This window comes from Lissotriton helveticus, chromosome 12 (assembly GCF_964261635.1).
Source record: "Lissotriton helveticus chromosome 12, aLisHel1.1, whole genome shotgun sequence".
In the NCBI taxonomy this organism is placed as follows: Eukaryota; Metazoa; Chordata; class Amphibia; order Caudata; family Salamandridae; genus Lissotriton; species Lissotriton helveticus.
Window position 1 is genome coordinate 793,470,505 of NC_136073.1, and position 72,089 is coordinate 793,542,593.

At 43.0% G+C, this 72,089-nt stretch overlaps 1 long non-coding RNA gene across 1 annotated transcript; it reads right to left on the reverse strand.

Annotated features, from left to right (window-relative positions):
• Positions 1-11,240: 11,240 nt before the first annotated feature.
• On the reverse strand, positions 11,241-57,485 carry LOC144799452 (uncharacterized). Its single transcript, XR_013603818.1, has 4 exons — positions 57,374-57,485; positions 50,551-50,708; positions 46,313-46,370; positions 11,241-11,317 (listed from the first exon to the last, which is right to left on the reverse strand). It is a non-coding gene; the product is annotated as an uncharacterized LOC144799452 (long non-coding RNA).
• Between the last annotated feature and the right edge of the window lie 14,604 nt (positions 57,486-72,089).

Genomic DNA, 72,089 nt, shown 5'->3' on the forward strand with positions numbered 1-72,089 from the left:
CAGTATCAGGTCCTCCACGAGGAGATCTGTGGTCATCTCAGAGGACTTCTCCGGAACCCCAATAATGCGAACATTGTTGCGTCTTGCACGACTCTCGGAGTCTTCCAGCCGGCGGGCGAACAAGTCGTTTGTGGAGCGTAGATTACGGACCTCAGTTTGAAGATCAGACACGTCGGTTGTAAGACTGGCGGTCTTGATGTCCAAGGACTTGACCCGTTCATTGGTCTTCGCCAGGTCGGTCCTGATCAAGTTAACGTCGATCGCCACTGTGTCCAACTTCGAGGCCAGCGTCTCATACTGCTGGCTCATGGAAGTCTGAATCCCATAACGTCCCGCAAGGTCAGCTCCGCCGTCGACGCAGAACCATCTCCGGTCTCGTCCGGTGTATTGCCCGCACCACTGGGGGATCCTTTAGGACGGGTGTAGCGGTCCATGTTGTTTGATTGAGTGGCACCCCCTCGGTGCGTGACCTTGACCGTCTGCTTTTCGCTTTCAGGTTTGCCCATCATGGTGTGCGACGCGCCCCTGAGGGCCCTTTGAGACCTGGTATGAATGGCTTCTCTTCAGGTCAATCTCAGAAAAGTCTAAAACACGAAGAGTGGCGGGCCAGCGTACAGGCCAAGAACAGACCCCGGGAGACTGAAGCGAGACGGAAACTGGGTTCACCCAGAGAATCCGAAAACTAAGCCAAAAGTACCTCGGGGGGCACCAGGCAGCCTCCACCGTCCGTTGTTGTTCAATTACCGCCCAGGCACTTCGGGGACCAGAGTCCCAGGCTGCTCCCCGGTGTAGGCCGTCAACTTTTCAAACGGAGTAAGTCCGGTTCCCGGCATCCAAATCAAATTCGGAAAGAAGCTTTTAGGTCAGCAGGGTCAGATCTTCAATAACCCGTCATCTGTGGCAGGATTAGTGGCAGGATATATGCGGGAGGCGGAGAGGGTCTCGGGAGCTCTGTGCTCACGCGACCATCATGGATGCGCGCTAAGCTCCTCCTCTTCATTTCATTTTCAATCTATATTTCGATCGATTTAGATCATAAAAGAAATACAAACAGTTTGCAGTATAAAATCCAGTAAACATGATTAAAAAGCATTACACTAAGCATGTTAAAAATCATTTAGTATGTGTTATAATTACAAATCATCGGTGCAGTTCATTTATCCCAAATCTACCTCATGTTTCAAAAAGCGGGAGCGGGTGTGCCACATTGCTGTTAAAAATGTTGCTACCGCAAAAACTGTCGGAGGTGTAAAATCCATCTTTAGAATTCTATATGCAGGGAGGTGTTTGGTGAAGCCTAGGTTTCTAAGAAGGGGAGCGTGCCAGTATCTCCTAGATCTTTGGTATGCTTTGCAGAAAAATATAATATGCTCTTCGTCTTCCCGGTGGTGTGAGCAAGACAGGCAGTGTTCTCTAGATGGTGACTTGGCCCAGCATTTTGTAAATGCCCTGATTGGGAGTGTGCCATAACGCCATTGTAAGAATAATTTTCTGGTGAGGACGTGAGAGATGCCGTCTAGCAAACTCTCAAGGTGGTACCAATCTTTAGATTTGATAAACCAATCTGTCAGGGACCCATCCCTTGTATTCCCTTTTTTGGCCGATAGCTTCAGCTCATAAAAATCCCTCAAAAGAGGTTTTCGAGGGATCCTACTACATGCATTACATGGATCTAGCCATAATTCGGGTCTACCTAGAGACTCACATGTCTGTTTGATGTACCTTATCCATGGGATTTGTCTTGAATTGGGTAGGCAAAGAATTTCCTGGAGCTCGTCCCTGTAGTTCATAAGTTCGGGCGTACTCCAGATACGGCGCCAGAAGATTATTAGTCTTGATCCCAGCTCCTCCGAGATTGGTCTGAGACCTAGGTCAAGTCTCAGCGGGAGAAGCGGGTACTTGCCGGTAATGCCGCCAGCTGTCTCATAAATCTATTTTCGGTGGTCTGCAAGCAATGAGCCGGAGTATGACCCCACAATTCCCCTCCGTATAAAACTGCCCCCCTGGCCTGCATTTTGTAGATTTCAAGGGCGGCACCAAAGGGTTTATAGGTCGACCTGCTTGCCATTCTACAAATGCCCCGATAGCTGGACCAGTTTCATATTAGCCTTGGTCCGGTTCGTGTCCCATGTCATATCCTGATTTATAATTACGCCCAAGTATTCAAAAGTAAAAACCCTCTCAAGTCTTAATAGACCTATCGTAGGGTTGGGGCGTGTTGAGGGAGGGGGGTTGAGAATCATAAATTTAGTTTTTGAAGCATTAATCTCAAGCCCCCTCTCCGCACAAAAAGCTGAAAACCCATCCAGGACCCTTTGTATTCCCATGGGGGACTTGGACAGCAGCAGGGTGTCGTCCGCAAACATAATAGCGGGCACCCTGCTGCCGTTCAGTTTGGGAGCATCAATGTCACCCATCCTGGTCAGGTGGGCAATTATCCCGTTGACAAAGAGGCAAAACAGGGTCGGTGCAAGCACACAACCCTGTCTCACCTCCCTGTCAATGGGAAACTTGTCAGAAAGCGCCCCATTTCTTCCACACCTGACCCGTGTGTAGTTTCTCTGGTGTAGTCTTATTAGGATAGTCAGGATATCGGCCGGAACACCCAGCTCCGACAGTACAATCCAGAGCCTGTCTCTAGGTACTAAATCGAAGGCGGCACGCAAGTCCACGAATACCATGTACAGGCTGCCGTCCTCGATTACCGCAGTCTTCCAGAAGAGGAGGTTTAGATGGAAAATCTGGTCCATAGTGGAGACCCCTCTTCTGAATCCCGCCTGATAGGGGCTGAGAATGTTAAAGTCCTCTATCCAATCTTGGAGGCGATCTAGCATCAGCCTACCAAACAATTTCTGCGGTACATCTATGAGGCTAATGGGCCTGTAGTTGGCTGGGAGCAGAGGTGACCCCTTCTTGAATATGGGAACAATCTCTGCGCCCAGCCAAGTACAGGGGACCTCCATACCCCCTAGGACAGCATTGAATATCAGGACCAAGTAGGGAGCCCAAACATCAGGTTCCCGCTTGAATAAGTCACCCGGCAGGCCATCCAATCCTGGCGCTTTGCCAGATGCCAGCCCTGCGATGGCTACTCGCACTTCCATTTCTGTAAAGAGTTCCCCCTCCACTGTTGCATTATTATAAGGACGAATGTTGTTGGCGGCTTCGTCAGGAGACTTGTAAAGGGACTGGAAATGATCCTGCCAGGTCTTAGCCGAAATATTGGGTTCGATTGCCGAGGCTAGAACCTCGGACCCTGTATTGACAATGCGCCAGAATTTACGGGAATCCCTGATGGCCAGCAGAGTAGTTAAATTTTCCCATTTTTCGTGTTCCCAAATATCCTATTGTGGGCACTAGATACCACACCACAGCAACTAAACTAATGCCTTCTTAAAAACATACTGACGATGCAGAATGCACTAATTTCAGGACTATCAAAAAAACATCCCTTAATCTTGCTAAAGCTAACATTCGGGCAATAGTGCCAGTAATTAAATCAATTAAATCACTACAAGAGTACACTTTTTTGCATTTTGTCATATTTAGGTAAGAACAAGAAGTCATTGTTAAACTGGATGTCTAGAGAGAATGGGGACCATCTTTCTCTAACATGCACAGGAAGCAAACCAAAAAAAATACAAAATATTCAGAAAGATGCTTCCAAGAATCGTAATTGGGCCTAATATGCTTTTTCTTACCTCTCCAATGCCTGCTACTGCTACCCCACCTATTATCGAAGTATTCTACCAATCTGGTTAAAAAATGCAGCTTTGTTTTTTAGTGTGCGTTTCATTTTTCGATTTCCTTATCGCTATTTGGCTTCTGCACATTTTCTGGCATAAATGGTTTATTCCTAGCAGGACAGAGGTCTAGAATCAATGGACACGAAGGAACGATTTTAGGGGCATATTATCAAGTAAGGGCGTTACATTATCGCCGCTTTTATCGGCAGGAAACTGCCGATAAAGCGGCGATAATGGGCTTGATAATATGCTCTATGAATTTCAATCGAAGCCCATGTTAGATGTCTTCACATCTAACATGGGCTTCGATTGGAATTTATAGAGCATATTATCAAGCCCATTATCGCCGCTTTATTGGCAGTTTCCTGCCGATAAAAGCAGCGATAATGTAACGCCCTTACTTGATAATATGCCCCCTACTTCTTTTCATGCCCCTTTTCTAGCGCACTGAACATCTGCCTCTGGTAACAGATCTCTTCCAGGTCTCTTCCACAGGCAGAAGCTTTATCAGCCGCAAGGTGTGAGATTCCCTTGGAGCAATTGCCCAGTCATCGTTTTCCAGCCGGACTCTAAAGAAACATGCTGACTGTACGGGTGAGACCTGATCGTCTTGGCTATGACCTTTCCCTGTGCTCACGAGCTGGAATCTTCATTTTTAACACTTTTCCAATAATACGAACGCTCGGAGCACTCGTAGCCTTCACAAAGTTTGCCGGAGAAGCAATATTTAATTTTCTCTCGACTTTCTTTCAACTACGTTAAGGAAGCAGGCAGCTATTACGGCCGTGCAGCGCCACCTACACGTAGTGACGTGTGCGCGTATGGCCAATAAAGTGACACAATTTTTTTGTCCGTCTGCTGAAGGCTGTTTTTAGCAGCCAAAAAGGTAAATTTCGCAGTCATCGCGCTAGATCGTTGATTTCGCGATTATTTCATTCATCGCGAAATCGCGAAATCCTGGAGGGTCTGCATAATGAGGTATGTAATTTTTTTTTTTTTTAGGGTGTGTATGGGTTTGGGGGTACATGGGAATAGCAATTTTTACCCCTCCACTATCCAACACTTACCCTACTGTTGCACTCACTGGAGTGGGAATAGAAATTTTTACCCCTACACTATCCAGCACTTACTCTACTGTTGCACCCACTGGAGTGGGAATTGTAATTTTACCCCTACACTATCCAAAATTTACCCCACTGTTACCCTAAAAGTATTTTGCATTGTAATGGTATGCGTTGTAATGGTATGCGTTTTAAAATCCTGTGTTGTAATAGATGTTGCAATGTAAAAACTGCGTTGTAAAAGCATGTGTTGTAAATGTTTGCATTGTAACGTGTCATATTCCTGACTGAAGTCTCCAAGAGGTACATGCAACATAAACACACCGCAATAAAAAACTATTTACAGCGTGTTTAAGCACTGAAAAGTATACATGACCGACCAGGATGCACCACTCTGTTAATTTTTTACTACCACCTAGTGCTCAGACATTGAACTGCTGTACTATTTGCTTGTATTTAATCTTATCCTATCACCTGCTGAAAGCCAAGTGTTATAAATTCAGACTTGCTACATGTTCACTTATTAATATTTCACAAGTCGATGAACCACACCTGTCCACAATTGACGTTAATTTCTCTCTTATAGGGGTTCTACCAGCTTGCCACAGAGCACTAGTTTTCTCATGCAGAAAGATAGTCAAGATCTGCAATATACTTAAAGCCTTTACTTCAGTACAAATTAAATTACTACAAAGCTCATCAACACCAATAATATTTATTTAACAAGAGAACATAAGCAACTTTTGTTATGCTACCTTCCTGCGCACATGTAGGCGATGGCAGAGTCTTTAGAGAAATGGACCACTCCCTGGAAATGAAACAATACTTGAATAAATGAGAACATTGACAAAGTATATTAGGAGTATACATTTGGGTTGGTGTTAGAAACAAGAAATACACATAGCATAGGCACATTTAGGCTAATTTTAATAATGCATCATGCATAGCATTGACAATGGTGTTGTTCACTGAGTAACATCTACTTATGGTCCATGAATAGCAATGGTCATTGTAATACCTCCTGCATCGCCAGTAATGATGAACCAGACATCAAGTTTTGCCTAAAAAAATTAAAAAATGAATGTGTCCTCATGTAACAAAACTGGCGCTCATGTAAGGCGCTCTGATACCCGATGTCTCGGGTCTAGTTCGCGCTATATAAAATTCTAAAAAATAAAAAAAAGTTTTCTCTATCGAGGACCTGAATGTGCCACACTGAGGGTGTAGTCAGGTGTAAGTGAATATTTGTAAAAACAGAGGGGCAGATTTACAAGGAACTGATGCATTTGCATAGCTGCGTCAGTTTCCTTGCGCCAGCAGCAACTGTCCTTGCGCCACCATGGATGCGCTGTATTTACAATACAGTGCTCCGTGGCGCAAGGATTGACAGATGCGTCAGAAATTCTGATGTATCTGTTGGCCCAAAAGTCACGCATTGCTGGAGTTGTGTCACAAGTACGACGCAACTGCAGCAATGAATTTTGAGGCCTATACTTACTGTACTACGTCACTCCGTACGCCTGCTTCAGGCAGGCGTAAGGTTTTGACGCAGTGGTGTTCTAAAATGGGGGCCGTGTAATCTTGTAGATTTCACTGAGTCACTTTTACAAGGACTTCCTGCGTGGGAACGCCCACCCTGCATACATTATACCTGATTCAGGTATAATGTGATGCAGGGCTTTACAACGTGACGCATCTCCCTAGATGCGTCACGTTGTAAATAGGCTGCATTGTTTGAGTCGCAATGGTGGCGCAAGAAGGCGCAAGGTGCTAGTAAATCTGTCCCAGAGTATGTATCTGGAATAAAGAATACATCTGCAGATCTTTGGCTGCTTCTTCCACCAAATCTAATTTGTTTTTTGTGCCTTCCACAAATATATATCCAAGATCATTTACTGAAGAGCCCATAAACTGACATTTTTTGCATCACTGTCAACCCACTCAATTGCATCTTTCAAATACTTTCTACTACACACTTCCACTGTATACCAGAATATCATCCTGGAAGATCTTTACTTTCTGTATGCCGTACCACTCCTTCTTCACCATCATTGCAAAACTGCCACCGCTGATGACAGGCCAAACAGCATCCTAACAATCTGGTCCACCCTCAAAGGTGTCACCATCAATTGTAGTGCCTTGAATCATCACACAATTTCGATTGATGATAAGGAGGGAACGTCCATCAAGCCAACACTGTTGGCCTTACTAAGGGAAGCCATTGCTTCAGAAATAATGAGAAGAGAATGTCTACCAGGTATTATAGTTCAAATCCCTCAGGCCTACATATACCCTAATCCCAGAACTACCAGCACTGGCAGCCGGGGTGACTGTGGCCAACCATTGCAAGATTCCATTTCTCGCTGCCTAGCAACATCTTTAAATCCACCTTCATGTGTTCCTTCACCTGTGTGGGCACAGGTCACTTTTGAGGCACCACTGGAACTGCCCTCTTCTTTATCAAAATGTGGTGTTCAAATCATTCCAAGAAACCTAATTTCACATCAAACACTTTAGGAAACCCTTGCCAGATCTATACCCCTTCTAGAGTTCTGTGCACACCCACCATTCCTTGTTTCTTTATGTAGGAAATCGCATATTTTGCATAATTTCCTTAAATAATTCAAATTTTTATGGATGCCCATTTTAACTGGTTCTATGCCATAGGCCATTACTATTCAATGGCAAAGGGTGTGTGCTCTGCCTCTAAACTGGAACTGTTAACATTAGTTTCACTTATCCATACTAATATAATAAAGAGAGAGCCCAAACCTTTGAGGCGGGTAATCTCAGTAACCACAGCACCAATCACAACACCCAATACAGCGTTGGAAAGGGCAGTTGCAGCAGAAGGACATAGGCAATGCAGACGGCCACCATATATATATTTTTTTGCAGAGTTTTATATAGCGCAAACTTGGCCTGAACTGAATCAGGTATCAGAGTGCTTTACATAGCACCAGTTACATTACATGAGAACACACATTCATTTTTGTTAGGCACAGGGAAATTAAGTGATTTGCCCAGAATCACAGGATGTTTGGCGTCATTACCAAGACTCAAACCCAGATCCCCAGGTCCGAGGTCGAGTGCCTTAGCCGTTAGGCCAACTCCTCTATACATTTAAAAGGTAAAAGAACCGTGCCAGCAAAGTAGTCGCTTGTGAGCGTGTCTGCGTTGTGCTGTGGGCGTGTGCTGTGGGCGTGTGGTACGGCCATCACATCGTGGGCTGGGGCGTGACAAACGCTGGGCGTGACAAATGCTGGGGGCGTGTGTCCACCCTTCATGCCATGTGAGTCGTACATACAAGCGCCAATTACGTTGCTGCGCAGCCTCAAGGGGCACGCTGGGGGCGTGACACGCTGGGGACATGAGAAACGCTGGGGGCGTGTGTCCGGCCTTCATGCCATGTGAACGCAATTGCGCAGCATCAAGGGGCACACTGGGGGCGTGTGCTACGTTCCGCCCTTCATTCCATGTGGGTCGTACATTAATCAGAAGATCGTCTGCTGTGGCCGTGTGCTGGGGGCGTGACAAACACATTCACCTGGAGGCCTGGTAAGTAACGTTACTGCAGCCTCTACTGCGCAGTTACTGAACTTTCTCATTCAACGAAATTACACGCACCTGCTACCATCAACCAGTGCTCTAGCCGGGCTCAGGCGGCGGATTAGTACACTAATTACACGCGCCTGATAACATCAACCAGGGCTGCATAATTACACGCGCCTGATAACATCAACCAGGGCTGCAGCTGGGCCTCAAGCGGGGGAACACGCACCTGCTAACATCAAACAGGCCTGCATCTGGGCCTCAAGCGGGGGAACATGCAAATGAGCGTGTCTGCGGGGACAATTACTGCAGCCTCTCCTACTCGCTGTCACTTCAACTATCTCATTAAACGGATTTACCCACGGCTGATAACTCTCTCATTCAACGACATTACACGCACCCGCTAACATCAACCAGGGCTGTAGCCGGGCTCAGGCGACGGATCACTACACCAATTACACGCGCCTGCTAACATCAACCAGGGCTGCAGTTGGGCCTTCTCCGTCCCTATTCTCATGAAACAAAAAATGGTGTCTACCGCGAGATTTTAAAATAAATTGCCCTTGCCAAATACACACATTACACACATTCTATTTCATACCCGGACAACGTCGGGACGGGCTGCTAGTTCATCTATATAGCTTTCCTGAAAGTTTGCAGTAAATAGTGCTAATGGCATGGAAGTTAAATATTTTAGATGGGCTGCTGTGAATATTTACAACACTTGCATGACAAAAATGCATGGTGCTCTAGCACCTCAAGGAACTATGTAGTGACTGGCACTGTTAGAATGAGCAGCAGTCGCAATGAAAAAGCTTTGGTGAATTTCTATACTGTCCCTGAGTTCAGACTTGGCATGTACGGGAGGACATGGGAGAGGAATAATTGAAGGAAGGAAACAGTGTTGACTTGGTGTAGAAAATGTAAAAGCTATGTAGTCAATACAGCAGGGGCGGCTCCTCGGTTAGGGAGGAGGAGCGTTGCCCCACTGCTCTCAGAGCAATGAAAAAAATTAAAATAAAATGATAATAACAAAGTTATTATAATTGTATTGTCTGTAGTTATGGGGCTAGTTTAGGGTGGGCGGGACTGGGGTCACAAAGGGGGGAGTGGTGGGCACAATTTAAGTGTGCTCTGTTCAGCCGGACAGCTTGGGCCAGCCAAACAGTCATGCACACTTTGCATGTTTCCCACCATACTGTAATGCACTGCCTGATAGGGAACATGCACAGGCTCATAGTTCCCGTCTGAGCGCCGAACCACAGCACTCAGACCAATCACCACACTGCTGTCATGGTGACCGGAGAGCAGTGATTGGCTTAGGGGAGCCTGTGTGCATCTGATGCCGGACTCGGTGTCAGGATGAGAAGCAGAAAGATGGCAGTGGTGAGACGGCAGAGGAGGTAAGTGTTTTTTAAATATTTTCATTGTTTTCAACCCCTCCCGCCCTTCCCACCCACCCTGTTCCCTACCAGCCGCCACTGCTTGACAGTGACAGTCATGGAGTAACACTGAGTCATTTGGCCAGGGCTGGAGAGAATGCAGGTTATGTCAGTGTGGAAATGGAATGTGGGTAAGACAATTCTCAGAGGATGTGGCGGCATGGTTTCCTCGTCAAGGATTCAGTGATACTCTTAGGCCTCATTTAGAGTTTGGCAGAGCAGCGGTACTGCCCTAAATCAACTCGACTTCACTCATGCCAGACTTGCAGCTCCCAGGTTCTGTTTAGAGTTGGAAAAGCGTTGGGTTTACACAGGTATTGCCTCCTGTGGACTAACCCCACAACCAGAGCCCACCAGTCGGTGTGAATATATGACATACAACGCAAACATTTACAATGCATGCCTTGACAGCGCAGTTTTTACATTGCGACATCCCATTACAACGCATGATTTTAAATTGCATGCCATCACAACGCATTTTTAGAGACTACATTTACAATGCATTCCATTACAACGCATACCATTACACCACATATGATTTTTGAGGCAACAGTAAGGTAAGTGTTGGATAATGTAGGGGTACAAATTACTAGTCCCACTCCAGTGAATGCAACAGTAGGGTAAGTGTTGGATAGGGGAGGGGTAAAAATTACTATTCCCCATTACTTACCTTATATTGCGTTGTAATGGCATGCGTTATAGTGACATGATTGTAATGACATGCGTTGTAGTGACATGTGATGTAATGCCTGCATTGTAATGGCATGTGATGTAAGTGATGTTGCGTTGTAATGGCTGCGTTGTAAAGGTAGTGCGATGTAATGACTGCGTTATAAAAGTTGTATCCTGTCGGTGTGCCTTAAGGTGAGGTCGAGATTCACCCTGTTTATGGTGGGGTTACCATACTTTCCTTGCTGGTTAGCGCCATGTGGTGCATGGATGACATGGGCAGGAAAAATTCTAAATAATCTCAACATGGCAGGAAAAGGGCCCTACTTTTTGATCATGAAAACAAACTTTTGCTTTGGGAGTTTATTTCTCTGAAAAAAGGATGAGTAGCAGTGGCTTTAAATATGGCAACTGCTCGGAACACTCTGAATCTGTGACGCGGGCCGCCATGGCAGCCAATTCCTTCAGAGAAGCGAGATCTCTGCCAGGCTGTTGGGGTTCTCTAAATACAGCAAGCAGCACTTCCACCAGGCTGGTGGAGGTCATGACCTCAGCCCACGTGTGCCAGATGAAGGGGGCCTCTTGCCATTGGCTAAACAAGGCTTATAAGTTTGGAGATAGGTATGGTCAATCAGGGAAGGGTATCAGAGTGATAAGATGATGAATTTATAGAATATGCATACCTTAAGGGCACTAGAGGCTATTTCTTTCTCAATAATGTGAGTGGCGCAACACTTCAAGACACGTTTACCCCGTTATCCCTCTTACTTACCATTAGGCACCAACCAGGGTAAGGTACAATGCTGTTCCTCTCTCTTAAGTCAGGTGTGGTTGGCCTGAGTGGCTTCTGTGAAATTCCAAAAAAGGGTGTCATCGTTCAAGAACGAACCAAAAGATTACCTCTGCTACCCATATCCATCTCAACCCACAAGGACGATCTCTCTCCCTCTCTCCCTCTCTCTCTCTCTCTCTCTCTCTCTCTCTCTCTCCCTCCCTCTCTCTCTCTCTCAAGGAAGATGATCACACACCATAAATAGATCAGTGTTCAAATTTGCAACTCATCAGCATCAATCTAAAAATACACCAGTTTCACTGAAACATAAATAGTCACCGCCTGTAGCACAAGTGATCCAGCGCCCCTATAGAAAATATGCCATAAGCTACACTACCTAATTCCACAATATTCACCATTAATAATAAATCATTCACAAGGCCCATAAACTAACATGACATATTTTGAGCAACTGAATCATGTGACCTAATTAATAAACCTATTCACAAAATATATACATTTATATACATCTGCAGAAAAACGACTTCATCACACTTAATAAATCCTATGATTAATTAAGTCACTAAGGAAAATAGATCTGCTAATTGTAACCTAAACACATGAAATAACAAGTCCAGCTTGTTTTTCAAATATATTATTTATTAACTATTTATTCAAAGAAAGTGCATTAAAAATCTTTTTATTCAAGCATTATTATTAAGATTTTAGCAAAAAGTAATGACAGTTTCAAGCAAAATCAAATAGCATAATTCAAAATGGAAATAGTAGTTTGGCATCACCTAAACTCTAAGTCCCTAGCTACACTTGCCCCATTAAAGAATAAGGGAAAAAGTCATTAAGCCCTAAAGGATTCTTACGTGCTCCAAGTAAAGTCCAACAGCACGACACGTCCAACTGGTAAACAGCAAGCAGCAGACACTTCCCTCTCAGGGGGACAGTTTTTATACCTTTCTAACTAGCTTAATCTAAGAAAAATTCAATACTTTTCTGCCATTCAGAACTCTTATTGGCTGTCAAACGACGGACCATAATGTCATCACATTCTTTAGAGCCCAGTTCCGACTCTTTCTTAGAGTCTATTGTCCTTTATTTTTAAGTCACGAAGCTTCCTCCAGTTTGCAACATTCAAATAAATTGTTTGTGACTTCCTTAGCTTGACAATCTTTCTGCCGGTTCCTGGCCTTGGCCACGCTGACCAAAAATACAGTCAGTTCATTTGTACAACCACGTTTATATTTTCTCCTTTTAGAAACTTGGCAGGAACTTTCCACACCGGGCTCTTGCATTCACTGGGCAGAATTCTGCCAACTGCACATTTAGACGCACTAGGCCTCAAACCTCTTTTCGTTAACTAGTGTAAACAAACACAAAAGAATAATTAATGCAAGAAATAAAGTTTGTTCTGTTACCCACCCACCTTTGCTAATTATTAACCCATTAATCTATATTACCTAGCATAAGCAAATAGAGCAACAAACAGATTCGTGCAACATTTAAGAAATAAAAAACACACCATGAGCACACAGAAAAAAAACATCATGCCATTAATAAACGGCCGCATTTAGTTCTGACATGACAATAGATAGAATTAATTCATTATTTTTCACACACATGCAAATGCAACATAATGCACGTTTATGAGCACACATATTAGTTTCCCACGTGTTCATGTAAATGCAACTTTTACTCTAGGTTGGTTAGTAATTTCCACCACACTCTTTATTAATAGTATTAATTTATTATGGAAGTTTAACTTCGCGAGCTGAAATAAATGTATTTCTAAATCTCGCTCCATCAACTCCCTCATCTGGTGATTTCTAAATCACCAAACCATACCCAAATTGTAACAACATTTTTATCTTAAGATGAACATGATTTGATTTCACTGTATTAGTATTTCTAAAGACTTGTCCCAGCTGTCTGTCTGCAATTTTCATATTGAGCTTTACGAATCTCCTCCAGCTCTATCTCTCTCTCCAGTTCCTTTTTGATTTTGTAAATTCTCTTCTTTTCTCTGAGATATTTCTTTCTCTTGTGTAACATGCAACTAATCTTCAACAAAAGTATCACAAAAAGTATTACAAATAAAGGTGTTAGAATCTTACCAAGAACTGAACCACCAATTTCTTGAAACCAGGTTTTGATTGCCTGAAATCTTTTGGAAAGACGTTCTGAAAAATCATCCTCTTCTAAGGGAACAATCTCTGAGTGCATTTCTGTAATATTTTTGATGTACATCTCAATGTTTTTACTCTCATTGGGGATATACGTACAACAGTGTTGGACATGTAGAATGCCACAGACTCCTCCATCTTTTGCTAGGAGTATGTCTAAAGCAAGACGGTTTTGCATTACCATAGATCTGATTGCAATAACTTCAGTATCCACTAATTGGAAACCACCTGCTGTGTCAGTTGACAATCTGTCAACAATTGTGGACAATTTTCTGATTCTTCCTGCATTCAGGGTTATTCCTACCAAAGGTATCACTACCTCAAAAATGTCTCCCAAAATTTCTGTGAAACTTTCTCTTTTGTACCTATTTACATGATTACTGATTTCAAATGAGCCTTCTGCATTTCTGTCAACATGAAATATTTTTGGAAAAATAAGTCCAACAAAACACGTCCCATACCAATGGTCTGGGAGGTTATAATAGGCTTTGTCTCCACAAACAAAATAAATTCCAGGAAAAATTGGGTCTCTACCTCCCTTGAAACCCCAACCCCCCATGATTTGATAAGTGTCCTCACAATTGCTAGCTCCAACAAAATAATTATCAAACAGAGTATTATCTCTTCTAATACAAAACTTGCCACTAATTGGCTTGTCTATGTGAATTGCAACATTGTCAAAAGATTTGCCATTGAGTTTTTCATCCTCCCTTTGCCAGAATTTTGATTTGGTCTGCTTGACCATCTCATTTATTTTATAGATTGCCCTTCTCTCTTCAACAAGGTTCAGGAAAGTCTTTTCCTCAGCTCTCAATCTGCATGTTAGATTATTTCTAAAAGCATACTCATAGGTGAGTTTGTTAGTTACAATGAAGAATTCCCTCATCTGTTTAGCTTGCTTATGTTTATTTAAGCTTTTCTCAATTTTTAGATTTGCAAAAATCTCATCATAATTAGAGTAATAATACTCTAGACGACCAGTCTGATTAAATAAGCTAGCTATCACACTGCAGGTTATGCCATAAGTAAGAGGAAGCATATTGTAAGTCACTCCCTCTGAAACAGAAGCAGGCAACTTCACACAGATATAGCAGTCTTTGACTTCCATAACCTTTACATATTTAGCCAGAAGTCTTGAAAATGTATTGCTAGAAAAATCACCAACAGACCTATCTTGATGAGCCTCTGGTCTGTGATTAATAGCTTTGTTAGCTTTGCCTGTTGCACTATGTTTGTCTTGACTAACTGAAGCTTTGCTTGTCATATTGACCTTGTACATCTCCTTATCGATCCCGAAAGGAAAGATGACAGCTAAAACTAACCAGAGCAGAATTATCAAGAGCACACATATCAGAGACATCTTACAACATCTTTTAAAGATGGAGCATCTTGAGCTGTTATTTACAAAAACATAAGGCATTTTCACTAAGTTTGTTACAGAAAAAGAAAACAAAAATTTTAAAATATTTCAAAAATTGTCTAAAAAATATATTTTTTTTTTACCACTTCAACCCTCTAACAGCTTTTCTTCGACCTTGCGTCACAATTTGTTTTCCAACGAACACAATTTCTTCGACCTTGTGTCACCTAACACAATTTCTTCGGCCTTATGCCAAAAGCAGGGAATCTAAAATTTCAACAGGTAAGTATTTCAATCATTGTCACTATTGTCTTCAATCTCTTCCTGACTGCTACTATTTATCTCAACCACAGGTGGTATGATGATGTATGTCCATTCAGGTGACTTGTATTTTTGGTTTGGCTTTAAAACCCTTTTTGTCTTTCTACTAATAACTTCTATTTTCTTCCCTGTCTCACTTTTCTTTTCAGGATCTTTCTGACTAGTTATTTCATTGAACTGTTCCTTGGCTTTCTTAATCAACTTGAATTTCAACCCGTAGTTTTCACTTGGCCAGTTATCACCTTTTCTTGGTAATTTCTTCTTTGGCTCAGTCACATTACATTCTGTTCTCAAAGCTCTTTTTCTGAATTTTCTTATTTGAGAATCTTCATCACTCTCATCAGTATCAGTGTCAGAAATTTCAATTCTAGACTCAGGTTCTTCTCTACTAGGCAGCCTCACTCCGTTAGGAACATCATCTCTATAACTGGTACTTGGCAATTCGTTTTCCTCCTCTTCTTCAATTACCTTCAACTTCCCAGCTTCGGATTTATTGTCCCTGTATTCAGAGCTTCTTTTCTGCTTTTCAATACTCTCCTGGTCTTGATACTAAGCTTGATCAGACTCTTCTGCTGCTTCTTTTTCTAGCAGATCTTCATTATTTTCAGAGTCTACAACTATAATCTCCAAATCTTTTTCATTAAATTCTCCATTCACAGATGAATTTTCCAGATGTCGACCAGCCTGTCGATGTTCAGAATCTGGATTTCTTTCTGATTCTTCTTCTGAATCTGAATCAGCTGTAGTATCGCTTTCTTCATCTGAGTTTTCAGGTGTAGGCACACAAATGGTATGACTAGCATGAATCCACCTTTTTATGCCTCTACACTTCACTGCATTTGTTGTCACAAGAATCACTTGCCTTGCTTTCTGCCACTTTGGTACCAAACAGTTTCTTCTTCGGTGAACTTGTGTTCTCACCCAATCACCAGGTGACAGATCATGTGCTTTCTCTTTTTCTCTTGACTGCACTTCAGTTCCCACCTCATTAGACACAGAAGTCACGACATCAGAGAGTTTCCTGCAATACTCTAAAATGGCACTATCGTTAATGGTCAACAATTTCCCTACTGGTATAAATGCCTGTCTCATGACTCTGCCCATAAGAATATCATGTGGGCTTAAACCTGTCTTCTTATCAAGTGTACTTCTTAGAGTCATCAGAACAAGTGGAAGAGCATCTGTTCACTTTATACCTGTAGCTAGACACATTTTTGCAATTCTGTTTTTGATCGTTCCATTAATTTGCTCAACAACTCCAGATGCCTCTGGTCTGTATGCACAATGCAACTTCTGTTCAATGTGTAAGGCTTCACAAATCAATTTTAACAGTCTGTTTTCAAAATGCCTTCCTCGATCACTCTCCACAGTCACTGGGAAACCGTACCTTGGTATAATCTCCCTCAAAAGTAACTTTGCAACAGTAATTGCATCGTTGTGACGTGTGGGAAAAGCTTCAACCCATCTTGAAAACAAACAGACAAAAACCAAAACATAATGCAGTTTGTTATGTGGTGGCATCTCAATGAAATCCATTTGTAACCTGGTGAATGGACCACCCTCCCGTCCTATGGTTCCCATTCCCACAATGGTTTTCCTGATTGGGTTCATTTGCTGGCAAGTTAAACACCTCTGACAAAGAGATTCTGCGATCGTTCTAAATTTGGTATTAAACCAAGTCTCTCTGAAAAGTCTAACCATCAAATCTCTTCCAATATGTCCCAGGCCATGATACATCCTGGCCATGTCAGCAATCATGCAGTTTGGTAAAACTACTCTGCCATCTTTGTAAGTCCAAATTCCATCCTCATCTCGCTGTCTACATTCTGCTCTCAACCATGTGTTTTTCTCCTCATCATCAGCTTCATCTTGTAAATCTTTGACTTCTTGCCATGTCTCAACTATTGATGTTAACATTAATGAACTCAAAGCATGTTCATCATTCCTTTCCCGATTAATTGCAACATTGTTTCTTGCGCAGTACTTTGCAATTTCGTCTGCGTAAGCATTTCCTTTAGTAATGAAATCGTCTCCTTTCTTGTGCGCTGCACATTTTACAACAGCAATTTTCTCTGGTAACTGAATGCCATCAATTAATCTTTTTATTAATTTTGCATTTCTGATTGGTGATCCTGCAGATGTCAAGTAGCCTCTCTGAGACCAGAGCTGTCCATAATCATGCACAACTCCGTACCCATACTGGCTATCAGTTATTATGGTAATTTTCAAATGTATTGCTCTTTCACATGCACAAATTAAAGCAATCAATTCTGCTACTTGAGCTGAACGAATTCCTTCAAGACATGATGCTTCCACAACATCAGCAACTGTGCAGATAGAGTAAGCTGCTCTCAAAAAGCCCTCCTCTGTTCTCAGGCAAGAACCATCAACAAAGTAAACATTATCTGAAACAGGCAACGGAACATCCTTAATGTCCTGCCTTGGCTTGGTACAATATTCCAAAACATCCAAGCACTCATGATCAACATCGTTTTCATTTCTGATTTCTGTAACAGTACCATCAGGCAGTAATGTGGATGGATTAAGATTCACACATCTTGCTATTGAGACATTATCTGATCCCAGAATAATCTTTTCATACTTGGTAAGTCTGTTACTTGTCAAGTGCTGCGTTTTGCTCCTGGTAAGGAGAATTTCAACTGAATGGGTAACATAGACTTTTACAGGAAATCCCATTATAATTCCTTCACTTTGCTCAAGACTTACACTTGTTGCAGCTACTGCTTTTAAGCAGCCTGGTTATGCTTTTGCAACTGGATCAAGCACTGCTGAGAAGTATGCAATTGTTTTTCTCAATTTACCATGTCTCTGTATCAACACAGACAATGCACATCCTTCTCTTTCACTGCAGTACAGCTCAAAATCTTTTTCATAATCTGGCATGCCCAGAAATGGAGCTTCACACAAACTACTTTTTAGCTTTTAAAAAGCTTCCATCTCAATTTCTGTAAGGACAATTGGGTCTTTGATGTCCGATTTTATCAGTCTCTGCAGTGGTTTCGCAATTACCGAAAATCCACTAATCCATTGACGACAATAGCCAACCATTCCTAGAAACATTCTGACCTGTCTCTGTGTTTTTGGAGGCAGCATTCCTTGAATCATTTTAATTCTCTCAATTGTCACTTGTCTTGTTCCTTTTGCAATTCTGTGACCAAGATATTTTACTTCTTGCTTAAAAAACTGCAATTTTACAGGTGACACTTTATGTCCCTCATCTGCCAGGTGATTCAAAAGAGTAATTGTATCTGTAACACAGTTATTTCTTGTTTTTGCTGCAACAAGAAGGTCATCAATGTACTGGACCAATGTTGATCTTCCAGTTAAATTTAGATTTTCCAATGATTTCTTTAACAATTCATTAAAGATAGAAGGACTCTCTGTATACCCTTGAGGAATACAACACCATGCTAATGTGCGACCTTGGAACCTGAACGCAAAGATTTCCTGACTCTCTGGATGTAATGGAACAGTAAAGAACGCATTGCAAAGATCAATGACAGTGTACCATTCTGCATCATGTGGAATTTGATAAAGAATCACTGCTGGGTTTGGGACAACTGGACAACAAGGAACAACTATCTGATTAATCCTCCTCAGATCTTGAACTATTCTGTACGTTCCGTTTGGCTTTTTGATCCCCATAATCGGTGAATTACAAGGACTACTCTCAATTTATTTTAAGACACCTTGCTTTATGAATTTTTCAATCACAGGAATGACACCTTCAATTGTTTCTGCCTTCATCTTGTACTGAGGAATGTTTGGAAATTCTATTCCCTGTTTCACAGTAATTTTGACTGGATAAACATGTTTCATCAAACCCATTTCACTTCCAGATAAGTCCCAAATTTCAGCTTTGACTGTCTTTTTTAGATCTTCAGATACATTTTCTTTGTCAAAAACAGGAAATAATTTTGTTTTCTCTGCTTCAACTATTAACATTGTTAATTTATAAAGCCCATCTTCCTCCATGGTTTGTAGCTCAATACCCTCCGGTGAGCAATATATTTTGCAATTCATCTTGCATAGGATGTCTCTTCCCAGCAAGTTTACAGGACTGCTGTTACAAACTACAAATCTGTGTTTGTCTTTGAATTTCCCAATTTCTATTTTCACAGGCTCTGTCAAATCTGTTTTAATTTGCTGATTAGTTACACCAACTACTTGGATGGTATCCCCAGAGAGAGGCAGGTTTTCAATTTCCTATTTATTGAATTTTTTTTCCCATTTTATCCCGTGGTGGTGGGAGAGAGGTTAAGCCAAACAACATAAATCATACATGATTCATACATAAGAAATTATACGATAATGATTGAAAAACATTATTAATTTGCCAACCATTTTTCAAATGGTGCCCAGTTCTTAGAGGCAGTTAGACGTCTTTTCTTTCCTCTGAAAGCCTGAACGGCAGTCTCTAGTTTGAACCAGGCCAGCATCCTGGCCTTCCAATGACAAAAGGTAGGGGGTTCAGGATTTATCCAGAGTGATGTAACACAAAGTCTAACCATAGCCATGGCAATAAAATGAAACGCTTGTAAATGTCTTGTTTTTTCATGGGCCGTAGAATGTTCATAGCCAGTGATTACCATTTCCGCTGAGATTTTAACTGAGGTTTGAGTAATCTGGGTAAGAAAATGTTCAATTTGGTTAAGAAAAAAAGATAACTCCGGACATTTATAAAAAATATGAACAGAATCTGCAGACGGAAATTTACATCTTGCACAAAACGAACCTTTACCCCCGCTAACAACCCCCATCTAACAAGTTTTGCGGGTGTATAATAAAGATTAAACATAGCCATATAACTTTGCGAGCGAAGAGTACCTGAGACCAACACAGATCTGGCTAACACCAAAGGAGGTTTTAAATCAATGGAAGGAACTCCAAATTTGGTCTCCCACTTATTATTCTGGCCATCTAAATCATCAGATAGAAAAGACTGATATAAACTGCCAATTTTTACTTTCTTTCTTACAGATTCAACAATATTAATTTTTTGAAACATTATTGGATTTAGAGGAAGCTTTTTATCAAGAAAACTTCTCAGTTATAAATATTTGAAAAAATGGTTGGACTGCAGATGGAATTTCTCCTTCAAAAAAACAAAAGATGCCATTTGACCGAGATCGGCTAAATCGCCGATCTCCTTCAAACCAAGGGCTGTCCAGGTAATTGCCACCCCCTCTTGAAATATCATTGGGAGTAGTCGAGAGGCATTTAATGGGGTATAATAATTGAGCTTAGGAATATGAAAATGGCGACAAACTTTTTGCCAGACCGAAAATAATGCCCACAAAACCTTGAATTTAGTTTTTTTAAAATAACTCGGTTCAAGGATACGAGTTAATATACCTTTTGCAGAATCTCCCAATGATATTGAGTATATTGATGGTGAGAGATGTACCGGAAGCTCAGCAACATCACCTAGTAGCGGAACGGCAAAGTGTTGTACCATAGCTGCCCAATAATAATACATTAAGTTCGGGACTGTCCACCCCCCACGATCCTGCGGAAGACAGGTCCACTTAGCTGCCCTCCTTGATTTACGGTATGACCATAAAAATCTTTGACATATCCTTTCTGCCTTTGTTAAAATTAAAGTGGGGATTAAAAGTGGAATAGACCTAAAAAGATATAGAAATTTAGGGAGGACAAACATTTTGAGAATATTAGATCGGCCAAATAATGAAAGATGTAAATGATCCAGCCGCTCTAATTTATTATGGAGTGAATCGATAATGGGGGAATAATTCAGATCCAGAATCTGATCTACATCAGGAGAGATCTGAATACCAAGGTATGTTGCCTCCATGGTTGTAGGAACATGAGAAATTGGCATAGCCGGAGATTGTAAAATTCGCGTCTTTGCGACATTAAGGGGGTCATTATGATGGCGGATTTTCCGCATACTCCGGGCCGGCGGAAGCCACCGCCGGTCCGGAGTATGCGGGAAATCCGCCGAGGAGGCCTGAAAGACCCACCGCCAAATCAGGATGGCTGGTGGGTCTCACAATGTGTCCGCCGCTTTTCCGCCGCGGTCGGAAGGCGACCACGGCGGAAAAGCACTAACATGGCTGGCGATGTCTATCAGACACCGCCAGCCATATTAGGATGTAGGGAAAGTAATGCTTTTCCGCGGTGGCTTTTCCGCCGTGGAAAAGCATACGGACAATCACTTTGGGGGCCCGTTGCGGGCCCCCTGGGTGAAGGTTGCGTGGGGGGTGCACATGGGGGGTACCTATGGTACCCCCCTGCCTTTGCGTGCACGAAGCGGCAGGCACCGCGCGGTGCCTGCCGCTTTGTGCATGCAAATGCACAGCTTTCGTTTTTTACATTGCGGCAGGTGCTGCTTCAAGCAGCACCCGCCGCAATGTAAAACATACAGGATGTGACCGCCAGAGTGGCGGTCACATCCTAATTGCCATGGAGGGACCGCCGCTGCCCATGCGGACGGTCCCTCCTACTCAGGGGTGGCGGACGGACGCAAGTCCGTCCGCCATCCTAATCGGCCCCTTAGTTTGTATCCAGAAATTGAGCCAAATTGAACTGCCAGAGTCTCCAATGCAGAAAAAGATTGGGCAACATTATCAGTTAGGACAATAATATCATCAGCATATGCCAATGACTTATATTCGATTCCATGAACAGTAACAGGAGTGATGGTCTGAGATTTTTCTATTAACCATAAAAAAGGATCAATAAACAAAGCAAAAAGGAGGGGAGAACAGGGGCATCCTTGTCTGGTGCCCCTGCTAATGGAAAAATACTGTGATTCACTACCAGAGATGCGGATTTTAGCAGTTGGGGATATATACAATGCTTGTAAAGCCTGAATGAACTCTGGTGCATAGCCCTTCCAGCGTAAAACACCCCATAGATACCCCCAGGAGACCCTGTCGAACGCCTTCTCGGCGTCCAACAGGATCACCCCGAGGGCGGACTTTGTAAATTTTGCCCAGTCTAGTAGGGCTACTACACGCTTAATATGATCCATCGTATCCCGGCCGGGAATAAACCCATGCTGACGAATAGAGACCAAAGGGACAATTGTTTGGGTTAGACGAAAAGCCAATATCCTTGAATAGATTTTGCTATCTGTGTTGATTAGCGATATTGGTCGATATGATGCTGGGTTTAATTCATCCTTGCCTTTCTTTCTAAAAAGAACAATAGTAGATTGTCGCCATGAATCAGGAACTGACCCAGTCTGGGCAAGACGAAAGACTTCTAACATTTGCTGCTTAAATAAATGTGCAAAAGTTTTGTAGAATTCCAGATGAATAAGGTCCGGCCCTGCGGCTTTACCATTAGAGAGAGATTTCATAGCGATAACAACTTCCTCCCAACTAATGGGTTCAGCCAGAATTTGATTCTGTGCATCTGTGACCTTTTGAGTATCCATAGACTGGAAAAATTGAAATAAACTAGTTTGTTGTTGTAAAATTATATTCATGTTTTCTGTATATAAGGTTGAATAAAAATTAACAAAAGTATTTACAACACCACTGGTTGTGTCCTGAATTATACCGGACTGATCTTTGACCCTGATGATCTGACTGGCTACAGCCTTTTGTTGTAAACGTTTTGCTAAAACCTTACCGGAATTTTCACCGAACTCGTACATTGAGGTTCGAAATTGAAAGTATTTGGTTGCTATATCTTTATAAAAAGGGTCTAATAAGTTGGATTTTGCTATATCAACTGATTTCAAACTAGCTGCTAAGTCTTCCCCCATACAAATATTAAGACTTAAATCCAGTTCAGCTTGTTGAAAGGCTGCTAGTCTAGTTTTAACCATTTGCTGTTCTGTCTTCCAACGATAGGAAGCAAATCTTTTAGTTTCACCGCGCAATGCATCTTTGAATGTGTCCCAAACAATACCAACGGAGGCGGTACCGGTATTAATTGCAAAAAAACTCTGAGATCCAACAAGTGAGTTGTTCCTGATATAGTTTATCTAATAGGAGTTTCATATCGAAAGTCCATGGTCTGATTTGATTAACAGGACGGTCCCAGGGACAACTAAAGATAATAGGATTATGGTCAGATATAGTCCTTGGTTTAATTTCAATCTTAACAGACCCCACAATTTGAATAGAAGTAAAAACATAGCCAATGCGTACCATTTTATTATGAGGTATTGAATAAAAAGTATAGCCCTCTTGATTTGGATAGTGATAATGCCATAGATCAGTCAGGCCATGTTCAATTAGAAGAGTCCGAAGCGCCTTATAGACTTGGGGCTTTCGTCCTACAAATGTGCTATGTTTTATTATATCTAGATGACTAGGGATATTGATATTAAAATCCCTGCAGAAAAACATTGGATGGGGCCACGTGGCTAACTCTAAATTTAAATTCCTCAGGACCTGTGGATCGTTAAGTTTAGAAGCATATATCGAGCAAATAGAAAACAAACGACCATTGACCAATAACTCTACTATTAACCATCTACCAAAATTGTCTTGCATTACTCTTTTAACACGCCCTATCCCAGTTTTTAAAATGATAGCAACACCCCTAATTGTGGAGGTTTGTCAAGTACAAGCCGCTAATTCATAACCCAAGAATCTAAGATAAGCCCGATTGCCCCAAGGAATATGCGTTTCCTGCAGGCAGATAATATCCACCTGCATCACTTGCAACAACTTATAGAAAATCCTACGTTTTTTAGGGTTGTTCAATCCGCAGATATTCCAGGTTACACATGTCAATCTAGAAACAGCCATAAAGTTTGATCAAAGAAAAAGCAGCCCTAAAAAAACTATTAAGCATTTTATAACACACAAAATTACAACCAAACTGTTTTTTTGAGAAAAATGAGAAGTTTTGTGTCAGTTCAAATACATTTAAGAGATACAACCGACTATCAATATGAAATCTGGTCATCTCCGTCCACCACCACAACACCACCCCACAACCCACCCAGATTGGCCCACCCACCCTGGCTAAACCCACCCACCCAGTTAGCCCCCACACCCCTCGCCCCCCACATTGAGCAACAGGACCTTGGTCCTTGTGATGGTTGAGTAAGCGTTTCCTCACACTCCTCTGAGCCTACAATTTTCCCCCCTTTCCAAAGAAATATCAGATAACCCTGAAACATCAACTAGCAAAAAAAAAATACAGAATTTTTTTATATATAGACCTCAGGTCATCAAAGAGAAAAAAGAAAAAAGATAGAGGACATAAAAATAAGTTCTGCCCTATGTTTTACAATCAAGATAATACATTGCCTAACTCGAAACTATATTGAGTCCAAAAATTCCTTAGCAGGTATCTCCGACAGAAAAAACTTTATCTGACCCTTAAAAATGATCTTTAGTTTTGCCGGAAAAAGTAAGAATGCCTGGGCACCCTTCGCCTGGAACAGAGGAATCTGTTGTCGCAGATGCCATCGGCGAGTGACCGTCTCTGAACAGAAATCCGGACGGACAAAGAATTGACACTCCTTAGCAGACCGCTTCTTATTAGGTCTAGCGAGGTCAAATATACGCTCACGGGCAAGGAAATTGTTGAAGCATACCAAAATAGCACGGGGGTAGGAATTATTCACAGCAGCAGAGGATTGTTTTTTCTTATTTAGTGGAAAACGATGCGCTCTTTGTATCTCGAGATTCCAATCCCACTGGGTGACTTCAGGGAAAGCCTCGGAAAAAAGCTCCACTATGAACTGCCGGGCATCGTCACCCTCTTTATTTTCCTCTATCCCCAAAACGCGAAGATTATTCCTTCTCGCCCGGTTTTCAAGATCTTAAAGCTTCCATAAGATGTCCTTACGTTGTTCTTTGACCTCTGTAACTAAGTCTTTCTGAGTAGCTGTGGCATCTTCAAGAGCCGAAATCCTTTCTTCAGCTTCAGTAATCCTGGTAGTGGTCTCAGTACAGGTTTTAATAACCCGTCGGAGAGAATTCTGCATTTTGCGGCAGGCCCCCTGTGTACGCATGTTTTCTTGCCTAGTTGCTTCTCTATGCATCATTATGGTTTGGTAGATCGTTACCAGTGAGACCTCTTCGGGGATTTCTGACATAGTCTCACTAGTGGCTCCGCGTACATCACTCAAATTTAATTGAAACTGATCAGTAGATAATTCCTTCTGCAGGTTTTGCTGAATAAACTGAGATGAAGCCTTAGTACCCGGAGCTTTACGAACTGTATCAATGTTCAAATCTTTTGATGCCTGGCTGGGGCGCCAATAAGCAGAGTCACTTTCATAGCCCGACCACTGGAGCTCTGGGCGATCAGCATCATCGTCCCCAGACAGAGATTGATCAGAAACAGAATAAAAATTCTCCGTAGACTCACTAAGCACGGACCCCCTGGTGTCATGAGAGAACTCTGTAGGTAACTCCAGAGAAGTAGATATATGGCCGTTGGTACCCTGGACTACATCATCCAGCATGCATTGGGCTGAGGAAGACTGATGGGTAGGGAGTTCTGGAACTGAACCCGGTATCAGAATTGCCTCCTTTAATATACTGTTGTGATTAATTAATGCGGGGATTTCAAGAGGGTCGATGAAGGGGGGAGGGCTTGCAGAGTCAGAAATCACAGTGAGAGGTATTATTGGAGAGGTATTCATCCACCCCTTTCCAGCAGAGACTCCAGATGATCTTAAGTCTTTTCCCTGGACTATATCAGGGGAGCCATCATTTGTAACCAGAGATTTTCCCTTACCTCCCAGCCTGTCAAAGATTGCCGGTAGTGTCTGTCCCTTGGCGGCGGCTGCAGTTGGAATAGCAGGTGAGGGCTTGTCCGTACTTGCAGGGCGATTCCTCTGAGCCCCGGACGCAGAGCCCTTCGGATCCGCCTCCTGCTGACCGCGGGTAGAGTTGCGGGATTTGAGAGCGGCAGCCGCCGCTTTCGAAAGTACTTTCGGCGGCATCCCTTGAAGTGTAGTGCACGGGACGCCGAATCAGGTGCGCGGCAGAGAGCGGAACAAAGCCCGCGAACACCCCGACAGCTTCAGAGGGATAACAGGCTAGTTGTAATTCAGACGGTAGGTAAGTGCCGTGAACAGAGTGCTCGCTTTTCACCGCTGAAAAGTATTTAGGCGATATTAGATGAGACGGGCCGAACAGTCAATTCAGGGGGTCCACTGTAGCTCAGGAGAACAGAACGCCAACTCACTCGGCCGAGAGCACGGCCGCCATCTTGCCAGCCTAGGTTTTCAATTTCCACTGATCTAACAGTAGAACGGGTAGCACCAGTCTCCACAAGAAAAGTGATTTCTACATCATTCACTTTACCATTTACAAATGGACCAGACTGGTGAACCTCAAGAGTGGCTCCAAGTACACACTCTTCCCCCTCTCTCAGGCACCGTCATAAGTAGTCATCGGAATCACTCCCTTGGTTTTCTGTCAACAAAAATTGTCCAGAAATGTTTGGCACATTTACTTTTTGTGTTCTTATTACCTGATCACCTCCGCTGAATCCTGAATCCGAACAGTATCTTTGACCACCTCCACAATTTGGGAGAGGAGGCTGTGGAATCTGACTTTGCTGATTCGCTAACTGTGGCTGTAGCTGTTGCTGAAGACTCAACTCATTAAGATGTCACTGTAGCTGTTGCTGCAGATTTACATCATTCTGCATCTGTGGATTTAATGATGCATTTTTAAAATTTCTGGGGGGATTTTTACACTCGCGCTTCCAGTGTCCATTTTCGCCGCATATAAAACAAGCTAATTTTTGTTTCAGCTCCTCAATGTTAACATTAACTTTTGGTTTATTAAAGTTTCCTTTAAATTTTCCCTGACCCTGATTCTGGTTGAAATTCACATTTTTATTTTCTAGGTTTGCAATCTAATGTTCAGCTACTTTCACCTGTGCCCACATTGCTTTCTCCTTTAATTTCTTCTGTTTGGCGTCTAATTCATCACTGCAGTATTTTGCTTTTCTCAAAATATCATCAACTGAGTTTGATTGCCATCCGACAATATTATTCCTAATCATTTCACTAATTTCAGGTCTAAGACCATAAACAAATCTGTAAATGAAATGACTCATGTCCTTTTCATTTAATTTTTCATAGCCACTGTATTGTTTGAAAACCAACAGTAACCTTTCATAGAATGAATGAACTGATTCTTTTGGCTCTTGGTTTGTTCTGTCTATTTTTACCCAATCTACTTCTTTTGGAGGAATCTTTTGTTTTAACCAGTAAATCACCTTGTCATACAGTCCCATGACTTCTGACGATGGAGCACCTGTCTCTTTGTCTCGAGCTGGTTCTACCTTGGGCCAACTCACAGCAATTTTGCATTCTGTCCAAAGATCTGACGGGACAACAATGTCAAAGAATCCATCAAGATCAATCCACAGAACCTTCGATACCTTGATGAATCTATCCACCTGTCGATACCATTCCACTGGCTTTTCCCTCAGCCGAGGGAAATCATTTGTGAATAACAAAATGTCTTGACCAGGGAACATGAACATAACCACCACCAGCAATTTCTCTCATTGGGAACTGTTTTGCTAACTTTTCTTGCCTTTCCTCTTCCTTCTTTTTGGTCCACTTCACTCTCCATTTACTCAAGTCACCCAATTTTTTGATGTACACAATCAAATCTTTTATATGCATAATTCTTCCCATTGCATTGAAATTTCCAATGTCCTTTTCAGAAAAATCTAATCTGTAGTGTTTTCCTAAATTCTTTTGTTTACTAATTTCAATTTCCAATTCTGCAGCCAATTCTTCCAATTGATCATATTTATTTTTTGTTTTCCATTGAATGCTTTTGCATATGAACAAGAGTTCATCATCTTGATAATGCTTCAAACTGTCAGGACCAATTGTGCCAATTATTAACTCTTCTAAATCTGCCTTTAGTCTCGCAACATCAAGCTTTGAAATAGAATCTATTTTCTCTGGTAATTCAGTATCTGATTCTGCACCCATTGGGGTTCTGCATAATAAATCTGGATTAAAGGTTAAGTCAGGCATCCTCGTTTTTTCTCGATGTATTTCAGTTAATTCTCAGTAAAAATTTTCAGCTACTTTTTGAATTTCTGCATTTAATGGAATTGTCAAACCTGGTTGTCTAATTTCTCCTTGATCAAAAACAGGTTGAACAGGACCAATCGTTACTGGAACTGTTACTGCTTCCATGCCTTTAGTTAATTGTCAAAATAATTCCTCTTTTGATCGTAAATATTCTGAAGTGTCTGTAACTTCCTCATCTCTATCAGCTCCCATTGAATTTCTAGGAGTTTCTCTTCTCATTGGGGTTTCAAGAAAATTTCTGCTTTCATCATGAACACTAAAATTTGTTCTTGTTTCTAACCTCTCAGGAGTTTCAAAAGATTTAGAATTATTTGGGTACAATCTGGATGATTCTTCATTTAATGGAGGAGCACTTGGTGTAGTTCCTGTAGAAACCATCGGAGTAGACCACGAACAAGCTGGTTTTAAAGGAGTCTGTTTTTTATTAGCTAAATAAATTTCTTCTAGAACTGGGTCTTCTGTTTCACTATCTATAACTGTATTATTTTTCTTTTGGATATTATTTTGACCTGGTATTTCTGTAATCATTTCTCTCACTATATAGGGACCATCATACATATCTGCCTGTCTCCACCGACGCATTCTATCTTCATGAGTTTCTTGTTTAAAATTTTATCATTTTGGAGGTCTTATCATACCATTTGTTTCCCGCTGAAGTTGAATCATCTCATCCTCCCATTCAAGTCAAGTCAAGTCAATACAAGCTTTATTCGATTAACCCCTTCAGTGCTAATGACAAGGTCAACTCGTCATGGGTTTTACCTGCCCTGTGCTTATGACGAGTTGACCTTGTCATGAACAATGGGAAAACGGAGGATTCAGCGCCCAGCGGGAAAACCCCCTAGCAGCCAAGGTGTTAATTAAAACCATAAAAGCAAATCCATCACAATTATACAAATGACAGTTCATTTGTTAAAAACAATTCATATAAACAATTTAGTTAAAAAAAACATTTAAGAGAACAATTTCATATATTTACATGGGATAGTGCAATTCATCGGTACAACTAATGGTCAGTAATTATGATCATATATCAGGGAACATTTAACTTCATTTGTTTAGACTTAATACATGTAGCAGCAACCAGAAAACGTGCGACCCCAAATATTACTTTGGTGCTACTTAGAAGCTGTAGGTAACGGAGAGCGGGACGGACTTGTATAAACCCTGCTTCTCTCAAAATGGGAAATAAAAACTGTTTACTACATTCCTCGTAATGGCCACAAAACATAATAAAATGCATCAGGGTCTGTTCAGAGAAATTGTCACAGCTACAGGGAATAGATGGATTTGACTTTCCCCATACTGGGTAATTCCCCAAAGAATATTGGATGATATTAAGTCTAAATCTCACAAGGAGATTACGATGGAAGGGCCGGGTCACAATAATCAAGTAGGGCTCCAATTTCGGGGTAGTCTGAAGAATGTAGTTAGCTCTTACTCCCGGTTTTTGGAGCTCCACTTCCTCCCGTTCCAACTCCCTACATCCCAAAAAATTATTCTTAATCCATAATTCATCACCTCTCTTGATGGTATTCGGGGCAAAGAATAGTTCGGGCCTACCCAGTTTGTAAAACATATTTTTAATGTAGGTCAACCATGGAATTTTGTTGACTTTATCCAGTGCCAAACAGTCTGTGAGAATGGAATGATTTAAACTAACTTCTGGATTTAGCCAGGTCTTGGCCCAAACAGATCAGTGGTGCTAGCTGTAATTGGTCACTGATAAAGCCAAGGCCCAGCTCTGTATGAACTGAGAGTACTGGAGTTGATTGGGGGACCACTACCAGGGATCTGAGAAACTTATTTTCTACCACCTGGAGTTTATCTTGTCAAAGATAGCCCCATAGAGAAGCACCATACCTAGCTATTGAAAGGCTTTTTGACTTGTAAACTGCCAACAGTGCTTCTACTGGACGCGATCCTAGACGTTTCGCAAAACTCAGTAGAGCAGAAGTTGATCTTGTGACAGCTAAGCCTTTAGCATTTAATTGTGGCTTCCAGGTGCCCTTTTCGTCAAATAAGACCCCCAAATAGGTAAAAACCGGAACCTTGACGATTTCTTCACCGTTGCATAGAAACTTTTTTGCCTTTACACTTTTTAAACGTTTCCCTGCTACCATTACATGATTTTTTATTATTAATCTGTAGATCAAACGAGGACATAAAAACCCCAAAACCATCCAAGAGTTTCTGTAGCCCCACCCCAGTACGAGCTAGCAATACTGCGTCATCCGCGTTGAGGAGTACCGGAACTGTGTACTCCCCCACGCGGGGGACATCGGAAGTGGACCCCTTCAAGGCTGGTTCGAGGGAATTTATATATAAAGTGAATAGGAGGGGTGCCAAAATGCACCCCTGCCTTACACCCCGTTTTGATCTAAAGAAGCTAGTAGTTCCACCCTCTCTATTGGTTCTAATAGAGGCACGGAGATCTTGATGCAGTGCCGCTAGATAATTCACCAAAGGCGGGTCTATCCCTATGTTAATTAAAATCGCCCAAAGTTTGGGCCGATTGACCAAGTCGAAAGCCGACGATAAATCCATGAAGGCCATATATAATTGACCCTCCTTAAGCAAGGTGTATTTACTTATTAGCATGTGGAGGTTTAGGCATTGATCTAAAGTGCCCCTTTTGGCCCTAAACCCGTATTGTAATTCTGAAAGGACCCTCCTCTCTTGCAGATGTTCACCGAGTCTCTGCAGAATGACTCTGCCCAAGATTTTAACAGCAGAGTCAATCAGAGAGATCAGCCTGTAACATCCTCCCATTCAACTAAAGCTTCAAATTGTGTTGGTCTAGGCTTCGGCACAAGAGCTGTCATTTTTTCTCTTAAGTTTTTCAAAAACCTCATATTAAATGAACCATCTTCCGGCCAAGCTAAAACACCATCGTTTTTAGTATATTGCATCCAAGCATCAAACCAAAGGCAAGTATGATAACCATATTCACCTTCCATATATGCTGCAGGTGTTTTGTACTTATGAAGTAATTTTCCACCTCGCGTTTCAATTTTCTTATCAGGTGAAATAAAAAATTTCAATTTTTGAAGCCATGTAAGCTTTTTCTCTTCTTTCTTGTAATAATAACTCATGTTTTAATCAAATCCGCTTAATTAGAAATGATCGTGACTATTTCCTGGTTATTCCGCCAAATTAGCCAATCTGTGCGCGAAACACACCAACAAACCAATCAGGTTAAGCCACGTCACTACCTTGCTCAACCAATAGAAATGGAGCCTTCCAAAAGAGCTAATCAGACTACAGCTTGACTCAGTCACATGAGCCAATCAGTGCTCTAGCTGTGACGTATGTTAGCCAATCACAGCAGGGACCCTGTGACGTACACAGCCGCTGCGGCTTCTCTCAGAGCTCACCCCTCCTTCACAAAAACTTTTCACAGCGCCATTTTAAGAACATCTTTTCATTGAAATTCAATTAATAACGACAAAAAGAACAAACCATTTATCTGTTTCACTAAAATAAAGTGACAGTTTTTACAATCAGGCAAGTATTCTTTTGTGTGGAATAGACGACGCTATTCTCACAGAATATACATAAGTAAACCTTTACTCTACCCTTCTAACAAGTAATAACAATCTTGTTTCCCCCTGAATGCACATAAAGTAGCAATTCAAAGTTTGACTCGAACGGGATTACAAAATTATTTACACACTTTCAAACGGAAAGTTTCCCTAACCATACATACATGAAATCCTGGCAGGACTTTAACCAACCATAGAAATCCAGAATCGCTAGTAAAATAAACGACGTTACTTTACCCTTCACTCAAGTTTGAATTTATTCTATTACTCTTTTCGCATGTGAGTTTTAGAACGGGCTCTTTGTCCCTATACTCAAAGCTACGATTTCATAGACAATCCTCACTATACATTCTCCCTAACACACCTATATCCCTAACACGTGTTGTACGACCACAACACTAGTGATATAATAGTACCACTATTCTGAAAGAGATCAAATGTACTGTGTAACTTCACTCATGTCACACCACTCTGTACAGGTACAACTAGGATTTTTCACACTGCAGGAAAAAACCTTTCGACTACATATAACAAGTAAACAAAACTCAACATATGTTAAACATCGATCCTATGTAATTACTATGTAGCATGTCGGTTACCATAGCAACCGTATCTCTGCTACCGGGGAATTGATCCAGCGCCCCTATAGAAAATATGCCATAAGCTACACTACCTAATTCCACAATATTCACCATTAATCATAAATCATTCACAAGGTCCATAAACTAACATGACATATTTTGAGCAACTGAATCATGTGACCTAATTAATAAACCTATTCACAAAATATATACATTTAGATATATCTGCAGAAAAACGACTTCATCACACTTAATAAACCCTATGATTAATTAAGTCACTGAGGCAAATAGATCTGCTAATGGTAACCTAAACACATGAAATAACAAGTCCAGCTTGTTTTTCAAATATATTATTTATTAACTATTTATTCAAAGAAAGTGCATTAAAAATCTTTTTATTCAAGCATTATTATTAAGATTTTAGCAAAAAGTAATGACAGTTTCAAGCAAAATCAAAAAGCATAATTCAAAATAGAAAGTAGTTTGGCATCACCTAAACTCTAAGTCCCTAGCTACACTTTCCCCATTAAAGAATAAGGGAAAAAGTCATTAAGCCCTAAAGGATTCTTACGTGCTCCTCTCAGGGGGAAAGTTTTTATACCTTTCTAACTAGCTTAATCTAAGAAAAATGAAATACTTTTCTGCCATTCAGAACTCTGATTGGCTGTCAAACGACGGACCATAATGTCATCACATTCTTTAGAGCCCAGTTCCGACTCTTTCTTAGAGTCTATTGTCCTTTATTTTCAAGTCACGAAGCTTCCTCCAGTTTGCAACATTTAAATAAATTGTTCGTGACTTCCTTAGCTTGACAATCTTTCTGCCGGTTCCTGGCCTTGGCCACGCTGACCAAAAGTACAGTCAGTTCATTTGTACAACCACGTTTATATTTTCTCCTTTTAGAAACTTGGCAGGAACTTTCCACACCGGGCTCTTGCATTCACTGAGCAGAATTCTGCAAACTGCACATTTAGATGCACTAGGCCTCAAACCTCTTTTCGTTAACTAGTGTATAAACAAACACAAAAGAATAATTAATGCAAGAAATAAAGTTTGTTCTGTTACCCACCCACCTTTGCTAATTATTAACCCATTAATCTATATTACCTAGCATAAGCAAATAGAGCAACAAACAGATTCGTGCAACATTTAAGACAGGAAAAACAAAACATGAGCACACAGAAAAAAACCATCATGCCATTAATAAACGGCCGCATTTAGTTCTGACATGACAATAGATAGGATTAATTCATTATTTTTCACACACATGCAAATGCAACATAATGCACGTTTATGAGCACACATATTAGTTTCCCACGTGTTCATGTAAATGCAACTTTTACTCTAGGTTGGTTAGTAATTTCCACCACACTCTTTATTAATAGTAATAATTTATTATGGAAGTTTAACTTCGCGAGCTGAAATAAATGGATTTCTAAATCTTGCTCCATCACAGGCATATAGTAGAATTTGCACAAGGTACATCTATGTGACTACACATACTCTTCAGTAGTGATTAGTCGGCTTCATATGTGGAAAAGAGGCTGCTCAAATTTCCACATGTGGACCCTGGAATCCCAACAGAGGCAGAAGGAGGAATGAACTGATGGCCGTGACACGTTGCACAGCCTTACCCCCTTGGGATACCTAGGATGATTGCAGAGAAAAAAGCAATTTTCTCCAGCATGGGATTGAGAATCATGTAATTATTGACTCTGCTCTGAACAAGGCCATAATTTCTGGAAGTCATGCTGCGACTATGGGCCACATGAGCTACTTGTAGACCAGGCACTCTTCATCCCGGATACCATAACCACCTGACTCTGGCCTATTTTAGTAGGTCACTAGTAGTATCTACAAAGTAATCAATGACTATAGTATAGGCTCTCTTTTGGATCAGCACATGGAAGAAGCCAGTTCTTTATTTCACCTCTAAATCCTCAATCATTGTTGATGGGCCTTATCCTCCTTGTGAGTGTAGGCATAGTGTCCATGTCTAACGGTGAAGGAGCTATCACCTCAGCGGGTTTTTTGGTAGGTGATGATTATCAATAGAGGCATCTACATGATCTGAAACTTTTTCATTAGTTGTATGACTTGATTTTGGTTTGTAGGCAAGTTGGCCCCATGTCAACCATCTCCCAGCATGCAGTGCAAAGCGGTTTTCAACAAAACTCAACTTGTCATCCTTAACCACTGAAGACCTTTCAGAGTTGGAGTAATATGATCCCCTCTTTTTATGGTAATGATTTGTCTGCTCGGCTCTGGATTCCAACGGTTGGGAGTTGCCAACCGTTGGTATTTTTTAGGCCGATGCTTAAGTTGCTTGCCAGTTAGGTTTATGGGAAGTCCAATGCACGGGCCATTTGCATAGTGTAGGTAGGTTATTAATAAGACTAAAAATGCATGTATTGGGTGAGAAAGACCAAGGAAGGGAAAGGTATATCTAAGTAGCCTGATTGTATGGAAAGTGTCTCTATTTGTTTTGTTAATTTGAGATTCAAATGAAAGCTTCAAGTCCAGGATCATTCCAAGAATTTTGACTTCACATGATGTGGTTGGTAGCTGTCCCAGTTCGAGGGTCCAGGTGGTTACAAAGTTGTGGTTTTGCCACAATCCCCAGGTGAACATTTCAGTTATTGAGGAGTCTATTTTGAGGTGGCTACTTTCAAACCCTACTGACATTTGTTAAGGTCAAGTATTTTGATTTTTACAAGGATATTTAAGTTTTACAGTGACCTGGTTTTCAGCCTATCTGTAGCAGATGAGACTGAATGATTTCACAAGGTCAAGAAGAGGGGATATATATACATTTTAAAAAAGAGGGGTCATCTGATGATCCATGAGGGAAGCCTACTTGTGTGGTGTAGGGGTGGGAATGCAGAGTGCCTGGAATACCTGTGTCATAGTCTTTGGGCTAGAATTTGGTGGTCAACAGCATCAAATGTTGATTATAGTTCCAGTATGGGTAAAGCTGCCATTCACAAATTTCTTGGGGTCATCCCAAATGGAGATTAAGAATGATTCTGTGTTTCTTCCAAGTTTAAAGTCATTATGTTTTTCCAATAGTAGGCTGTATAGTTTAATAAAGAATTGAGAAGCCGACATTTTTGATATGTCTACCTTAGAAGGGTCCAATTACTACTTGCCTATAATGTTCTGGGTTGGCCGGTCAAAGTCTTTTTTCTTTAGTACAGGTTTAATAAGGATGTTTTCCGTCAGCATGGGAATTTTCCTACTATTAGGAGGGAATTGATGATTATTGCCAAAATGGCAACAGGAGAATGCTTTTGAATATGTTTGGAGGGCTTGGATCTTGGAGGAAGCTGCCACGTTTATGTTATGGATCGAAGAGGAGCCTGTCAAGTTTATGCCGTTGGTTGTATGTGACACTGTCAAGTTTATGCCATTGGTTGTATGGGAGTCTGTCAAGTTTATGCCATTGGTTGTATGGGAGTCTGTCAAGTTTATGCTATTGGTTGTATGGGAGACTGTCAAGTTTATGCCATTGGTTGTATGGGAGTCTGTCAAGTTTATGCCATTGGTTGTATGGGAGTCTGTCAAGTTTATGCCATTGGTTGTATGGGAGTCTGTCAAGTTTATGCCATTGGTTGTATGGGAGTCTGTCAAGTTTATGCTATTGGTTGTATGGGAGACTGTCAAGTTTATGCCATTGGTTGTATGGGAGTCTGTCAAGTTTATGCCATTGGTTGTATGGGAGTCTGTCAAGTTTATGCCATTGGTTGTATGGGAGTCTGTCAAGTTTAAGGAATTGCTATTGGGGGATCCTGCCAAGTTCATGCCACTGATTAGTCCAGTAAATTCATTTTCAATCAGTGTGTTAAGGAGTCTTTTGTCACTGAAGACGTCTGTTTTCCTACATTGTCTTAAGAGGCATCTAGTTTTCTCCTTCGTAGAATTACATCAATATTGAACTTAAAAACCCTTCATATTATGCATACATATGTGTGTTGTTCTGAGAGTAATCATCATGTTGAAGGTTTTGGTTAGCCATCTGTAGCCCTGATTTACTATTATTTACATTTATGAAGTGAAAAGGGCAGGCATTTGATGTATTGAGTTTTGATCAATATTCTTCCATGGACTGGAGTCTTATGATTTTTTGGGATTCAGAGGAATCGTGGGCTATTGAAGTATTATTAAGTGTAAACTGGATGATATGGTGATTGCTCCACACAGATACAGCAGTTATTGTTGATTAACATTCATTAGCATGCATGCAGCTGCCTGTTGATCTGTCAATGTAGAATTGCCAAGTCTGATTGGTTTTTTAATTTAACGATTGTTCTAGCTACCAATACACATGGCAGCTTTCAAGATTTGTATGGGGACAGTGGTTCTGGGTGATCTTTCTTCTACCAGACCATTTTAATCAAGGTGATGTAACAGTTCTGACCGCTCCTTACTTTTGGAGTATTTTATTCATGTAGTTCTCGGAGTTGCCAACCGTTGGTATTTTTTAGGCCGATGTTTAAGCTTCGCTGGGTGTTGCCTATTTTTGGGGGGGTTGGGTACAAGGGTGTTGACGTGCCTTTACATTTCTTTACTGGTAAAGAATAGGCTGACGCTTTTGCACTCACGCTGCTTCAGCTGTGGTACTAGTTACAATGAGCCTAATACACCTTTTGCACATAAATCTAGTTAAAAGCTGCTGATATATCTAGCACCAGTCCAGTAGCAGATAGCAGTAGGGTTTGTCCACTCATGAAGAGTTTCTTTTTTTCACCGAGGGCATAATCTGCATGTAAAGACATACCTGGAGTAAAACCCATCACTGATTCAAAAAGCTATGCAAATAAGGCCTAGATAATCAGGTGTAACTCATCCCTAAGCCTGGAGCAAGACAGAATCGTTCATAGAAAGAGTTCTGTGAATCAGAAAGTCTGAATGGGGTGTCTGAGGTCGGCATCCAAAGCTTTACCTTAATCAGGCTAAATTGCTTCTATAGGGGCAGATTTTCCTACAGATGCAGTCTGGGATTCAGGCATTCTGGGTATCATGTGGCTGACGTGACCCCACGCATGTTGCCAGAGCGCTTCCTGGTCACTGAGCTCCGCCCCTAGGTTATGACCGCTCGCACGCTGGAGGAAGCCGATGAGCGCTGAGCACTGAATGAGATTGTATCTCCCCGACCCGGGGGCTGGTTCCCGAGCTTTCCTAGAAGCCTCCGCCCGACACCCATCCACTTGTCCGGGCACCCGCCTGCGTTTCCGGAATCCAAGGTCCGGGGTCTGGCCATGGTTCCCTGAGTGCCGGGCGCTTGGGGCTGGGTCAAGGTGCTGAGACTGAATCGAGCTTGAGCCGAGTTGGGCTGAAAACTGAGCAGGACGGAGCGAGAGCGAGGAACGGAACAAAGAGAGCAAGTGAGTCTGTCCTCGGGGGGGTTAGCTCACGCAGTCTCTGCACTCAGCACCCCCCCCCCCCCCCCATAACAAAAAAAAAAGCCGGGACTGTGTCGTGACTGTGCCAGGAATGTGTGACTTTGCGCCTCGCGCTCAACTTCGACTGGGGACGCTGATGTGATCGAGTTCTTCCTGCCTCGCTTCTGCTTTTGCTCTATCTCTGCCCTGACCCCACCTTATCTTACCTTTACCCCACCTGTGCCTCAATGGTGTGATTGTCTTCGGTCCTGCTGGTGACTGTCGGTGACTGGTGACTGTCAGGCTGCGTGCAGCAACGGGCGGCCCCAGGTCCGTCGACGCTGAGTGGACACCCAGTCCTCACTCCGGAGCTCTTGCCTGTTTGTTTTGTGGATATAGTAGAGCAGCTGAGTTGACGCCCCTTGCCCTACTGTCTCACTGAGGGGCCAGGGTGGTCCTAATTCACCAAATCACTAGGATGACAGCGAAAGCGAGGGGTAAACAGGCCAAGGCGGAGACAGCAAGAGAGCTGTTAAAGACTGGCGCATAATCAACGGTACCAGTACCTCTACTTGTGTCTAAAGGGGCAAAAAAAGGGAGAAGAAATACGCAACAAAGAAACGCTCTACAAAATAAAGCTATGGCATTGGCAGAAAAAATTAGACAAAATACCTCAATTAAATCCCTGGCAGAGGATGATGAGATGGAAGAAGATGAAGACACAGAGACGCTATCTGAATTACCGGCAGAGTTGAGTATGGTCGCTGTTGGGGACGAGTGTGAGGGAGATGGATAGGATAAAGCGGACAAAATAGGGAAAGCCACGAGTAGGGGGACAGAGAACCAATCAAGTGCTAAACAATACCCTCTTTTCTCCAAACCACTGGTTCTACAGGGGCGACTCACGAGTACCCCCCCCAGACGAATCGGGAGGAGCTGAAGGAGTCAAAGGAGCAGGAGGAACACATAGAAGATGGGGATGGGATACATTCACAAGTACTACAGCCACAGCCAGTGGCAGTGGCAGTGGCAGTGGCAGCGTCAAACGTCAATGTACATCCCCTGGTTCCCCAAACTGAGCCGCCACAGCTCCAGGCCCTGGCCCTGATTCAGTCTACACCTCAACCTCACCCTCAGCTCAATCCAGATGAGTTCACGGAAACTGATGAAAAGTGAAAGTTGTAACCTGAAATATCCCCCTTCTCTAATCACATTGTCCCCAAAAGATCTGTCAGATCTAAGTCTACAAAAGATCCAAGAAGAGGCTCTATGCACCCTGTCGAAAACATCGTTCCCAAAAGAAAGCTTGGTACAGGAAATGCTGATAATCATCCTTCAGGAAATAAGGGATCTCAAAATCACTCAAGCGCATGAAATATCGCAGCTCCACAGTAGGCTTACAAAGATTGAGGAACATTTCGGCAACCTACCTAGAAGGGTAACAGAGGCAGAAGCTCGGGTTGCAACTCTGGAGGATGCTCTCACCACTATGCAAAAAGACCTCCATGCAGCAAATAAAGATAAATATCAAATGGAGGCGAAACTACAGCATTTAGAAAACTATAACAGGCGGTCCAACGACTAGTAGGCGTCCCTGAAGGATAGGAGGGCACAGACGTGGGAAAATGGTCTGAGTCACTCCTAAAAAAGGCAATACCCGAACTTCAAGGCGACCTAACAATCACAAGAGCACATAGAGTGCCTGCACACAAGCCTACTAACCTCAAATACCCGCGAAACATACTAATGAATTTTTCTGACAACAGGGTTAAAGAGAAAATCTTGAATATGGCATTTTTAAGAAGAACTTTTAACACTGATGAAGTAAAAAATTTCAGGATTTTCTCGGACACGTCAGCGGCATCGGTTCATAGACGCAAGGGCTTTGTTAAAATGATTGACTCTTTTAAGGCTAGAGGCGCTCAAGCAATTATTGTTCAACAGTCTAAACTAAAGGTGATAGCCAAAGGAATTTTTTTTATATTCACAGATACTTAAGAAGCACAGTCCCATTGACTGACATATTTACAAGACATATTATGTAATAGTTGGATATCAACTATTACATAATTCATTGCATAAATATCAAAATTCATAACACGTTGCCACCAAGTCACATCCCTTCACCATTATATAAAACAAACCAAATGCAGTCATCATTGCCTAGAACACACCAGTGGACATAATTTATAACATAATCATTCTACTATCAGTTTACAAAACATCCATTATTACATATCGGTCCTATACTTTCTCATATCAAAAATATCATATATCCATACTTACAGTAAAATTATTAACAGGTAATATTATTATTCTATCTGTCTATTTGGATGCTGTGGCATATGTTCTATCTCTGCGTTAAGGGCGAACGCCAAAGAGACTATTTCAAAGGCTGCTAAGAAAATACAAACCTGAGTTGGCTAGTTGTTCAAATCTATGACTTCTGAACCTACTGCCTTCCCCAACATGCAGCTGGATGCACCAATCACAGTTGTGATCGTGGTGCAGCATCAGAAAAACAGTCGCTGGAAGGGCGATGCGTCAATGTTCTTGGTTCCTTCAAACATTTTCAGCTCCCAGCGACAGGAATCTCCAGAGGCCCAGAACTGGAACAGGCACATCCTGGCAGTTCAGAACTCCCAGGAGTGGGGTCCAGGGAAGCTGATGGTGAAGGTTTTGTGTCCCTCATACTTCAGAACAGAAGGTAAGCACACACAAGCCTTTAGAGATTCTTCACAAGCAGGTTCACAGCAAAGTTCCAGTCTTTGTCCTCTTCTTGGCAGAAGCAGCAACTTAAGGACAACCCAGCAACGCAACACACAGCAAAGGGGCAGTCCTCCTCTTTACAGCTCTCCAGCTCTTCTCCTTGGCAAAGGGTTCCTCTTAAGTACAGAAATTATCTAAATCTCTGGGGTTTAAGGTTCACTGCTTTTAACTCATGTTGTCTTTGTTGTCTTTGTGACAAGGGTCTCTGAGCCCAGTGCAAAACAGTTTTGTCCTCTCTGGTGCAGCATGACCAAAGGAGGTGGAGACAGCATTGTGCAAAGTGGACACTGTCTGTTCAGGTGCAAGGGAAACTCTTCCCACCACTCAAAATGCAGTCAATGTCTATTCAGCTCAGCTATGAGTCACCCAGGAAGGGCAGGACACACCTCAACCCTGCCCCCCCAACCCCACTTGTGACAGTCGAGTGAATGCACATCCCCAGCTCCTGTCACTCTAAAACCAGGCAGTGAATACACAAACAGGCAGAGATACACAGGATGGTTAAACAAGAAAACTCCCACTTTCTAAAAGTGCCATTTTCAAACCCATAATTTAAAAACCACCTCTTCTAAAAGGTGTGATATTACATTCTGAGTTCAGAGAGCCTGAACTCCCTTTCTCTGAAGTTACACTTGTAAGATGTCACAAGGCAGCCCCCATGTTAACCTATGAGACAGACAGCCTTTCAACACAGAAAAACGGCATGCTAAGTATTTCACGATCAGGACATTTCACGCACACCAGTACATGTTCTACCTTTCACATTCACTGCACCCTGCCCCTGGGGGTACCTTGGGCCTACCGGAGGGGTGTCTCACATGTAAGAAAAGAGAAGGTTAGGGCCTGGCAAGTGGGTTCACTTCTGTGGCGGCTCCTCCGCTCAGGAGGAGGCTGGTCGCCCCACTGCCAGGAGCAGCAAAGAAAGGAAAAAATAAAATGATGATAACAGAATGTTATTATAATTTTATTGTTGCCTCTTGCTGCGGCAGTGCGTTAGGGGGCGGGGCAGAGCTGCAGGGGAGGAGTGGTAGACACTCCTTTGCGTAATGACAGTTTGGTCGGCCCTTTCGGGCAGCCCGAAACAGTCATGCGCACTCCCCTGTTTTCCATGCAGGAGCCTTCATGGAGAACATGCCCACCCCTACAGCCCTTGGCTGAGCGCCGTGTCTCGGTGCTCAAACCAATGACAACACTCCACTGGAGCATTGTGATTGGCTTAGGGGTGGGAGCCTGGCTGCCTGCTTCCTGTTCCGACCTGGAGTCGTACACAGGCAGCAGGGGAGAAGACGCGGGACCCGGCAGCGGCAGCAAGTTAAGTTTTATTTTAATTTGTTATATTGTTTTAAGGCATCCTGAGAGCCCCCGCCCCCCCCACACGCGAGGTGTGCCGTTTACCCCTGGTGCACTAGCCTGGTCGACAGGGCGGTTTACAACTGGGCACGCACACACTACAGTGGTAGGTCTCAGACACATTTATAGGGCTACTCATGTGGATGGCACAACCAAGTTTGCAAGCTCACTAATAGCATTTGATTTACAGGCCCTGACACACAACAAGCACTTTACTAGGGACTTACCAGTAAATCAAATATGCTAATCATGGATGACCAATCATAATCACATTTTGCACATAGAACATATGCACTTTAGCACTGATCAGCAGTGGTAAAGTGCCCGGAGTCTTCATGCTAACAAAAACAGGGTCAGAAAAATAGGAAGCAACAGGCAAAAAGTTTGGGAAGGCAAAAAAATTGTGGATAAACCTGCAAAAAGTGCCAGGTCTAACAATCTTATACTACTTTAGATTTTGTTATGTCATGTACCTTTTTATTGTACATTTACACCAGTCCTACAGTACTGCAGCACACTTGTAATTTGGGTGTCCTTTTTTGGGGTCTGCAATTGTTATTGACTAGATTAAAGTGGGCTTTGGGCATTAGATTGGTTAGTGTTTTTATAATGGGTAATAATGGGTTCCGGAGTAGCGTGCTACTATCCAAAAAAGCGCTTTGACGCCTCATCAGGGATATTAAGCGCTATATAAATGCAACTACAGTTACAATGCAAAGGAATTACAATACAATGTTTAGAGGTGAGTCATGTTGAATAACAGCCTGGAGGTGGTTTGGCGTGGGATTGTATTGGACAGCAGCACCCTAGCTCCTGTTATGCATCAGTGTGGGACATTATATGCATAGAATCATGCGCCTAAGGACACTGCTCTTTATGTATTGCAGCGGTGCAGGAATGGTTTGAAGCGATGAACACACAATCAGCCGTGCTCCAAAGAAACAAGCATCACTGCAGCTGAATGGTTATGAAACCAGGTCAAACAAAAAGACGACAATGCCAGAAAAAACAAACAGAGTCTGACTTCTAATTATTCATTGTCTTATAGTTGTTGCTATTATTAAATTTGAGTGTGTGTATATTCCAAAGTAAAAAATCGAAATAGTTAAGGGTCTGATGGAACAGCTGCTGGCTGAAAGAAACATGCTTAATATAGCCTTATAGCCCGCCGTAGTGAGCTATACCGGCTATTAAAGGCCCTCTCCAGTGTTCGGCTCGGGCCTTTAACAAGGGAGAGGGACTTTAATAGCCGGTAAAGTCCAGCTATGAAGGGCTACAAGGCTATTAGAACATTCTGCCACTAGATGTCAGGATGTTCTAACAAATAAAACAAAGCCTCAATTGAGTGCGGGGTCATTGAAATCCCCTCAGGCTCCCTGAAGCCTTTGTTCACAGCCAGAGCTGTGAACAAAGAAACATTGGAATGTTGGAGCTCCGGACTTATACCAGCCATTATAAGCCCAGAGCACTCCGTTGTTTTGAATGGTACTCCCAACATTCCAATGTTCTAATAAACGATAATAACCAACCCTGCCCACCACAGCCACTATTCGATTTAGAGAGCACACTGGCTTCTGTAGGAATGTTATAATGCTGTTGGAGATGGAGAGTATTTTCTCAAAAGTGACTTTCTGTCACCGAACGGTGTTAAAGATAGTTACATCAATGTTAGCTCCTTATGCCAGATAAGCTGAGCTAGAAAGAAATCTGGGTTTAACACAACTTTGCTACAGTGCCTCTTCCGTAAAGGAGATAACTCTCGAATAGTGCTTTTCCATAGCACCCACCCACTCAGAGGGTCCCAGACAACACCTGGGTGGAAGGCGTGAGCTGTAATCAAATAGACAGGTTACCTACTGAGAATGTGCCAAGAAGCCACAGCAGGATATGCCGGTTTGGTCTGGATAACAGGCGATGCACAAAGTTAGAATTCTCATTATGATGTCACGATGGTTCACCACCGGAAAATATGTCATGGGTGGAACAGTAACAACAGAGAAAAAAAGTAATGCTAAACCCCTTCAAATAGAAGGGTATCCCAGGCACTGAAACTCTAAAATCACTGATTCTGATAGCAAGCTTTCCTATTCAGGAATTCTTATCTCAAAAAACTGACATCCTACAAGAATCAGAACTGATTCGAGATGCAAAACGCCACGATTTATTGAAGATAAACAGTCACATATATCATTCTTAACTGTGCAACTGTGGTACTGACTGAGTACTGGTCGCTGCCTGGTTCTAGCCTATATCGCCCCACTATGCTGGACTCTAAACCACCATCACGAGGTGAGGTCCATTCTCACCACTGTCACAATTCAATGTAGAAAACATAATTGTTTCTGCACAATTTTATGCTAATGTTATTTTTTCAAAAGAAAATGCCTGTCAGGAATATTGTTAAGAACAATTTCCATTAATGCAAGCTTCCACTACCTCACAAGCTGAACTAAGAAAGAAAACTGTTTAAAGCTCAACTTTAAATTCAAACAGACAAATTTACTTCCACAGGATGTCAAAAGGTCACAGCAGAGTACAGCAGATTTCCCCAGGAAATAGACAGTGTCCCAGATCTGGATTATCATTATAATAGTAGGGTGGTTCATTGAATGCAGATGTTCCAATGATGAAGCTGTTACAAAGAAATGAAACTCATGCTGAATCCATTCAAATTGAAGGGAATTCTAGCTGCTTAAACTCTGAAATCAGGGAATTCCATGCAACATTTTACCTAACCAGGATTTCTCGTCTGAAAACAGTAAAGTACTACAAGAAGAAAAGGTATGCTCATTGTTCAACTTCAAAACACTATGATCAACACAGCAGCCTACAAAACCTGAAACATGCAGCAGCTGATCCACCCATCCGCAACGTTGTATAGAATGCTGTGTAGCAGTGAGCCGGGTGGCGGTGTGTGCACCACCCACGTTAAAGAGGGGACAAGCATTTTGTTGGTATCTAAACGGATGTGCATGTATGAAGTGCATACACTGTGTTCTTTCTTCACTGAGAGTATCCTTCTAAACTGTGGGTCTGACTGATCACTGGTTACTGCCTGGTACAAGCCTATATTTCCTACTTGTTTGTTGGTTCTAGCCCACCATCAGATTAGTACCATGCCTACCACCGTCACAATCAGAATTGGAGGAAATTCCCGCTTCTAAAGGAATTTTATGATGGTGCTAGAATTGGTATTATTTTCTCTAAAAACTCGTTCTGGCACCAACGGAGGTGAACATGTTTCCATCAAGGTAAGCGTATACTGCTATGCAAGTTGAGATGAGAAAAGAAAATCAGCTTTTAAATCCAACTTTGAATTGTAATTGGGTGGGCGTGCGCTGAATAATAGAGGTCAAAGGGTAACAAATGTATTTTACTTAAGTTCCTTTATTTTGTATTTGAATACAAATAATACAAAATAAAGGAACTTAAGTAAAATTAATTTATTCCAAGCACGCACACCCGATTGCAATTTGGAGGATCTGGAGCACAGTGGCACCGATAGACGGTTGATGCCAGGGCTGTTTGCGTTGGATTGACTTGGATACTAGAACTGGCAGGAGGTGCAGAAACCTATAGTTAACCGTCTTGTCTCTCTATAATCCAACTATGAATTGTATTCAGATTTCCCTTCAGAGGATGTTTTGAAAAGCCACACCAGCATATAGCTGTTGTGTCTGGAAAACACACAGTGCACAAGATTAGGATTCTCATTATGGTAATGCCATGCTATAATCCCCTTAAACTGAAGCAACATAGTAGCCCACAAAACCTGACACCTGCAGCATCTGATTCACCTATCTGCAACCTTTTACAGATTGGTGTGCAGCTCTGCGCTGGGTGGTTGTGTATGCACCTGAGATAAGCTGCAGTGCTTTTCTACCCACTGCCTGTGATAAATTATCTCAACTCTTGAGCAAGCTTTGATGGTTTCTCCATGATCAATACTCAACGTTGACGACCATAATGTGGTGACTGGCCAAAATACTACCACAGCAGGATTGTGTATTTAGCACAATGATATACAAGGTTCATGTTCCATCATCTGATCGAAGCATTGTTGAAACCAGGAGACGGGCTATGGACCTATAGTCGTTTGTTCACTTGGCTCCCCTGCACACTTAACCATCTAAATTTATGATCTGCTGCAAACGGTAGGCTCATGTGAGCTCTGACATGAGAGGATATGTTTTGGTCCTCATTTTCACCTGAAAATTTAACATACTGCCATACAAGATTTCAGAGACATTCTTGGTTCCTTCTTCAAAATTTAAAATGATTAATTTCCAGCTTTAGTAAATCAGTTTTTCATTTTCATTTAGATCTCTGCTTTCTGTCTCTTTGTCCATGACAATGAAACCCTAGGACACTTCATGTAGTTTAGTTTCCCATTGATCTGCTCTTTTTTGTCTTTTCCTACATCAAAAGAGTTATCAGCCATAACCAAAGTTCTATAGGCTTCAACTGTAATTTGAAACCTAAGAAAGTTATCACAGAAGTAACCAAATGAAGCACACAGAATCATCACTTACTTCCACCCTGGATCTTGTAGTATCCACAGTGTCATATTCCACAGCAATATCACATTATCTGCAAAAGAAATGTGAGAGAGTTGTATCCACCTTAAAGCAGTTGACGTCCACATATCTAAACTGAGGCATATTCCTCCCAGGTAGTGCCGCGTGATTCACATTCAAAATCGGAAGCTTATAAACCTCAGATGATTTGTGCATGTGCCACAGACACAGCCCAGCCCAGTTGAGTCTGTGCTAAGGTCAATGAATTATTTCAAATAAGCATTTAAATAACTTGGGGGCATATGTATCAACCATTTTTTTAGTCGCAAACGCTGCGATTTGCAAAAAAGCAGCGTTTGCAAATAAAAATTTGCAAAATGCGATGTATAAGTAAAATCGCATCGCAAAATTAAGGAATCGCAATATTTGCGATTCCTTAATTTTGCGTAAGCATTTAAGAAATCGCAAATTGCTATTCCTTAAATGCGATGTATGAAGCACCCAAGTTGTGCGATTTCTCATTAAGAAATCGCAAATTACCACCAACTTCAAGTTGGTGGTAATTTGCAATTTCTTTCACAAATGCCCTTTTTGGCATTTGTAAAGGTGTCATGTGGTGCACATACATGCCCTTAGGGCATGTATGTGCGCCATATGCACACACATGTTCATTTCAGGGGTGCATCAGGGTGTCCTTCTGACACCCTTGCACCCTTGAAATTATTCTCAATTTGCGATTCTCAATTTGCGATTCGCAATTTGAGAATCGCAAATTGAGAATGACTTCCCAATCATTCCTATGGGCCTCCTGGCCCATAAAAATGAATGGGAAGGTATTCCTTCAGTGCCATTTCGCAATTTGCTAATCGCAATTAAGGAATATTTAGAATTCGCAAAAGAATTGCGCATTTTTAAGTACATCCCATTTTGCAATTCTCAAATAGCGATTCTCAAAAAAATCGATATTTGAGAATCGCAAACACGGATGTTGATACATCTGCCCCTAAATAGCTAAAACAAAACAGCACAGGCCTTCTGTTTGGCTTTGGTTGGGATTAAATGTGATGACCATATCCAAAAGTATTATGCAAAACATCCCCATGGATAACTATTGAACGACCATTGAGCTGTAATGAAATGCAACCAACTAGAGATGTTTCCCAAACTATCAATTTGAAGTAGAAACAATAGGCTCAGAAAGAAACCAAGAGATCAATCATCCAAGGAAAACAATAAGTCCCAACCCGAAATCAAACCATCAATCAACAAGTAGAAGCAACAAGGCCCAATCACTAACCTACCCTTAAAGTTTCAAAGAAGACCAATCAGTGAATCCCAGGATCTAACCCAGCCATGTAAAAGATACACAACCACTACTAGTCAATGCGGCAATCATCAACTTCCAAAGACAAGAAACCCCACCAGGTTACACTTCAAATTCTCAACAGCCAAACAGAAGCAACAAAACAGACTATAATGGACAGATAAATAAACCTGAAGCCATGGAACAGAACACAAATGACACTGCTTTACAAACCCTTTGTAAGCACAAAGGACTGTATCTTTAAATGAGTAGTAGATGGAGTAGAGTACAGTGCAAAATGAGCTTGGTGAATCAGCTCACTGATGGTGTTCTTTCTTTTCTTGTGCAAAAGATGACATCCATTTATTAGGTCTATTCAGAAGAGGAAGTCTGTCCAAGGAATATTGGGTACGCTAGAGTTAAATATTAGGGTACCTAAGGCTAACTAATTCCTCTTTCATACACAGACTAGATTGAAGTCATTCCAGTGTGCCCGGGGAGGTTTGACAATCACTCAGGTGACATCTGTCATTGGCAATGGTGATGTGGAAAAAATGTGCGAAGTACCATTATGTGGAGGCAAAACAGTTATGATTTCACCTTCTGGTGATTTTCTGTGGTGCTCAAACATCCCACATGAACCTAAATGATAAGGAACGAGATAAAGATGACCAAACCAAATACAAAAACATCAATCAGTGAAGAGGTAATCAACTTAGTCAGAAATTACAACAATTAACAGTGATGTGGACATACCTAAGTGCATATATTTATATCTGGAGATGAAGCATTTTTTTTTTTTTTTGCAGAGTTTTATATAGCGCGAACTTGACTCGAATCGGGTATCAGAGCGCTTTACATAGCACCAGTTGCATTATATGGGGACACATCCATTTTTGTTAGGCACGGGGAGATTAAGTGATTTGCCCGGAATCACAGGAAGTTTTTAGCGTCAATACCGAGACTCGAACACAGATCCCCAGGTCTGAGGTTGACCGCTCTATCCGTTAGGTCAAAGAAGTCTAATGGTGCATTTGGAGATGCGGGGGGTGGACCTGGAATACAAGGGTATCTAGAGCATTCATTTCAGAATTAAAAACTCACCTTATGCTCCTGGTGAGCATTGATGCTGTGGACACGCGGTTAGAACCTGCAGATCACACAACCTTTTAGGTAGTGAGGGATGAGTTCTACGTCTGTGGTCAGCGCGAAGGTCAAAGCAAATATTTGAAAAGGTGTAGAGGAAATTCAAATATGCTGTGGCCATATATTCTGCTCTACCATTTGTGAACCTATAACCTTCCTCATCTTGAAGCTGGATGCACCAATGTAAGGTTGTCACCAGTGTCATAGTTAGTTCTCAACAAATTCAGTTTCTTACATCCTGTGCAATACAAACATTGTTATGTGGATGAAAGCAGAGCAAAACAGTTCTCATAGAAATAAGTAGGTCTTGTAGTAATCCTCCATTTGTAATTTTGCTCTCAGAATTACAGAGACTATGGGCCTGATTTTTTTTGTTTGCCGAAAGAGTACTCCATTGTAATGGTGGTAGGGATGTATGACGTTATAACGCATACTTTTACTCCGCAGACCATTACAACGCGACTTTTACTCCGCATACCGTTACAACGCATAGCGCCTTGGGGCGCTGGATAGTGGTAAGTATAATTTACTATTCTAACTCCAGTCCCCGTGGACCCTAGGGAAGGTGTTGGATAGTAAATTATACTTATTCCCTATCCTAGAGCGCCCCCCAGCGCAATGCGTTGTAATGGTATGCGGAGTAATGGTCGCGTTGTAATGGTAGTGCGGAGTAAAAGATCCGTTGTAACGGGTGTATACCGGTGGTAGAGCACCCTTTCCACCAACCTGTAGGTCCGTTCGCTCGATTTACAAATGAGCAGCCCATCAGTATGTAGATAGCGGAGACTACTCTGTCTCCACTGCCTACAAAACCCTCCGACGGCCCGATGGAGTAATGGCTGTCAGAGGTTTCGCAATGAGTCCGAACACCCGATTTAGAGTGGGCGGACCCACAGCCAATTTTTGGTTTAAAAACCACCACCTTAAACTTAGTGGTGTATAAAAGTAAAAACTTTTCAATTATACCCACGCCATGGGAGACCACTCCCATGGCAAGAGAGTCACTGATTTTATATTTTCAAAAACATAATCTCACTTTGGGATTATGTTTTTGAAAATAATGAAAGAAAATGAAAGTGTGCATGTGGCGCGGTCATGTTGACAGAGCAGCAGGACACACTTTCAGTGCATTTACAGGAACCACCATAACAGCGGTTCCTGTAAATGAAAGAGATGGCTGGCTGCCATCTCTAAATGTGGCGAACGGAGTATCTTTGCAATGGCGGGAGTAAATTACTCCTCCATGGTGTTGTTACTAACATCATCCAAAGACATATTAATCAGGCCCCATGTCTATTATTTATTTCAGAATATATGATTACCTGAGATTAAAAAGTAGAACATCAACAGCACCCTGAGAATTGAGGAATTACCAAAGAATTCAAGATTGCCACGCCAGATTTTTATGATAATTCCACATTTCTGGTTGTTTCTCCCCTAGCACATTAATTCAGCTTTACCTGGTGAAATATCTGGGAGAGGATGATAGGACATTAAAAAGGTGTTATTCTTACATCTCCTTCAATTACTGATTGTGTTGAAATCTTACACTTGTAAGAGAGGCTATAATCTTTTTGCTTTTCCTTGGAAAATATGTATAAATGGCCGCATTTTCTACAAGAATAATTCAATTCCAAGAGCATTTTGAACAAAAACCGTGACCAAGTAGGAATAGTTCGGTGAATCCCATTGTACCATTTGTAAACTCTATCTGGACGTCTTCCGAAAACTTAGCAACACTTGGCAGAATTATCTTCATGAGTATTTAGAATTTCTTGTAAGAGGGAAGTCTCTACAGACTTACCTCTATTATCACCATTCTGCCATGCTACACGAAAGAAATTGTTGGTGCCGGCTTATACGTTCCAGGTGAACCATAGGTGGTGAGAGAAATTTCTTGCCTTCTTCATCACAGGGATAATCTTGTGAAGAAGGAATCCCTGGACATCTTCATTTAACTCTCTGCGGGAGGGGAACAAAGAGGAGAAATTGAAAAAAGATCATACACAAAGGTGTACTTTGAAAGTAGTAGGTAGAATTGCAGCCACAAATTTGACAGAGAGAGCAAAGCAAAAGCATGCGACTTCCTCAAATTGGATTTGGTGTCCAGCTTAATAAAATTTTCAAGCTAGGGCTACATATTGCATTTTGCGGCACTTTTTTAACATAATTGTTCTAAAATCCCAAGACTTCTTAAGGAGCACAAATGAATTATTCCCGTACTTTGATGGTATGTCAGGCAAATCTTTTCGTCCGAAGGTGATGAAGCTATTTATCTCCAAGAAGAAATTTGTCTGTTCAATTACTCTAAACTCTGGCTAAAGAGTCTTCAGTATTATTGGTAGCTGAAATAGACCCAGGTGTTCAATTTCCTTGGGCATGTCATTTTTAAAATGTGCATAGCAGAGTTCTTCTAAATAGCAGGTCATTTCATTTACCCTACCTGCCTCTTGAAAATAGATTATGAATCATGTTGACAAAAAGAATCTATTCAGAAAGAGTGCATTTGGAGAATAACAGCTCTCAAAATCTCAATCCCAGGTAATACGAGCTAGAGGGAACTTACAGCTATCTTACAAGTTCAGGAGTAGCAGAATATATAATTAAATATCTTTATTGATGTAGATGATCAAATGTTTCCAAATTGGTCATGAAATAATACATAGTATCTTCATTACCAAGGAGTCAAGTTCAGCAATAATCTTTCTAAACTTTCTTTCAATTACAAAGGGACGAATAAAGTACACACATTTATTATCATGATTTCTTTTTTAACTCAACATTTTTGTTATTACGCTTTTTTCTTGGGGAGATTTGCATATATTATATAAAATCTCATCCACAGGGAAGATAAAATCATACAGTTCATGCAAAATAAACGCCATAACCAGTTAAGATATAATGTAAACATCTCTAGTCTTCAGCTGCCGGTGTCTCAAATTGCAGAATCAAGACCAAAGAAGCCTTGGGCCACTATAGAATAGGCCACATAATCAGTTTTTCTGTAGCATATCGAGACAAGAATTAACTTAACGAATGAAAAGAGGCATGAGCTTCTGTCGCTGAGGTCAACCGCGTTGAATCCTACAATAACCTTAAGTATTAATATGTATGGCATGGACTTCTATCAAGTTGGTGTCTTTTAAATTACCTTCTCCCTTCCTTTAACCTGCCCTACACATATCTTTAAAAGCAAACAGAAGAAAGGTTCAGAGCTCCCACCATGGACTTATTCTTGGATTAGTCCTGGTGAATCATTACACCTGGAGGCATGCTCTATTCCTCTCACTCACTCCAATGAACATTAACGCTCATACAAGTATCGTCAAGTTTGCCGCCTCGTCAGCTTCCCTCAGTACAGACCCTTAACTTGTGAGCCGGGTCCTCACCCAGGAGGCATCAATTTTACTTACCACTGATTTTAAAGGTTTTATTAAACCCTACCCCTCCCTGGCATATCCTACTACTGACAGACATCACTTCCTGTAGGTACCAAGAATGAGACACTTTGAAGAAGTGAGGCCGGGCTGGTGGAAAAGACACAGCTCTTGGTGTTAGGTCTCTCAGCATGCAGCTTTTTGCAATACTTTTGTATGACTTCTAACTGGTCACTCTATTATAGTTTGTTCTGTCTTTATATTTATGTATGCTTGTTTCAACGCAGTAAATGGATATATTTGAGGGTTGGATGCAACAAAGGCCTGCAGACCTCAACTGGTTTAATAAATGCTAAGTACCACTCCTCCTACCTCCAACACAATTCGATTTAGTCAACGTAAGGACTTCTGCAGGAATTTTATAATGTATTGGAGATGGAAATTAATTTCTCAAAAGAGACCTTTTGGCACCAAACACTGTTTAAAAGGGTTTTGATCAGTGCAAGCTTCCGCTGCCGTACAAGCTGAAATAAAGAATAAATCTGTTTTTAAACTGAATTATTTTCCTTAGCTGCCTCTGTGACTTGGAGCCCTTCTCCAATGTACCTTCCAATGGCAACTCCCCACTCAGACGGATCCTTTTTATGATTGGGTGGAAGGCTTGAGCTGTATGCAAATGGGCATACTTACCTTCTGGGCATGTTCGAAGAAGCCACAGCAGAAATTAGTGGTTTGGTCGGAATAACAGGCAAGCGCACAAGATTGGAATTCTCATGATGGTAGAATTCCCACTCTCGTCGCCAATGTTGAAAAGAGTCCAATATCCAATTAATTTTAAAGTAGATTTATTCTCAGCACAGCTATGTAAGTCCATCCATATACAGCTCCAGATGCAACTGGACAACAGACAAGATTCCAGTATAAAACAAGCCATGTAGAATCTGGAATGTTGATAGAAAGTAAACATAGTGCATGCCAAGGTTGGCAAGCAGCCAGATGATGTAACAAAAAAGGAAGGGGTGGGGAAGGAAGGTAGGAAAGCTAAGAGAAGGATGTAACACCATCCCCTGCAGACATCTCATGGCTGGAACTGTGACAAACGAGAAAAAAGACAAGCTGATATCCCATAAACAGAAGGCTCTTCCAGCCACTGAAATTCTAATATCCTAGATTTTGATAGCAATTATGGAACATATTCCTATTTTGTATCTTAAAACTTAAAACACGAGGAGGCTCAAAAGTTGCGTTGATGCTTCCAGATACGAAATGCACTGTTGTCTTGTCAAGATGAAGCAGCAGCACAGCGGCTAACAAAAAGGACCTCATTCATGCATCTGTAGCCTGGTACACCTTGCTGCATAGCACTAGACCGCGGGTCAGAAGTGTGTCAGCCCTGTCACAGAGCGGAGAACCACTTTTGTGGCTTAAAAATGTATTTATGTGCCTGCACGGAGTGAAGTGAATGTTTCTGTCTTTTTCTACTGGATTATCATCCTGAAGTGTGTGACTTTGGTTCTGTCTGATCACTGCCAGGTGCTAGTTTAAGGGCCATGTGTATCATTATTGGAAATAGCGATTACCTAATTGCTATTCTCTGCGAATCCCAAATAGTTAATCACTATTCCTAATGTAAGAAACTCCATGAGTTTCATTTGGCGATTCCTCGTGGGTTGTAAATCGACCTTCTACATGAATATCAATTTGCGACTCACTAGGAATCGCTAAAATCACAGAGATGGTGGCCTGCAGGGGTCAGACAACCATCCTATCCGTGATTGCTTTTAACCGCATGCGCGCTAACGATTTTAAAAATCCCGCGTTACGTGACAAGGTCAGCTCGTCATCCGCGTAGTGCAGGTTACGCCCATGACAAGCTGACCTCGTCATGAGCGTAGAAGGGGTTAAATAAAGCAGTTGTGTAGCTAGGCCATTTATTGCCTGTGGCGGGCCCAGGCTGTGCCTACCCGCGACAGCCCCAATAGCGGGTGTGGTACTGGTGATCGAATCCAGTGTTTGCCGCCCGACGTGGCCAATGATAAGAGTGGGGGGGCTGCCACCCCCAAAACTTGGACCGCCCCCCCACAATACCACTGAAATAAATCCTTTTTTAAAGAAAATACAGCTGTTTTCCTCAAAGAAAAGTTTTGTTTTCATTTTTTCAGAGCAGGCAGTGGTCCGCGGGACCATTGAACCCCTGCCTGCTCAGAACTTTTTTTCGCTACCATCCCCAGAGGGGAAGGCGGTGGCGTAACACAGGCCCCTGCAGCCCGTGCGGTGCGGGGGGCCCCCAAGCTCCAGGGGTCCCCCTCAGCCTAGTACTCTGGCCGTGGAGCTCCTGACTGAGTACAGAGGGAGCCCCTCCATCTACCTTGCAGGGGGTCCCTCAAGTTTTGTTGTGCCGGTGGGGGAAGGGATCCCTTGGGGACCCTTTCCCATTTGTGAATGGGTTACCACTTACTTGAAGAAGGTGGTAAAATCCAAGTGTTTTGCGATCGCATTTCGGTCACAAAACATTCTTACATATCGCTGCGATTCAGTATTAGGAAGGGACACCCTAAATACTCCCCTTCCTAATAACAAATCGGTATGTGTTCGCAATTCCAAATTGCAACTCAGTAACGTTACCGAATAGGAAATTTGAATTCATACATACCAAAATGCATTTTACTTGTCGCAATCGACCATGATTCTGAAAATAGGGCAGTTTGCGACCAGTAAAATGCATGATATATATGAACCTATATCTCCTACTCTGCATGCCGGCTGTAAACCATCATTAGATGAGTTCCATGTTTGCCAAGTGACTATTGGCCATTCGTAGATGGAAGCTTGAAAAGTACTCCTTATGACCAGGAGAATGCTGCAATGTTATTCTAGCCACTGCCTGTGAGTATCCCACCTACTCACCTCTTGGGCAAGCTTTGACAATTTCTCCTTGATCAATGCTGCACTTCAGACTATGGTGACTGGCCACCAATCTGCCATCCTACCAGGACAGAGTGCTTGTTTCTTTAGGACAGTGATATACATTTCTCTAGGTAGACTTTCTTCCATGAAAGCGACCTCACATTATCTCCTGATAGAGGCTTAGTTAGAACCAGGAGAAAGCCAGGAGCCTACAGATATTTATTCACTTGACTACCCAGTCCCCTTAATTGTCCTAATGAATTGTCTGCTGTAAGTTAATTGTGGAAAAACAACAGTTGATGGACAGAATGCAGAACAATGTCATACATTCACCCCAGTACAGTGATCTGGTCCTAAATCCATCGTTTTTTTGCTCACCTTCACCACCCCAATTCAGACATGGCCATATGCATCATCCTTGACCCTGTGCCTCATGGGAACAGTCCAGCCCGAACTACCAAGCCATGGCTTCCCTGGACCAGAGTAAAGCATCCTAGGACAGGTGTCTGGCTATCAGCCGTCTTCAGCCAGGATAGCTTGACTCCAGTGGTGTGGAGAGCACGGGACTCACGTCTGAGCATACCCATCCCACTCGGGGTGACAAATGCAAAAACCACAGTTGATGGACAGAATGCAGAACAATTTCATACATTCACCCCAGTAGAGAGATCTGGGCCTAAATCCATCGTTTTTTTGCTCAACACACCACCCCAATTCAGACATGGCCATATGCAAATCAGCCTTGACCCTGTGCCTCATGGGAACAGTCCAGCCCGAACTGCCAAGCCATGTCTTCCTTGGACCGGAATCAAGCATCCTAGGACCGGTTTCTGGCTATCACAGCCAGGATAGCTTGACTCCAGTGGTGTGGAGAGCACGGGACTCACGTCTGAGCATACCCGTCCCACTAAGTTAATTGTGGGCCAGAGGTTTGTTTTTTATCCATTGCCATTGTCTGTGTGTGCAAACATGCATGTCTGCATGTTTGTGCCTGTGTATGTGTGCATGTGCGCAAATGACCCATTCAGTTTGCTGCTTTTTAACAGGGGGTATTTACATGTGTGAAAGTTACTGGTTTTCTGGCTGGTTGGGTTGCGCAGCAGCTAACTCAAGCCTCCCTCTGACTTGTTCCTGTCTAACCTAGTGTGGCTTTAATCATTGCTCTGAACCTCTGCCTGTCATTGCAAATATTTGCCCAGGATATATAGACTTTTTTTGCAAAGGTGATAAGAGTGAACCATTTAATGGAGGCAGTGCAAATAGCCTTATTGACAGTGGAGATATCAGTGCTGCACCTCTCCAGTTTTTAATTAGGTTTACTTAGCAACTTGCCCTATAAAACATTTAGGGCCAGATTGATCAAACAGTTTTACCCATTCTGTGTCCATGGGAACATGTGCTCCTACATCTAGCCCTTGATGTTCAAATATAGAGTTTTAAAATACTCGGTGGCATTTTGCAATCCACAGTTATATATCTGCTTTTTTGTATCCTTTTGATACACAGCAGAAAGTGTCCTAATCAATAATCACAATTTGCAAACCTCTTTGATTGATTGCAAACGTAGGGGTGTGGCCTGCAGGTAAAAGTAGACTTCCTAGCAGGAATTTGCATTTCTTGTTCAAAATGATTTTATTAATTTTTTTCAGAATAAATAACAAAAACGGACAATACAGAAAATATTACTTAGGCAATAATACCTCAGCAAACTAAGAAAATATATTTTAAAAATCCAATAAATGTAAAAGGTATCGAAATTTCTTATACTCAATTTGAGGGGGAAAAAAAGGGGAGTAACAAAAGGGGAAAGGAAAAGTAGGGAAAGGGAATATGGGTAAGGAATTTCATTTCTAAAGGGGAAACATGTTGTTTTCTACAAGTAGCCCTTGTTCATTAAAAGGACAGGAGCGGCATTTAAAAAAAAAATGGCTCCCGATTGCAAGAAGTGGCGTATAACACGCTCTAGTCGCTTTATTCCACCCATGGCATAAATAGTTGATTTTATACTTATTTATAATTTATGGTGGTGCGAAGTTTAGTGGAATTAACTAACTGTTGGCCCATTACCTTCTAGCCGTATTTAAAACGTGTGCCCATGCAGGTCAATTCGAAAACAGAGCATGTTCCTCCTTGTTACCCAAAATGTCTCCCTCTTAAGTAGCTTAAGTTGAATACCGGTCCCTTTTGTTATGGAAATGAGAGTTTTTTGGGGGTGACCAGAAGCCGACCGGGGGTGAAATACAATATCCACAATCTCCTGCATTTCTGTTTGAGGAAGTAAACAAAGCCAATGCAGTAAACAAAAAAAATGCTAAGACTAATGTGTTTTTATACAGCACTTACCTCAGTGGTACCGAAGTCCTGTACCTTTAACAGTGGTGGTATCTTAATTCAGAGGTTCTCCTATTTTTCAGATAGAGAAGGATGACAGCTTGAGCTGGCCCTACTGGATTTCGACTTGCGGTCTGTAGACACACTTATCTCAGCAGCTGGCACAGGAACCAACTAAGCTGCCTGTATGGAGCAGTCCCAGTAAGCTGGGTGCACACAAGTTTCTGTAACATTCACATTTGGGTTGTAGGAGATGACTAAGAAATTACTCACAACTGCTGTGCGACAGATGCCTTAGTTCTGAGCAAGCTGCAGTTCCAGTCTGTCTCCTGCACACTTCATCACGACGAAGGTAGCAGGCAAAAAAAAACTTACTGATTTATCTCAAAGCGCCTAGAAACCACCACATAGTAGGAGCACAAAGAAACAGAACTGTCACACTGCGATTGAAACTAGGAAGCTGCAGGTTAGTCAGAGATCGAATAGACTGAAACTGGAACCAGTGCCTATTGGTTGTATGCAAATCACTGCTGCATGTACAGAACTCATTGAATTTAGGGCCACATGTATCAAATAAGCATTTTGCGATTACCAAATATCGGTATTTACCGAATCGGTATTGGGTAATCGCAAAATTCTATGTATGTAAGGCATCACCAACGATTTTGCGATTCCTTAATATTACCTAATAGCGATTCGGTAAATAGTGAACCTCCTTAATATTACCTAATAGCGATTCGGTAAATAGTGAACCGCTATTAGGTAATATTTCTCCAGTCGTTAAAATTCGTATGGGTTAGGATGAATTCTCGTTAGCTAATTTGCGATTACCTAATTGGCATTTGCAAATTAGGAAATGCAAGGCCAAGGGTGCCCCAGGGCCTAAAAGCCCCACTGAAGCACCCCAAAAAATAAATGTGCACATGTAAAGCACATACATGTGCTACACGGCACTTTGAAAAATGCAGTTTTGTCCATTTTTCAAAATTGCATTTTCTTAATCACAGTTTTTGCAATTATCAAAAATTGCGACTATAAAGCCTTTCATACATCATCAAAGGCTATTTTGCATTCACAAATTTTACCGAATTGCACCATTCGTGATTGCAAAAAACTTTCACACATGTGGCCCTATGATATCAGAGCGCGGCAAGCGGCCATGCAACATAGACAGGATCCGACTTCGGAATGACAGCCTTTTACATCACATGCTGTCCCCTGTCGCATATTATCAGTAATGGCGGCACTACGCGGACTGCGCAGGCAATGGAAATTGACATGGAGGTTTTATTTCACATCATCAGCGCCTGATCTTTGTTGCTGCTCCTTTGTGCGTTGTGCAAAGCTCTTTGTGCTGTGCTTCCTACATTTGCTGGTGCTAAACTTGTCCAGAAAATACAACAGCAAAAATGTATCTGAGAGAATGACACAAATCACAACAAAAGAACACAGAGCAAACGAGGACATCAATAGAATAAGGAATTTGATGCATGTTTGCACCTTGGAGAAAATTCTGGAGACTTCAGTTTATCAATGGAAGGGTTGTCCTTCCACTGTGAGAATTTGCCAATCCATAGTACTATGCAGTCTCTGGCCCTAAGTCGTGTGCATTTACCCAGAAAATATCATGTTGGATTGCAGCTGGCTGCATCTCGGTGGCCACAGACGAATTCTCTATTACTCTGTCACATATGTTTTTTATAAGGTCACTGTTTAAGCTCTTACGTTGGTTGTCTCTCCTGTCTTGCAGATATGACACACATTTCACCCTCAAATGTAAATTTGTTGTTGTGTGGCCAAGGATTTACTTGTGATTTTTTAGGTTTCGACTGGCCGAAAGCTGCGCACTGCGCAGCTTTTCGGCGCAGCCGAAATCTTATGTCTACAGTATGTGGCTTGGGAATCCGCCCTCTGTTCCATTGGCTAGCTCCATAAATGGAGGCTAGCCATTGGAACAGAGATCTGTCCGTCAATTGCGGAGTAGATTCGGGGGCGTTCCCGAGAATTTTAGGCTTTCTGCTCACGTCATGCGGCGGTGGGCAGATCTTTTTTTTTTTTGTTCTCGTCCTGTTTTGGTCAGTTTCAAAGTGTCCTTTGCAGGAGTGGGCTGCGAGATTGAAGTTGCCAGGATGCGGTGGGCTGCGTGATTTCTTTCCTTGCAGGTAAGCGGCATTTTTTAATATTTTTTTTATCCAGTTTTCGCCCCCCCCCTCCCGCTGTCCGTGTGCCCGTTCCTGCCCCCCCTCCCGCTAATCACAATGTGTACTCGTGTGCATAGTACAACCCTGCTCACCGCTTTTGTGGATGTCCACGATGACATGTCCGGCAGGTTTTCTATGTCTGCATTTTGCTCACACATAGATATGCCTCTTTCGTCTGCACCAGCCTAACAATGATGTGTGGTCATTTCTACATCACCTCGAACACCACCCCTACCGAGTGTCATCTACCACGACCCCCTAAGCCCCTTTCACCCATCCCTATACTCTTGTCTCGGCTCTATACTTGCCAAACCTTCATTCCAAGACGCCTTCCAGTTACCCCAATCTCTCAGTCCACCTCCCCTTCATTTCCTCCTCCCTGCCTGTCTCTCCTGAGTCCGTCTTCTCCTCTGGTGCCCCTTCTTCCCACCATCAGTTCACGACCCTTCGCCTCACCTACCCCTCCATCACTCCACACAGACCCCCGCTGCATCCCGTCTGTTATTCAGCTCCAGCCCCTGCCGAGCCTCAGCCAGGCTCCCTTCCAACCCTCTCATCCTATCCTTCTCACATCTCCTTCACTTCGTCCCTCCTCCTCTCCACTACCCGGTTTCACTCAGCCATTCTTCCCTCTGCAGCCAGCTTGTCCGGCCCCCTTCCTTCAGCTCTCCTGCCGTTTCTTCTCTTCATCTCCTCCCTCGTCTCCCCCCTTCCATTCCGGCCCCTTCCCTTCGTACCCAGTTCCTACGACCGTCCCTATCCCTACACCCAATAACTCTATCCCTCCCTCGTCCTTGTATACTACGTCCACCATCCGTCCTTGGCGCCCCACCCCCCTCCCTACGACCCCCTCGTCCCTCCTTCACCCCATCTCTTTTTGCCCGCCATCCCTCATTCCCTTTGTCCCTCCACCCAGATCCACCCACAGCTCGCCCTGTGCGGCGATATCTTATTGTGTAATTGTAATGCTGTCACATACCTCTGCGAGTATACAATCTATGATACATAACTGTGGTTGTACCAGCCGGTAATCCATTGTGTCGGTGCCTGAAGTTGTCACATGCTTTGGGGAGAATAACGCTGAGGGGCTTACTTACAAGCCCCTTCCACCGCCAGTGCGTCACTTTTAAACATGGACAAAAGTGACGTAGGGGCGGCGCAAGGGAGCTTGTAATTAAGACGCCACACAGCAGCCACGTTATTAGACCCAGTCTGCAGTGTGTTTGCGTCTTCTTAAAACATTGTAAAATGAAATTATGTAATTTACTTGGTTCTATTGTAAAGCGGTCTGACAACTTTGGGTAAAGTTTACCCTATATAAAACTGCATTAAGTAAAATAAATACTTGCACCCATTCACAGCATAATCTGAAAAAGTGTGGGCAGAAGGTGAGGTGGGGAGCTAGAAGGAGGAAGGAAGGGAGAGAATCGGGTGCTAGAAAAACTCGAGGAAGATTACTTCATATAATTTTTTACACATCGTTTAATTTTATTTTAATTGTAACGGATCTTTGTGCAGAGTGCAGAGTGAGTGTGTAGAGTGCAGAGTGCAGAGTAGTGCGTGTGCAGAGTAGTGAGTGCACAGTAGTGAGTGTGCAGACTAGTGAGTGCAGAGTGTGAGTGCAGAGTGCAAAGTGAGTGTGCAGAGTAGAGAGTGCAGAGTAGAGAGTGCAGAGTAGGGAGTGCAGAGTAGGGAGTGCAGAGTGACTAGGGAGTGCAGAGTGACTAGGGAGTGCAGAGTGACTAGGGAGTGCAGAGTGACTAGGGAGTGCTAGGGAGTGCAGAGTGCTAGGGAGTGCAGAGTGACTAGGGAGTGCAGAGTGACTAGGGAGTGCTAGGGAGTGCAGAGTGACTAGGGAGTGCTAGGGAGTGCAGAGTGACTAGGGAGTGCAGAGTGACTAGGGAGTGCTAGGGAGTGCTAGGGAGCGCAGAGTGACTGCAGAGTGCTAGGGAGTGCTAGGGACTGCAGAGTGACTAGGGAGTGCTAGGGAGTGCAGAGTGACTAGGGAGTGCAGAGTGACCAGGGAGTGACTAGGGAGTGCTAGGGAGTACAGAGTGACTAGGGAGTGCAGAGTGACTAGGGAGTGCTAGAGAGTGCTAGGGAGCGCAGAGTGACTAGGGAGTGCAGAGTGACTAGGGAGTGCTAGGGAGCGCAGAGTGACTGCAGAGTGCTAGGGAGTGCTAGGGAGTGCAAAGTGACTGCAGAGTGCTAGGGAGTGCTAGGGAGCGCAGAGTGACTGCAGAGTGCTAGGGAGTGCTAGGGAGCGCAGAGTGACTGCAGAGTGCTAGGGAGCGCAGAGTGACTGCAGAGTGCTAGGGAGGGCTAGGGAGTCCTAGGGAGTGCAGAGTGACTAGGGAGTGCAGAGTGACTAGGGAGCGCTAGGGAGTGCAGAGTGCTAGGGAGTGCAGAGTGACTAGGGAGCACTAGGGAGTGCTAGGGAGTGCAGAGTGACTAGGGAGAGCTAGGGACTGCAGAGTGACTAGGGAGTGCTAGGGTGTGCTAGGGAGTGCAGAGTGACTGCAGAGTGCTAGGGAGTGCAGAGTGACTGCAGAGTGCTAGGGAGTGTTAGGGTGTGCTAGGGAGTGCAGAGTGACTGCAGAGTGCTAGGGAGTGCAGAGTGACTAGGGAGTGCTAGGGAGTGCAGAGTGACTAGGGAGTGCAGAGTGACTAGGGAGTGCTAGGGAGTGCTAGGGAGCGCAGAGTGACTAGGGAGTGCAGAGTGACTAGGGAGTGCTAGGGGGTGCTAGGGAGCACATAGTGACTGCAGAGTGCTAGGGAGCGCAGAGTGACTGCAGAGTGCTAGGGAGTGCTAGGGAGCGCAGAGTGACTGCAGAGTGCTAGGGAGCGCAGAGTGACTGCAGAGTGCTAGGGAGAGCTAGGGAGTGCTAGGGAGTGTAGAGTGACTAGGGAGTGCAGAGTGACTAGGGAGCGCTAGGGAGTGCAGAGTGCTAGGGAGTGCAGAGTGACTAGGGAGCGCTAGGGAGTGCTAGGGAGTGCAGAGTGACTAGGGAGAGCTAGGGAGTGCAGAGTGACTAGGGAGTGCTAGGGACTGCAGAGTGACTAGGGAGTGCTAGGGACTGCAGAGTGACTAGGGAGTGCTAGGGTGTGCTAGGGAGTGCAGAGTGACTGCAGAGTGTGAAGGAGTGCAGAGTGACTGCAGAGTGCTAGGGAGTGCAGAGTGACTGCAGAGTGCTAGGGAGTGCTAGAGAGTGCAGAGTGACTGCAGAGTGCTAGGGAGTGCTAGGGACTGCAGAGTGACTGCAGAGTGACTGCTAGGGAGTGCTAGGGAGTTCAGAGTGACTGCAGAATGCTAGGGAGTGCAGAGTGACTGCAGAGTGCTAGGGAGTGCTAGAGAGTGCAGAGTGACTGCAGAGTGCTAGGGAGTGCTAGGGACTGCAGAGTGACTGCAGAGTGACTGATAGGGAGTGCTAGGGAGTGCAGAGTGACTGCAGAATGCTAGGGAGTGCAGAGTGACTAGGGAGTGCAGAGTGACTGCAGAGTGACTGCAGAGATTAAGCTAATGGCAATGTAAATGACAATGCCATTTATTTATCTGTTTTCAAAACCAATACATAAATACAAATGTTGTCATTTACAATGCCAATAGCTCTAACTTTTCCAAAGGCGAAACCATTGCATTGTAAATGCTTGTTTTTTGTTTATTGTTAGAGGCTCCAAAAGTGTTATATAGTCTCCTGCATGGTCCACTTCTAAAGCCTATTACTTATGTAATCATAGGACTTTTAAATCTATATCAAACTATCACTCTTGACACCTGGAAATCACTCAGGCCTGGAGGCATCAGAATTAGGAACTTGAGGGCACTTTAACTATCCAGCCCCTGTAAATGCTACAGGTGACGTGGGGTGAGGTGCACATTGCAGTATTTACGCTGCCCTTGCATAGTCATATGTTCTTTACTTTCTGATGATGCATCAGGTGTACTGGACGTAACTACGAGCCGGTATCTGCCACATGCTTACCCAATTATGAGGAGTGGAGACGCTGGTGGCAGAGAGCATAGTATGGACAGAGTTCACACATACTGTTAGTACTTGAAGAAGGAGAAAAAAGAAACTAAGGGCCATATGTATCAAGCATTAATGCGTTCGCAAACGCATTAGTGCAAAATGGTATGTATCAAAGAAATCTGTGTGCAAAATAAGGAGTCGCAACATTTGCGATTCCTTATTTTGCGATTGCATTTAAGGAATCACAAATGTTGCCATTCCTTAAATGCAATGTATAACGCATAAAAAAATGCAAATTGGACTTAAGGAATCGCAAATTACCACTAACTTTAAGTTGGTGGTAATTTGCGAATTCCTTGAAAAATGCACTTTTTTGCATTTTTCAAAGTGCAATGTGAGGCACATACATGCCCTTAGGGCATGTATGTGCGCCACATGTGCGCCCATGCTGATTTCAGGGGTGCAACAGGGTGTCTTTGCACCCTTGAAATTATTCTCAATTTGCGATTCTCAAATTGCGAATCGCAAATTGAGAATAACTTCCCATTCATTCCTATAGGCCTCCTGGCCCATAGAAATTAATGGGAAAGTATTCCTTAATTGCGATTCGCAATTTGCTAATCGCAATTAAGGAACACTAAGAAATCGCAAAAAAATTGCGATTTTGTACATACATCCCTATTTGCGATTCTCAAATCGCGATTTCCGAAAAATCGCTATTTGAGAATCGCAAATCAGGTTGATGATACATATGGCCCTAAAACAAGAACCTAAAATTGAGATCACATATCATTCAAGTCTTCGCGGACATGTTACTACTCTAATGGATCGCCTTTCTCTAACTCTACATCCTTTATATTTGCTATCCTTACCCACCACATACTGATTTTTCTTTTAAAAGTCAGGAGATTTTCCTGTTTCACCATCACTGTCTGGAGAGTCCATATGTGCCCATCCATGGTCCATACAGTGTTGTGCAGCACCTTTCTAACGTTAAGTGAATCAGAATACCAACTGCTCCCTTCACGTTTCCATCATGTAGTTTTATGATGCCTACCTAATCCCACTCTCTCACATCTGTGTCCTTTGCCATTTTCCTTGTGTTTGCAAAATTCTTCTGGATGCCTTTTCTAGGGTTCCACCCTTGACCTTAGTGATTTCTTGTGCACACACACCATTTTACTTCTGTTCATCTAACCTAGATTTAATCTGTGAATGTGCTTTCTTCATCTCCAACAGATGCAACCATTGTACCATGTGGAATCAGTCGATAGGCAGTGATCCTCTTCTCCAAATAACTCTTCAAGTCACTGATCTCTTATGTACACAATATTCACTATGCTATCCAGCTATGTTTTATTCCACCGCTTTACCGTTCCATTGGCTTGTGAGTGGTACAATGAAACAAGCATATGCTAGTTTAAACTATTAGTTGTCTGAAAAACCTTCAACTCACTAGACAATATTTGTACATGATCTTCACTTACCCACTTCCTAATCCAAGAGAATCTTACCCTAAAATGTAATCATCTTTCACAACCTGATACTTTGGCCACTTGGAGTGACCCAAGTGCTAGAAATAATGATAAACAAATAAGGAAGATTTATAGAAACAACTCACAAACAATATTCCGCATGTAATATGAAACAAGGTAGTGGCGGCTCCTCCGCTAAGGTGAAGTAGCATAGCCCCACTGCTTTTAATCAGTGTAACTAAAGGTTAAAAAAATGATAATAACTCAATATTATTATCATTTTATGTGTTCCTGTTGCTTTGTGGCTGGGGCGGGCGGGCTCTACTCTCAGAGCAGGTTAGGGGAGGAGTGGTTTGCGCACTCCAAGTGTGCATGACGCTTTGACCGGCCCTCTCGGGCCTACCAAACAGTCATGCGCACTTAGCATGTTCTCCACGCAGACTGCATTACAGCCTGGATAAAGAACATGTCCAGGCCCCCAGTCCCCGTCTGAGCACCGAGCCACAGCGCTCAGACCAATCACAGCACTGCATTACAGCATTGTGATTGGTCAGGGGAGCCTGGGTGCTTCTTGCTTCCTGTTACGGCCCGAGTCCAAAGCGGAGGAGAGACGGAGAACCGCGGCGATAAGGTAAGATTTCCCCTGCCTAGTCACTGCCAATCCATGCCAGCCACCAGTGAAACAATGCAATCAGTATAAAACATCAACAGTACAATACTCTGGCACCTGGGATAGTACCTGACACAATCCTTCAACAATACCCACTGATTCAAAATGGTACCCAAGATAATCTTCCTACAGTACAAAATCCATACTTTCCCCGCTTATTTCCAATCTCCACTAATAATACTGCCACATGGTCTCAAAGAGTGCAGATTTTCTCACCGTAGACTTCAAGCAATGATCTTCCTCAGGTCTGTGCACATATCCATGTCACAGACTATACAGGTATACCACTTTTAAACTGACAGCGGCTTTCATCCTCCAACCTCTCGCTTTTTATTCTGGTAAAATCTGGTGGATGGTTGCCCCTCTACAGCGACATGTTCGGTCTTTCAAAACTGCTATCCTGCGTATAGACCCACTTAAAGTTGTCAGTAATTTTTAGGTATCTTCACTCTCCAGAGAGGTCACGACTTGTCAATCTTCCATTTTGGGACCTCAGACTGCCACCAGTGCTATTATACTTCAGTTCAGATGTTCCTGGAACTTCCTACTAGGTTCAGGAATGCTCTCCTACTTATGGTCATCACAATCCATCATCACTTACACCACCTTAGTGAGGCGCAGCCTTACCGCCTAATGCTGCAGCTCAATTCTGGTACCACACCCCTCTGCCGTTCTGAGAACCCTCAGACCACAACCCAATTGCGCCCTTCAGAGCTCCACTCACTGGCCCTCAGAGCATTACCCTGCCTGTCTTGAGCCCCGTCACTCCTTCTAAGAGATTTTGACTGCCTATTTTAACTCACATTGCCCCGGTGAACGGTAACAGCTGGTCACAGCACCACCTCCACTCTCACTATCTCCCAGACCAGCCTCTAAACCAACTCCACTGCCTCTCAGAAGCCCACTTAGTCTACAAACCTTTCCCACTAGCTATCCAAATCCTCCAGACCCTCCAAGCTTCAGGACCTAACAGCTCATCCAACCCCTTTAGCTCTCTCTTCCAAATTTACAGCCTATTGGTTCCTCTCAGAAATGGTCAGACATTTCTGCATGCACCCAGTTTACGTCTGCCAACTGCAGTCCTTAGAGACTCTCTGCAATAGCCCTGGTCTTTGGCCCACTTTATTCAGGTCTTTCTTGGTCTGGTTATCCTGGTCTTTGATCTCCTAGCCATCCAGAGTCTTCTCTTATGGTTCCCATTGTTATCACCCTAGTCAATCTACTCACACATTTTCTCCAGACCTTTGTAGAGCAGTCTTTGGTCATGCTAGTCTCCCTTTGTCCTGGTTCATTTGGCTCCTTATGTCATTCTTCTCTTAAGGCTGCCCCTCCTGGTCCTTGAACTTCTGATTTGGGTCATCCTGGTCCAGTTGATCTTTCTTATACTGCACCAACAAATCATGACCCTTTTGATGCTGGTGCTCCGGGGCCTGGTCATCTTATTCCTGATGCTCATGACCATCCAGACCCATTCTCCCTGCTCCCCCTAGCTCTGGCTGCTCATGTCGTCCTCACGCTGGCCTTAATGCCCAAATTCATGGTCCTTCTACTTCACTTGGTATTGCAGGTATGCTCCCCTCATCTTTGTCCTCTGGCCTTCCTAGCCCCATTCCTAGTTCTCTTAATCCGAATCCTTCTAGACCACTCAGTCCTCCTTACTCTCATACTGGACTTGCTGGCCTGGTCCTCCTGGAAAGCTTGGTCCAGATCCCACTAGTGTTTATATACTGTGTCCTACTGGTCTAAGGCCTGTGGTCGTAACTGCCTTATTCATTGCTTTCCTGATCTTCTTCGACCTAATGGGCCTACTTAATTTGATTCTGAACCCTTGGGCCGTAGTCCACCAAGTTCTCCTAATCCTTGTGCTCCTAGTTCTAAACGAACATGTGTTTTCCAGTTAGTTATATTCCTCCTTGTTCTAGTTATCCTGCACCTGCTCACCCTGTTGCTCGTCTGGATGCCCATCCTGGTCCGAGATACCCACTAGTTCTCTAACCTTTGTTCATCTTTGTCATAAAAACCTTTTCCTGGTCCTCTTTTTCATTCTTACCAGGGTCCTCCTAATCCTGTTCCCCTCTGCAGTAGAGCAGTCTTGGTCTCCCTGGCCCTGGTCTCACATCTCCTCCTTGTCCTGACCTTTCTATGCCTTGTTCTCCTGGCTGTGTCTGCCTGCCGCACTGAAACGTCAGGTTCTGGTCCTCCTGGGTATGCCATTGTTTTCCTTGTGTTCCTGGTTATGCTGTTACTAGACACTGACCTGTTCTTCCTGACTCTAGACTCAATGGTGCCCCTTGTCCTGGTGTTATGTTTCCTCCTCAAGCTGGTCTTTATAGTCCTTGTCTTCTTGGACCTCTGTGCCTGGTCTATCTGCCCCACTGGTACTGGTCCGTTTGGTCCTTCTATTCTTTCTGATAGTCTGATAGCCTGTGCCCCTGACCCTGAGGTTCCTGCTCCTCTAGGCATGGATTCCCTGGTCCTAATCCTCCAGGTACTCTTAGCTCTGATTCTGGTCCTCCTTGCCTTTGGCCTTCGATTCTTCCTCTTGGACCTGGTCCTTCTACCTATCCCAGCCCTGGTGTCCTCTTCTTGGTCCTCCTTCTGCTCCTCCGGTACTGGTCATCTTGGTACTCTTCCTGGCTATCGTAGTATGTTAGCCCTGGCCCGTTCCAGTTCTGTTTGTTCCTGGTCCACGTGCTCTGGTTCTCTTGATCCAGCTGCTCTTGTCCTGGACTTACTATCCAAGGTCAAGGCCCTTCTGATGCATTTCGAACTCCAGCCCTGGACAAAGGTTGTCTAAGTTCCTGAACCGGATGCTGCTGGTCCTCTAGCCCCTAGGTCTCGCTGCTGCTATTCTTTTAGTCCTCCTGTCCCTGGTTCTGATCCTCCTGTCCCTGGTCCTCTGATTCCTGGTCCTCATAGTCCTTGTGTCCTCCTGCCTCTGTGCCAATGAATCCGATACTCTGGCTCTTCCTACTAGTTGCTCTGCACCTGGTCATCCTACGCATCCTAGCCGTGATCTCACACGTCCAGGTCTGGCCCTTCTGTGCTAATTATTCTAGTCATAGTCTTCTAGTCTTCTTGGTCCACAGTAACCTGGCTCTTCTGGTCTTATTTCTTTCTAGTCTCCCATGTCCTGGTCCTCTGCATCTTCCACACCCTGTTCCTCTTGGTCCTGGTACAGCAGGTCCAGAGTTCAGCTAAACTTATCTTCCAGTCCTGCATCTCCTGAGACTGTCCCTCAGACAGACACCCTGGCCAGCATGCAGACACCCAGTCCCTCAAAGCTCATCAGCTGACCAGAAGCCTTGCTGACAAGTTGTGTTGTCTGCATCTCACTCCCTGATGGAATACTTTGTTAGCAGCCACGACCCCAGTCGGTCTGACTTTCCAGCCTTCTGCAATCATCTCCCACAGTGGCAGCAATGTGCCTCTTTGTGTACCTCCTGTGGAGTATCCCAAACCTTCCCTGGCATTGCACTCAGTCTCACTGACATGACATTACATTATCGAGGGGGGGCTCTTTCTTAGGTCATTAAAGCAATGGCAGGCTCAATGTATGAGTGAGCATGTTATGAACAGCTTCGATAGCAGATTGAGTGGATGCTGCATTAATGAGTATTATCTGTACCTCCAACAAAGATTACACACCCTTCAAGGCTAGGTGCCCTTCTGGTGTTGCATGAACTTTTGTTACTTGTCAGTGGGAGGAAAGATTACTCAGGGAAGACACAGGGTTGCCCAATCGACCACTCAAAAAAGTTTTCCCCTTATGGTTTCATCGCAGCCCAATATCACTTACTCATGTGACACCAAAGTGAGAGAGGTCATACTTGATGGTAAGCATACTTGCCTACCCCTGACCACCATTCATTTATTACAGAGACCGTAACAGAAAAGGTAGGTGGAGAGACCACTATGGACGTCATGGCTATTGTTTTGGTTGAGAAATCCCACAACAGGGACCATTGAAATACAATGGAGCATAAGGGTTTGCAATGGAATATCATTTACATGCATGTGGGCACATGTTCCAATCCAATCCACTGCAGAGTCCTGTGTGGCACCCAAGATACCCTGCACAGATGTTGTTGGTGTGATCAATCTCAAAAGCTAGGTTCATTTCACCCATCACTATTTCGTTATTCAAAGTAAAATGCTCTAACAGACATATGTAAAACCAAATATGGGCCCTGTGATGGCTGTGCCACATAACTCACATTACACCTAGCTGATAAGTACCAGAAAGGCAGAAACCAGTCTGGGATGGCTTTTCTTCCCATCGAGCCTGCTGACACAATGTTATATTCATTTATTTTTTCTCTGTAACGTGCTAACCCATAGCATGCATAACTATTATTTGCACGTTTGCACATTATTTTGCAAGTTGTTTTACAATTTACTGAAATAAGTGATTTATATGTATTTGATTTAGTTTAGTTGGGATGTGCCTCTAACAATCGCATGAGTGGGCCTAGGTGCCCTACTCCATTTTGAAAGTTAATATTATCTTTTGTTTGTTGTGGATAACCTTCTTAGTTTCAAGTACCAGAATTTCAGGGTTCATGTTAAAAAATGTATTTTTGTGTTGCCTGTTTGAAGGTCATGATTGTGGAAATTTGCTGGATTGGATGATAATTCTCAGCCCCTGCACAGTATGGGAGGCAGAAGAGGCAAATACTCTTTGCTGAGATATCGTGAAGGTCGCGATGATGGAAGAAGTTGGCACTGTTATCCGCGAGAAGGAGGTTGATACCGAGTATATTGAGAGCACTGGTTTATAATTGGTCCTTATTCCCTGGGGACCTGCCGAATGTATCTCTTGGGAGAATGTTTGTGTTTTAACTGTGTGAAATTGAAGTTAGTCAGTCAGATCATCCTTGCCCTGACCACCTCAAGATCTTCAAATCGCTCCTAAGCAACACTAGAAAAACCATCACTCACACCGTAGTCACCTGTAAGTTGGACTATTGGAACACCCTCTATGTTGGGATCACCAAGCAACTCACTAGACGACTGCAAGCCATCCAGAACTCGACAGCCAGACTCATCCTCGACTTCCCACGCAGAACTCACTTACACCACACCTCAGGGATCTACACAGGCTTCCGATTCACAAATGTGCTGCATTCTAACTCCTCACACACACATTCAAGGCACAACACAACTCAGGTCCCACCCACCTGATCTCCTTGCACCAACCACCAAGACAACTTTGCTCAGCAGGGCTCCCATTCGGAACCATTCACAAAATCAGTTCAGGAGGACAGGCTTTCTCTGACACCGCTCCTAAAGCATGGAATGACCTTTCACTCCACACCAGAGTCTCCTCTTCTCTTCTTAAATTGCCCCCAGAAGCTGAAGTTCTTTCTTTTTAATTTACCTACCTGTTATAGTCCGGGCTCAGCACCAGGATACCCTCCTGGGTGATAGTGAGCTTTGCAAATACACATAACATAACAACACCTTTGCAGGTTGACACTTCCTTTCCTTTTCTTGAGATTCAATGCTCCTTACATTTCTGCTCAAAGACTTAAATGTTGGAGCAAATGCATTTTTTCTTTTATTGATTGGAGCCTTCATCTGGTTCTGCTTTCGAAACAACACTTGCTGGCACCTGACTTTATAAACTTTCCTAACTTACCCACAACCTTAGATTAGCTTTAGGGAACTTCCCCTCATGGGAACGGGATTTTCCTTATTTTCCATATGCTGTTCTTAAAAACCTGTACTTGCATTTACCAAACCTTACTGCCTGGATTATATTCATACAAGTTGTATTTAGGTGACCATTGGTTTACAATTTGAGATTTCAACTTTACTACATTGTTAATAAATGTTCATGGTTTACAACTTACTCTTCTCTGTTGTTCTGTGGGGCAAAATCTGTATCACTGTCATTGACTTCATGTTGGATTCAGGATTTTATCCTCAGTTCAAGATACAGTGCCATCGAAGTGGAGTCAGCGCAAAGTTGAGTTTGTGCCAGGTTTGTCTAGTTCATACACCATCCTCATCTATCATGCTATCCCGCCCTGGCAGCTTTTCACCAGGACCAAGTCAAATTCATTATTTGAGGGCCCTGCCTGGAGCGGAGCAATGAACAACAAAATGATGGACTGGAAATCTACTGAGCCAGTGCCTGATTACCAGTGCCTGAGATGCCATGTGCGCCACTGCATGAGTCTTTTCAAGGTCAGTCATCATCATTTCACTCTCCACCCTTGAGGCAGCATGGTGACTTTTTAGTCTTCCAGCTAGACTTTCCATAAGTGCCTTCTGATTCGCCGGAACTTCACTGATGCTCATTCGGGCTCACTGTAAGATCCATGAGCTGTTGTTGAACAGATGTTATTACTGAAAGGGTTCCAGGGTCCTACCAAGGCACATCATCACTAGCAACCCAAGGTGCAA